Source organism: Nannobrachium achirus, assembly GCF_963921795.1.
Source record: "Nannobrachium achirus genome assembly, chromosome: 2".
Classification (NCBI taxonomy): Eukaryota; Metazoa; Chordata; class Actinopteri; order Myctophiformes; family Myctophidae; genus Nannobrachium; species Nannobrachium achirus.
Window position 1 is genome coordinate 66,171,215 of NC_137811.1, and position 72,089 is coordinate 66,243,303.

The 72,089-nt window shown below is 42.4% G+C and overlaps 3 protein-coding genes across 3 annotated transcripts; all 3 read left to right on the forward strand.

Annotated features, from left to right (window-relative positions):
• The first annotated feature begins 15,157 nt into the window (after positions 1 to 15,157).
• On the forward strand, positions 15,158 to 21,803 carry ube2s (ubiquitin-conjugating enzyme E2S). The gene is made up of 4 exons (XM_080748996.1): positions 15,158 to 15,314; positions 17,012 to 17,159; positions 18,041 to 18,231; positions 20,027 to 21,803. Exons 1-4 carry the CDS (start codon positions 15,312 to 15,314, stop codon positions 20,378 to 20,380), a joined length of 696 nt encoding a protein of 231 aa, XP_080605122.1. The 5' UTR covers positions 15,158 to 15,311; the 3' UTR covers positions 20,381 to 21,803.
• Positions 21,804 to 32,096: 10,293 nt separating this feature from the next.
• shisa7a (shisa family member 7a) lies at positions 32,097 to 46,316 on the forward strand (the record flags this gene model as incomplete). Its single annotated transcript, XM_080743588.1, has 5 exons — positions 32,097 to 32,944; positions 38,554 to 38,708; positions 40,456 to 40,518; positions 43,276 to 43,461; positions 45,355 to 46,316. The coding sequence occupies 5 exons, from the start codon at positions 32,097 to 32,099 to the stop codon at positions 46,314 to 46,316; spliced, it is 2,214 nt and encodes a 737-aa protein (XP_080599714.1).
• Positions 46,317 to 54,605: 8,289 nt separating this feature from the next.
• On the forward strand, positions 54,606 to 67,496 carry LOC308306804 (uncharacterized protein). The gene is made up of 5 exons (XM_080751846.1): positions 54,606 to 54,743; positions 55,335 to 55,482; positions 59,927 to 59,968; positions 60,105 to 62,685; positions 62,863 to 67,496. Exons 4-5 carry the CDS (start codon positions 60,330 to 60,332, stop codon positions 65,244 to 65,246), a joined length of 4,740 nt encoding a protein of 1,579 aa, XP_080607972.1. The 5' UTR covers positions 54,606 to 54,743; positions 55,335 to 55,482; positions 59,927 to 59,968; positions 60,105 to 60,329; the 3' UTR covers positions 65,247 to 67,496.
• The last annotated feature ends 4,593 nt before the right edge of the window (positions 67,497 to 72,089 follow it).

The window sequence follows — 72,089 nt, forward strand, 5'->3', positions numbered from 1 at the left end:
AGCAGACCTAGCCTAGTAAACTGACTCCTCCCATCTTCTGTTCGAATCTGCATGAAGGCAGGAAGAGAGACTGGTTTACGAGGCTAGAGCAGAGCGCGTGCCTCCCATTTCTGCTCCGCTACGCCTAGCCCCCCCCCGCACCCGCCTCCCCGCTCCCCCGCTCTGTCCCAGACCACGCCCACTGACTCGCTTCCCTGCGTAGATTGCGTAGCAAGGTCTCCGCCTCTCACAAGCAAGGTCTCCGCCTCCCACGCGGCACACATGCACACATAAACACAGCGCACACGCACTCCACACAGTAGTAGTAGTGCACGCTCGCACACATACACGCATACTGAACAGACGCGCACTGAATTAACACTGCTGCAAAAGATACCTGCGATGCAAAATACCTACATATGCTGTTGGCACACTGTGACATTGCTGCTAAAAAGCTACACTGTTCCATATTGTACTGCTGCTGAAGATATACTGTATATAGTGTACTGTATTTTTACCTTTTAGCTATTATCTGTACCTACATAATGCTGTTTGCACACTGACATTGCTGCTAAAAAGCTACACTGTTCCATTTTCTTCCGAGTGTGCGACTGCGTCTGTCTGTGTGTAGAGAAGCTTGCTTACGCAAGCTACGCAGCGAGGCGTCATCTACGCAATCTACGCAGGGAAGCAAGTCAGTGGGCGTGGTCTGGGACAGAGCGGGGGAGCGGGGAGGCGGGTGCGGGGGGGGGGCTAGGCGTAGCGGAGCAGAAATAGGAGGCACGCAGAGCAGACCCCCCTACCACCTCCGGGTGGGGTGGGCCGGCTACAACATAATATTGTATATTGATGTATATGATAGGGTGAAATTACATTTTAATATATATTATATTTAAAACACCAACTTCAGTGTTACAGTGTCAAGGTTACTGTTTTGTAACATATGACTTATACATGTGCCGAGAATCTGCCCCACTACAGGGACAGAGAAGATGACCAGAGAAATGTCGAAGTGTTAATCAGGCGATTAATCACAAATAAGTCATCAGCTTTTATCAGTTTACAATGTAATTTAGAGGGATATCTTTCAAGTCTTTCGTGGCCCTATTAACTTGGGAGTGGAAAAATATGCTGGCTTTATACGAAAGTATGTTAATCTTTTATTCAAAATCAATTAATAACCCAAATAAATCATAATGGTATTGCATTAAACAGATTACAGCTGATGGGTATAAGGATCTGCTTAATTTACTTAATCTGATTACTGTTTGTGTCCACCTTTATGCTTTAATTATATTTTATATCAACAGGGATGGACCTTGTAGCCAAAATAATCAATATTGTAGCCAATGTTTGACCATTTTAGTTAATTACAATTAGAGATATTAATAAAAGAATCAAATTGTCACTTAATAAATTTGCAGATACCCTGTATATGTATGTTGGTTTGTTTACAGTTGAGTGAGAAAACAATATTGCACATTATTAATCCAAATTGCTATAATATATAAATATGCTATTAATTGCGATTAAAATAATTAATCGTGATTAACAAAATGATGGGTTAATCGCGATTAATTTAGTTAACTCGCACAGCACTAGTATAAAGTAAACATTCGAAAGGAGCTAGTCGCTACCGTGACGTTACTTAGTGAAGCTATAGCGTCGCTACTTGTTGCTCGTTACTGCCCATCACTGACAACCATACGCATATTAGGCAGGCTACAGACACATTAACTGCACTGGAAAATAACTGCTTTCCCGAAAGACATTCAAACAGGAACCCAAACCTTCACATTCTCTGTGCTGTGCTCGTGTCTCTCTCTCTGTGTGTGTGTGTGTGTGTGTGTGTGTGTGTGTGTGTGTGTGTGTGTGTGTGTGTGTGTGTGTGTGTGTGTGTTTCATCTCTGTACAGAAAATCCAGAAATATTTGCACATCTCTCTGCTAATACACCTGATGTTGTTGTTGTCAACGAAGGTGACAAATCAGTTTCCATTTTTGAAATGGCCTGTAGGACCTTTGATTAGCTTAGAGGAAGCCTTTATGACCACAGTCATATCCGCTCACGAACCATCACAGAGCTAGGCTATAGGTGCAATCTATTGGCATCTTTGGCAGCCTTGGACATGTACTACATCAGGGGCGATGAAGTTTCAATATTGAGCATGGGTGCTCGTTTTGACCCCGCCCCTTTATTCCCCCCCCCCCCCCCCCATTGTATAAGTAGCTCTGGATAAAGAATTTAATTCAACTTTGTCACAATACATAACTCGTTTTATCCTGCTCTTATTTCAATATTAATTATTATGCCCTACAATGTTGTAGGCCTATTATGCCTTCTGTAATCTCGGCATTATGAATGAGCTAGGGCTCTGCTACGCTCAATGTATTTTCGAGAAAATAAATTAAGTTTAAATGTGAATAAAGGAAGGGAAATTCAAGCTACTGTATAGTGAAAGTTAGAAATTAACTGCTTTACATCGCACTGACTACAGTGAGTGAGAGAGAGAGGGAGCGAGCTGACGAGCCTGGCCGTCAGTGAAGAAAAAAGAAAAGTACTCACATGTTTTACTTAAGTAACTAAAAGTAGAAATACTCTGTTAGAAGTCCTATGTCCAAAATGTACTTGCATACCCAGATAGCAAAATACATTGATTCAATGTTGGATTTTGGTCAGATTGGTTATTTTTGGTTGAGGTTGAAAAAGCTATGTTGATTCAATGTTTAATTACACATACCATTTCAACAATTGAAAACATTTTGTTGAATCAATTTATTATAAATGGTGACTTTTCAATGTTGAAATGCCCTACATTGAATTGACATGGTTTCAATGTGTGTGGTGCCCCCCCTCCTCCTGATCACCCCACTCCCCTCCCCTCCCTCTTGTGAGATCTCGCGAGACCCACAAGATCTCATGTGACTTGGTTTTTCAAATTTCAAACAGTTGCTGTAGCACCAGTGTGGCTTGTCCTGGCTTGTGTGTGAGAAGAACTGGTAAGTTCTTGACAATATAAATTATTTTGCTGTTCAGATAGCATCACCTGGCTGACATTGTTTGACTAAATGTTTCATTTGTGAATTATTGTGTTGCATCTTAGTCCGGAGTTTGTAGCTTGCCTTATTGGCAAAATAGCATTATATGCTTGCCATTTTGTTAGCCTGTTTTGGGATGAAAAGGTATTTTTATTTGTTTGTCTGTGTATATAAAATGATAGAAATGTACGTAAAGTACCAAAAGTAAAAGTACTCATTGTGCAGAATGTTCATTTCTGTTTTCAAATTTACTGTATACTAATCCTTTGAAAATAGCAGATCTACAAGCTCACAATGCGCAACATTGTGACACATTGTGAGCTTGTAGATCTGCTGTTTTCAGATTGCTGAAATGTATATAGAATTGACGTGTTTAATATATGTTTTGTAATAATAATCAAGTAACTAAAGTTTTCAAATGGCATTAACAAAATCTAATTGCTTGAGAGCTTTAATATATAAACATTTAGTTAATACAAATGCAAACATATCAGTCTTGTGATATGAGTTCAAAAGTTATAGCATCCAATATTCATGTTGTTCCCCTCTAGCCTCTGGAGGAAGCTGCTCTGAGGATGTTTAGTCATTAACCAGCCTAATAATGGTAAGTGAAGCCCTCCCCATTACTGCCTCAGGGTGGACATACTGTATTGTAAATGTTAGAGCATAGTTCATGTTTTTGTTCTCTCATTGTAGGCTTTTTTTGGAAGCTACTTGGCAGAGTTGGAGTCTAATGATAGTAAGTAGACTAATATGCTTCTATATGTGTCTCTTATTGTGTCTCCTGTCTGTTTCAATAGGTGGTGGTTGGATTAGGAGACCTTTACTCTGATGGAACTGTTAAATGGGTTTAAATGTCAAGTTGAGTGTATAGGCTACAGTAGCTTCTTCAGTGTCACTATTTTGCATGGAGCTGTTAATGTTGGCATGATGTAATTTGACAACAATATATTTTAAGTAAAGAATTGTATGTTGTCCCTGTGTCAACAAGAGCCTTTTTATACTCAACAGTTGCTGTGGCTATTGCACAAACTCTAACTTATTTAAGACTTATTATTATATTTTATTTATCTTTCCACCAGGCATGCGCTAGGTATATGGAACAACTTTAATGGTCTTATTTTGTAAATTCTGTCCGTATTTCTCTAGAAATGCCAATAACTCCAGGAATGCCAATAACTCCATACTGTGCAATCAGAACAAGCACAATATGGTATGTATTTCTCTTATTTATCTCAATTATTAGTATTATTTTTGCAAAATTCAGCAATTCATGTTTAATATAAACAATGATGTATGTCCTTGCTTTTACGCACATGGCTCCAGATCAGCTGACTTCAGATCACCTGGCCCAGGTAAAGATGCCTATATTTCCATTCCCCCCTTCCCACATACACTGTGACCAAATGTGCAATGCTGATGCTATGTTGTTGGTTTCTTAAAGGTTCAGCTGTAACACCACAGGGAACATTCCATGGAGGGGAGCCCAGTCAAATGTTGCAAGGCAAGTTATCATTTTCTGATACATTTCTTAACCTTTTTGCATTTAAAAACTTTAGAGTCTTTGTCATGTTTTTGTATGTAATTTTGTCACAGTGTTGTTTAGGCTTAACATTTAAGTACTTAATGATTTCTAAAAGTTAGGGGTGCAAAAGATATGTGAGTTGTATAGTGTTATTCTAAATTGAAAATGTAATGTAAACCCAATTATTTTTCTTCAAGACATTGCTGCCAACAAAAACACCAGGATTAGTCTGCATCTACAAATACTAGGTTTACTACTTTACAACAGATTTGACAATTTGACAGAAATTGCAAGTGTGGTTGCCGTGATGCAAGGCACACTTTCAAATGAATTCCGTCTTGCCTTTTGAATTTTCCCCATTCAATTCAATGGGGAAAATTCACTAATACATTTATGGACATAATGGAGATCTCTGATCTCTCATTTTTTTACGAGCATTATTGTGAGATGGGGTTGAAAATGTCTTACGTGCTCCTTTAAGGCTGCATGAAAATCTAATACACTAAATAGGACACACTGGACATTTTATGTCACTTTGGAATGGAACATGCCCACTGCTGCTTTATAACCTGTGTGTGTTTGTTTTTTTCTTCTTTTTCCCCAGCGTCTGTTTGTAAATTTGAATGCAAGTTGACTGAACTGCAATACCAGGATGCACTGCAGAAGTAGCTGTGTTACACACCAGAGAGGAATGGCGGGGTACAAGGCAAGAAAGGCCAAAGGGCTAAAAGGACAAAGGTTTGGAGTTTGAGGCCAGCGGTTTCATGGGAGTTGGATCATTTGAAAACTGTGAGTTTCGGTCATGTAATATGTTGAAGGCAGGAAACCTTTAAAAGTATATTGTTGTCTGCTAAAATGTGAAATCTTGAATAAACGACCTTAATGAATAATTTGTCTGTTTGTTTTGTTCATAGAGCATGCAGTAAAGCAGTTGTTCTCAACCTTGGTTTCTTAAAAAGATTATGTTGCAAATAGCCGATCTGCAAGCTCCTATCATATTTGAATATTCCCCTTTAATCGCATGATTATAATCAAGTTTGGGGTCCCCAAAAGTGTTCCTATAAAGTGGGGTCTTTGTAAAAAAAGGTTGAGAGCCACTGCAGTAAGCATTCTTAATGAACCATTTCAGCATTTTCCAACCTTCCTCTGTTTTTAATATGCCTAATTTAAGCCACAAATAATCACTTGACTCTTTTTGGTGTTAAAGTTCTGCAGAGGTAAACTTGGTCATCCATCAGTGACATCACTACCATTCAGACATATGGCATGATGTCACATTAAAGTGATTGTTTTGGCATTATTTGAGGCATATTAAAGGAGTAGTTTACCCCCAAAATGACTTTTCTTTTTCATTGATCACTCATGTCATGGAGACTTGAGTTCAATAATATTTTTTGGGGTTTTTGTCACAGTCCTAGGACAAAAAGAATATAGTAAATTTACCCCCATTGATTCTGGATGGGGACCCAAATGCATTTGGGTCCCCATCCAGAATCAAAGGGGGTATATTTATTGTAATCAAATTATTGTCTGAGGAATGCGACAAAAACCCAAAGATATTATTGAACTCAAGTCTCCATGGCATGAGTAATCAATAGAAAGAAAGTCATTTTGGGGGTGAACTACTCCTTTAAGAGGAAGGTTGAAAAAAGTGCTGAAATGGGCCTTTAATAACATTGTTTCAATGTATAATGCAACATTGAATAAATGTTGATGCAATTCAACAGTATTTCAATGTTGATCATATCATAGTTGAATCAATGTTGATTTGTTGTCTAGATTAATTGAAATGTCAACATTATTTCCATGTTGATCATAGCGAGCAACATGATGTCTGTTCTATGTCTGACATCAATGTTGGTTCAATCTTGAGCCTGACCAAAAACACAACGTTGATTCAATTAGGTTTTGCTATCTGGGTAATGACGTTTTGGTATCAAAATGTACTGTAGGCTATAAATAAAACGTAGTCATTTGCATTATGTCCCATTTCACAGGTTTTCACAAAATAATATGTAGCCTACCATAGATACAAATATTTTAGCAGATCTATAAGCTCACAAATTATAGCTAAGCGTTGCATTGTGATCTTGTATTTTCATTTCTAATGGCCTAAATATATAGACTGAACTGGTTAATGTATGCCTTTATAATAATCGAAATCTGCAAAGTAACTTGGCTGTTTTCAAATATTTGTAGTGGAGTAAAAGTAGCCTACAATACTTGCCTCTGAGAAAGCCTCAAAATTGTACTTGGCCTACAGTAGGCTACTTGAGTGAGTAGCCTATATTTTGTTACTTTACACCACTGCAGCCTGGCCCATCAGAACCGGTTGAACATGTAATAGGAGACAGACTTGCAATTAGCATGAGTGACTGGGGGTTGCAACAAGCTCCAGCAGCGATTTAGCAAGACAATGGGACATTGGGACCTTAGCGCCGTTTGGGGGGGAAAAACGGACCAAAAGACAGAAGAAGTCCGGTCCAAACAGACCCGGCTCCAGCGCCTATGCTAGGAATTTTCGGCGAGAAATCAATGCTGTACGCTTGAGCTCCCAGGTGTACCCTATGTTACCGCCCCTGTACTACATAGGTTGGTTGTAAGAGGCTTCCAACAACTTGGGATGCCAAAAAAAGCAGCTAAACGGCTTGCAAAGTTCTGTGCAAGTCTTACCTGTGTGTTTGTGCTGTGCTTCAGTCTAGAAGACGTCTCTCTGAAGTGTCTCTCAGTGCAGGCAATGCGACCAGTGTGGACTCGTCTTGGTTTAAAACAGCGGCCTGTGTGTCCGCCACTCCGCGTGTCCACTCAGGTTTTAAGAGGTAATAGAGGGAGAATCTGTAAGGCCCTTGGGGGCGAGGAACGCCCATGAACATGTGAAATCGACCCGATACCGCTGGCAGACAGACAGACAGACAGACAGACGGACGGACGGACAGACGGACAGACGGACGGGTAGGCTACCAGTAGGCTAGTCTGACAGTATTGCAACTTGCACTTTTCGTTGTTGTTTTTTGTCTCATTAGTCATTGCTAAGCCGGTTTATTTGATGCAGCAGTGGTATCCCATGGAGACCAACACAGAAACATCATGTCATCAACAACACTAGAGATATTAATAGCATCATCATCATCAACAACAACAAATGGCAATCACTTAATGCGGCCCACAGCCAGGTTAATATCGGAATACGAATAATATTAATTCCAAACATGCAAAACAGGACCTCCTTTAATTACTTTAGTCCATATGGCTAGTAAAATTGTAAGCTAACAATTTGTAAAATGTCATAAAGTTTACATAGGCCTATTGTAAGTGCAGTATAACTAAATAAAGAACACAACGCATTGCGACACGTTTAGCGCTTGTAGACTGGCTATTTTTAGCTACTTATTCGTGACAGTAGAATGATGGAGTGGGTCATCGATTACGAAATAAGTTACGTTCAAATATGGAGATAAGAGGTTTCTGTCGACAGCAACAAAATGCAATGTGGCCCCCTGGAGTGAGTGTGGAAATACAGTGCCCCCCTCTATCATCAAAGTTGCTCAATCCTGTAGTCCAATAGAACCCTCCCCCTTTTTAATGACACGTTTGCATTCAATTAGGATATGCATTTGATTGATTGATTGATTGATTGATTGATTGAAGTATTTATTGGAAGTTTGCATAAGGAAAGGTACAGTTTCATGACAGAACAGTTCATTGATACAAGGTCAACTTAAAGGAAACTCAGGTAAGACGATGCTTATTTCTATTGAGATCCTTCTCTTTAACGCATATAACATTGAATTACAAACAGAACATACTGTGCAGTATAACATCAGAAAAACAGTTGCAAAAAAATCACACCAGTGTGAACTGAGCAGTGGTGTCCATTCATTTCAAAGCTGTGTGTGTGTGTGTGTGTGTGTGTGTGTGTGTGTGTGTGTGTGTGTGTGTGTGTGTGTGTGTGTGTGTGTGTGTGTGTGTGTGTGCACGTGCATGCATGTACATTTCAAGGCGGGTACGGTTAGGTACTGGTCAGTGTGATGGGCCTTATAGGTTTTACCCCTTGTTGTTTTTGTAAGATACAAAGAGTCTCCTCAAATTATTTGCTCTGTAATTTGACAAAAACACAAACAATATCCATGAATTCAAGTCTCCATTGATACTGTAATGTTACAATACTGTCACACTTGTACAACTTCTGTTCAACAATAACAGAAATAGCAACATGATCATCAACAGAAACAACAATGTCATCAAGAACACTAGAGATATTAACATCACCACCATGAACAGAAATATCATCATCATCATCATCAACAACAACAACAACAACAACAACAACAACAACAACAACAACAACAACAACAACAACAACAACAACAACAACAACAACAACAACAACAGAAATGGCCATAACAGCAAGTATAGATGCAATGCCCCTGTTTTTGTTATAAATATAGTGTCTACTGCTGAGCCTGGGTAGTATTGTTGCAAGAGAGCATCACAGATAACAAATGTTAAAGCTAAAAGTTAACAAGTTATTTTTATAGGGCACAGCACTCTGCATTTAGCGGCCATTTCATGGTACCACAGATGGAAAACCCATTCATCAATAACCTGACTGCGCCAGATGGTGGCAGTAGTGCGTACTGCCCTAAACAGCCCATACAATGATGGTTTAGTGATGAGTCATCACTTTTCACAGTGGGTCCATTTCTAGCCCAAGGAATGTTTTTGGTGCAAAACAAATGCTTGCAATGGATTCAGAATAATTAAAAACACGTAGTTAGACCCCTCACATCCCACTTAAAGCATATTTTTGGGGAGTGATTTTTTCCCCTATAGTACTAGTAAGACACCTGAGGGTGGAATGCGACCTCAGGGTGACATGCGACCTCGCCCTAAAGGCAAATCAGGCACGATAATGAGGGGGTTGAAGAGAAATATGAAGAGGTCAGATGGTGTGTCTGAACACGCAAGGTACAGTATGTATGTTTTTGTAATGATACTCGACAAAGTAGAGTTTAACAAGTAGAGTTTTCAAAATAATTGCAATGGAGTAAAACAAAACCTCTGAGGTTTTGTGGAGTAGATACATACTAGTAAGACACCTGAGGGTGGAATGCGACCTCAGGGTGATATGCGCGCCAATTCTTGACTATCTGGCCAACCACAGCGTTTCTCTGACGATTCTAGTTGTTATCATTCTGGGGGGAGTTTGTTCATGTTTTTGTGAGGGTATCAACCCTAGGAGACACGGGGAGAACATGCAAACTCCACACAGAAAGGCCCTATCGCCAACCCCACCTAGGGTGTGAGCGATAGGGCCTAAACATGGAGATGTGGAGAACACTATATATGGACATAGTCCAGTCCATCATGTCATATGGGACTACTGTCATAGACAGTAGCCATTGTTAGGCCGGAGTCAATGGCTGTCTGTCTGACTGTCTGTACAGGAAGTGATGTCACATGACATACTTTTTATGCCCATATATGAGTCATTCTGTACCACATCTCCATGTTTAGGCCAAACAGGTTCACTCCATTTCTCCATGTATAGGTCCAAATGAACAACGTTGAGCTTGACAAGGAGGATACCGCACATTGTACCTCATCCACCATTTCTTCTCTCTCCTTTTGGTATCTTTATCCTCCTCCTCCTTTTTTTCTTTTTTATTCTTCTCTTTTTTTCACAGCCGCCCCCATATTTACTTTAGAAAATATATATTAAATTCTAAGAACGTTTCGAGTACCAGTTTGATACAAGAGCGAATAAGCGCTACACTTCTGGAATCCTGTGCGTCGACTTAAAGTCGGATCCAGGCCTAATAACTTTATCTAGCCGCCCCCGTTGCCACTTCCTTTTCTTTTCTGAGACACATTGTACCTCATCCACCCTTTCTTCTCTCTCCTTTTGGTATCTTTATCCTCCTCCTCCTTTTTTTGTCTTTCTTAGTCTTGTGTATCCTTCTCTTTTGGCTACTGTCTATGACGGTAGTCCCATATGACATGATGGACTGGACTATCTCCATATATAGTGTTATCCACATTTCGTGTAGCCGCCCCGTACAGGAAGTGATGTCACAACTCGCTGACATCACACTGACATCACAGGGGTACGGAAGGACACTCAAGCGACACGGTTCTTCAGAGTATATGCGACCTTCGGTCGCAATAATAGTGTATAGTGAGTGAATGAGACCCAGAATTATCCTAGCTGTCAAAGATTTTCCTAGGGAAACTGAATTTCAGTCTTTGTGAGATGTGTTACTAGACACCTTTACAAACACATTGGTGTAGGTGGGGTTGGCAAAAGGGCCTTTCTGTGTGGAGTTTGCATGTTCTCCCCGTGTCTCCTAGGGTAGATACCCTCACAAAAACATGCAGTAATCCTGGTCTCTATAAAGCCTCCCCCTGGCCAGCCGGGGCGCCTGATGGAGGGGAATAGAACTGGTTGGAATAACGTGTTCCTTCCACGCGCTACGTCCAGCCGGGGAAGCTCCCCCTGTCAGGTGATAAGAAGCGGCCTGCTCACTCCTCATGCATTGAAGGAAGCATGAGCTCAGTTCGGGGCCCTCCCCAGGTTGGCAGAGGGAGAGTAGAGCCCAGGATCACAGCTTAGGCAATTGGCACCGGGTGAAAAAATGGGTTACAAAAATCGTGGGATAAAAATTTAGTAAAAAAAAAAAAAAAACACATTGGTGAAGATTTTTTTTTGGGTAAGGAATTTATTCCAGGATTTGACACTATTTCTAAAGATATCCCATGACTATAGGTTGATACAAAACCAAATGGCTTATACAATTGGATTGGAACCTTGCATTTGGTCTCCTCTTCCTTTGAGACATTAAGATCATGTGTCTAGGTTGGATGGATACAACCTTTGCTTTGAAACCATCCTGTTTTTGGTTGGACACAAACTCCCCAGAGCGAGCATGCAGGCCAGGCTCTAGCTTAATGGTAAAATGTCATCACTCAATCACTTGCGACCAGGTTAAAATCCAAGGTACAGTGCAGCTTTAGGTAAAACTTTCAAAAGATTTTATATTGTCAGGGATCTCAATCTTCTATAGGCCATGTTAAGATTCTTGCTTGTACAGCAGAGAATGGGGGTAGTACAGCAGAGAAGGCCTTTTCATGTCACGGACCCCCCAAGTGATGTTTAGTCACACCCCCATCTGAAAATATCCAGTCAGTTTTAATTTATCTCATAACAACAGAGAATGTATACAATAAACTATATGCTAGTTGTGTGCAGTGTTGGGCAATATTACTCAGGAGAGTAACATGTTTATAAGTTTTATATACTTATTACTTGGAATCAACCAAGAGTAATACAGTATTACATATTGCTTTAGATGTATAACAATGTAGAATAACAAATCTGTTTAGCCATCTCCCGAACTGAATCCAATATTTTGGAATAGCCTAATAATCATGTGATCACCTGCAAGATTATAATAATAATCAGGTGATCAGAGTCACCAATCAGTCAAAATGGCTATAAAATATAGCACTAATCTCTCTTGACCTTTAAACTAAATGTTTTCAAGAGGCATCCAACAAAACCAGAGTAATATATAATGTATAAAAATGTTTACATAGTAATTGTAGGAATATGGTATAATGTTACTGTTTTGGCAGAGTAATCCCTTACATTACTCGTTACTGGGTAAAGTAATGATATTACAGTAATATATTACTATACTGCCCAACACTGGTAGAGCGACCCCCGAAATAATCTGACTTTAACTGGGGACCCCCCCACCCTGACGAGCACAAAGAGTTGAGGCATTACATTTTGTATAACATGGTTCTACTGTGAAAATAGCAGATCTACATGCTCACTGTGAGCATGTAGATCGGCTATTTTCACAATTTCAGCCTCTGCAAATACCCTAGTCTATACACTTAAATGTTATGTTGGTTTGTTTACTGTTGAGTGAGAAACAATGTTTCATATTAAGTTAATCATCTGGGGACCCCCCAAAATAATTTGTGGACCCCCCTCTGGGTCCCGACCCACAGGTTGAGAACCACTGGCCTATAGTGCTGTGCCCAGTGGGCCTTGGGAACATTCAACATGCAGCGCTAGTGCCACCTCATGGACTGTAACTGCAAAGTTCATATGAAGGAAATTTGTGGGGAAATATAATACCTGGCTTTTTTCTATTCTGTCTCAGACAAAGCAGTCAGATTTCACATTGTGAGCAGTATTTCAGTCAGTCAGTCAGACAGACAGACAGACAGACAGACAGACAGACAGACAGACAGACAGACAGACAGACAGACAGACAGACAGACAGACAGACAGACAGACAGACAGACCACCAAAATGTGAATGCCCTTCCAACAAACATCAACAAGTGTAACTCCTTACCTCCTTCAAAACAGCCATAAAAGAGCACCTGTGACCTGTCTGCAATTTGTAAATGGCCATAGAAAAGCCTTCTAAGCTCTACAGTAACACCAGAAAGTATTCCCCAATATTTACTGTGCATAGGACATATACAGTACAGTATGTTCATTGCTACGACTGTTGATTATGTCTCTGTATTTTTTGAAGCGGTGAAAGCCGCTTCCAATGAGTGGCTTTGTGTGTCCCGCGCCCATATATGGTCATTTCAGTCCAGAATGAACAGGTTTTTTCAAAAACAAAATGTCTGTCACCTCATGTCCATATATGGTCATTTCAGTCCAGAATAAACAGGTTTTATCTGTCCTGTACGTCCAGAATATCAGTCCAGAATGAATAGGCTTTTTCAAAAAGCAAAATGTGTGTCCCATGTCCATATATGGCCATTTCAGTTCAGAATGAACAGGTTTTATCTGTCCCGTACGTCCAGAATATGTGTGTAGTGTCGGTCCCGGTCTGATGATTGGATACTTTGAGGATTGGTCAAGCTTCACATGACAATTTGGCCCTCCAGATAAAATCATTCATTCATTCATTCATTCATTCAGAATATAAAGAATGTACAGATCGCAGAGTGCATAACTCTAGAACACATAGAATAACAGTTCACCGCTTCACTTCGAACCGAGGTTTGATTTTTAATTGAATACACATACAGGACCACAATGGAAACAAGCCCCTAGGCCTAGGGCTTTTTGTGTTGTCCTTTTAACATTCATTGTAAACCATACCTGTACAAATTGCAAACTGTTAATAAAGTATTCTGTCAGTTTGACTGATTGATTGAATACTACTGTATTAGTAGTATGCATAGGAAAAGCACTTAACAGAACTGTTCAGATGGTCTACTAGGATTTTTAAACCCAAGAAAGCACAATGGCTTGTTTACATTGGGATCCTTTTTTACTCAGTTTGTAGAGAAAGTCAATAATATAGTGCCAGACTCTTATATATATTTTTTTGTCTTGATATGACTTTTACTCTACTCTAAACAAATGAACAAAGCTAATTATGTAACACAGGAAATGCCCTTTCTGTCTAAGGGCCCTGGCAGCTCTCTCCTGGTGTTGTCATCTAGTTAATCTAGGCTATCTAATAAGGCCCATGAGTTATCTACACCACTGGAGAGAGATGTTATAGTAGGGTTGCATTGCATAAGCCTGTCATTACAAAGACGCATACATTTGAGAGTTCAGTGGTGTAACCAAACACTGGGTCGGGAGTCTCGGGACCTACATTTGTGCATACACATTTCTATGGGTCCCTTAATTTTTTGTCCCTTAATTATTACTATTATTTCAAAACATGTTCAAAAAACATTCCCTAAAAAGCACAGTCAAGAATTAAAAACAAAATGTAATGTTTTTTTTTTTCCTTTTCAATAATTTCATGAAGAAATCAGATCTAGCCGATCTACAAGCTCACAACGCTGCACGAAGCGACACGTTGTGAGCTTGTAGATCTGCTATTTTCACTAGTTTGGGTCCCGCGGCCGCGGACAAAGTCTTCTATTTTGGGCCTTGAGCTAAAAGGTTTGGGAACCACTGATATCTACACAATTTCTCTTAATCATAAAGGAATTTCCAAACTACATTCGTTTCACAAGGCCAATTCATTCACAAATTAAGACACAACATGAACATGATCACCCCTTCTCCAGTGCTTGGCCCTTGGCACAATCCCAATCGACAGGATTGACAGAAGAACTGAAGAGGAGTGACAGGTTCCCATCCAGCTGTCATATGTGGGGCCGGGGCCCTTTAAAAATCACTGCTGCTCTGTAAAGAGTGTATTCATTCACATATATATATTTACACATCGTTTGGATTGGCTGATGTTGCCAAATAATGCTTGTACTTTCTTCTTTTTTTATAGTAATTGATTATAAAAGGATAAATTAATGTTCAACAAAATAAAACCTGTATTTGGTTTTGTTTTGTTTTGAATTATATTATATTATATATATAATTTGTATAATAGGTGGACGTGAGTTATTCAAACGCACCAATGGCTGGGCAGCATCGCTCACATCTCCCACCGTGATTGGCCGGCGAATCTGTCATCTACGCGAAGACGGAGAATCCTCCCCTCCAATTGGTTCACTCGTCGTGACGTTTCGTATTGCCGAGACTCCGATTGGTCCTCGGCCTCTGGGTTAAATCGAGGATCTTATTTTTGTTCCTGTGTCAAGTCAACGGAGAGAAGAAAGGGATAGCAGCTGCTAGCTTCAGCTTCGCTACATTCACAACGGAAAATAGTTTATTAAGTGTATTAAAAACCTCAATAAACATAACATTCACTTCGATATCAAGAAAGACCAAACAGACAACACACAGACACACACGTTCATACCGGCAGAAGACATGGTAAGTGTACGTTAGGTGTTCTCAGGTGACGGATAACGTTGCTAGCCTGGCTGCTATCCTGTTCTGACGATGTGGGGCTAATTATTGTTGAATTAATGCGGTGAATCGACACAAATAACGCATGTGTAACAGGAACAGGTGTTGACGTGGCTCGCGTCGACACCTTTCCCCGTGGACTTTGTTTAATTCATTGTCTAGAAGTCTTTGAGCGACGATGTATAATTAGCCTAGCCGTTGGTACCGTTAGCTGTGGTTAATCGGGGGGTCTGTCTATTATCTGGGATGTTGAATGAATCTTTGATGTTGTGATGGTTGATAACAAAGTGTGTGAAAGGAGATGGAGATATTTAATAGCCAGCGTCTCACCACGACTATCTGTTATATTGTTATATGCAATCAATTACGGTGTCGTAACGTTAGTCTTGGAATCGGCTAGCTGACGTTAATTGACGCTAGCCACAGAGCTAGTGTTGTTGGCCCTAAACTGGCCTGGAAAAGGCTTATACACTACAACAATCTTCTTTACTATGTGACAAAATAGACCTTTACGGTTAGATTTAGTAGTTACGTATGTAACGCTCAGAATTGCAAATGGACATATTTCTGATTCTTACTGTCTGTCTAGCAATAGCTCGCTGTAATTGCGACTGGTCACTGGCAGGAATTATAATATGGAGTTGAATTTAGGGTTTAGGTTTCCATTCCACAGTATCGGGTTAAAAAACGACTACCAAAAAAATGTTTTCTCATGCACAAGGCTGATGCCAAGTTTAAATCTGCCTGGTCACACAGACCAGAGTTTGTCTAACCAGTATTAGTTGGGTCTTAAAACATCCGTTCAAATTCTGTTAGTGCAACAACTTAAAGGGGAGCACCACTCATTTTCAACATTGAACTGTCATTAAAATACATTGGAGTCGTGTGGAAATAAGAAAAAAGTCACCCCCTTCTGTGTTGCCTAGAACTGGAGGATTGATTGTGGGGTTTGTCTTGCAAAGTCTATGCTTTCTTTTCTTATGCTAGACTTGCTTCTCCCTCAATAAGGAAAGGAAACACAGTTACATTTATTTTTGGACAGTTATTAAAATTGTGAATTTAAAGCTTTCCTTTAGTTTGATTCCAAATAACTAAGGCTCCCCATGTTGTCAAAATGTATTATTATTAGCTTTTTTCTTTTTTTAACTTGTTAATACATTGAAAGTTTATGTTCCATAGTTGAGAGTATCAACATAACTTACTTCAAAAGTAAAGGCCCATTCCCACTGGGCCAGATAACAGATACAAAAAATCTCTTTCTCCAGATATTTTTCCATTCAAGTGGATGGTAGATACAGATAAAAAAATATATATCTGTCACAGATAAAAAATATCTGTGACATATTTCTTTTCATCTGTATCTACCATCCACTTGAATGGAAAAATATCTGGAGAAAGAGATTTCTGTTATCTGGCCCAGTGGGAATAGGCCTTTATGCTACCCTCAGGCTTGTATTTCTATTTCCTAAAGGTGTAGTAGAGGAACCAAAGAAGTCTATATCGAACTAAAATATCAGTAGATTTGGTTTGTGTTGTTGGTATAAATTAACAACAAGTTAACTGTATTAAATTAACCTGTAAAAAATCTGAAGACTTCAGGTGGGGCCATAATGTGACAATACGACTGACTAAATCCATTCTTTCTCTTTATTTTCCTCCAGAACTCCAATGTGGAGAACTTGCCCCCTCAGGTCCTGCGCTTGGTGTACAAAGAGGTGTCAGCCCTAGCAGCAGACCCGCCTGAGGGCATCAAGATATACCCCAGTGAAGAAGACATCACTGAGCTACACACAGCCATTGAGGGACCGGGTAAGCATTGTAGATGTTATTTTGCTTGTCACCTATTGCCTATAAGACAACACCAATGTGCTTAATTAAAAGTGTGTGCGGGCAGAAGTGAAAGTATCATACTACTAGTGTTGTGTAGTGTGGAAAGTGTGTATGTCTGCAGACATCAACTTGTAATATACAGAGCTACATAAGTGTTATCTGTCCGCTGACTTGCTTACTAGAAAATAATTATTATTGGTCCCCCGTATTTCCCAAGACCCTTAGTTTCCCAGTTAGTGAGCAATATTTATTTTTAGATATACCGTACCTATTTTGATGCATTATGAATTTCTTCACAAAAAATAAATAAATAAATCATTAGTGGTCAAAAGCCTTAATGTAACAAGCTATTAAAATGGGGTCAACCGTGCATGAGACATGATGCTGTGCAAAAAAAGGTGGTATAAAACATGGCCAGCATGTGCATTGACACAGACACATGAACAGTTTCTTCTGGTTTAACAGTGAGGCACCTTGTGGCAGAGAATACAGCCAAATGTACTTTCAAAATCAAGCTGTTAAAGATGCATTGAAAGACTGTCTGACCTGAATTTCCCATCTGATGCCCCTGGCATAGCTGTGGGATGAACTCAGTACGACATACTCCTTAAACACTCATGCCCTGTTTATAATTACAGTATACTCGTACAATAGTTGTAAGACAGTGTTACGCAAAAATGGCAGATCTCAAATTAGATCTACTACTTTTGAAAATGCATAATACCTACATAATATACTGTTAAGCTCAAAATAGTGACGATGGGTTGGAGTCACCGTGTAAGCCTCCTTGTTCGCGACAGAACACTGTTGGCTAAAGCGGAACATACTGTTGATGCCATGAATTGTTTATGCTTTGACAGAGGGAACTCCTTTCGCTGGTGGCATTTTCCGAATGCGTCTGGTCCTGGGGAAGGACTTTCCTGCTGTACCACCCAAGGGGTATTTCTTGACCAAGATTTTTCACCCCAACGTGGGACACAAGGGAGAGATCTGCGTCAACGTGCTGAAGAGGGACTGGAAGGCAGAGCTCGGAATCCGACATGTCTTACTGGTAATATCGTTTCCACAGAGACCCAGGCCTCAACTGTGTGTGTGTGTGTGTGTGTGTGTGTGTGTGTGTGTGTGTGTGTGTGTGTGTGTGTGTGTGTGTGTGTGTGTGTGTGTGTGTGTGCGTGTGCGTGTGTGCGTGTGTGTGCAGAACAGGGGACAAATTGAAGGGAGAAAAAAAACCCCAGAATAAATCCATGGAGAAACGTAACAAATGAAGATTCTGCCATAATGGTTTCCTGTTTGATCCAATTAACATCTCATCATGCTCTGTGGGATGTATTAAAAAAATGATTTGGATTTTGGATCACAGTTTGTTTGGGCACTCAAATGGATATTGTACTTAACTCATCTGGTGCCGATCCCGAACTAGTTCGGCTTTATTTCAATCCAATACAATCTTTTTTTTATTAATTCACTTACCCCGAGCTGCTTGTAGAGTCGTGGGTGGTCCTGGCTCGCTAGCCAGCTAGCCGTTCTACTCTGTCCGACGATATATTCCATTAAAAATGGTTTAAAATACATTTTTGAGCTCCCCAATGTTCACCCGATGTTCGGCGCCGCTTCCGATGAGTACACGAGTGTGCCGATCCCGAAGTAGTTCGGCTTTATTTAATTAAATGAATAAAATGATAAGAGGCCTTCTGAAGCCTGGCCTGATTTTTCTAGCTACTAGCCGAAAGCTAGCAACCTCCCGGCCGGCCGTAATTTGCGAACGCAATCGCCAATCTCCGCCTAATCCAATGAAAGACTGCATCTTTAAAGGCTTATATCTCTTTTTTGTGTTTTAGGAAAGCGGCGCGAGGTTTATTTACGGCGAAATCGCCCAAAAATGATCTTTTAGATGACAAAATGGGAATAGCCATTCTGTTAGCATCTTCATCCGGGACATTTCCATGCCGTGCATGAACGTGAGCACGTCAGGTCCTGGAAGGTGAAGTCCTGGAAGCTAAAGCGCTCGCCTATGAGAGATGCGCTGGCATTCTTTGGCCCCTAGAGGGCGCTGGCACTCAAAGAGTTAATGATGAAAGTGACATCTGCATTTTGACCTATAGAAAGACATCAGTAAACGTAGGAATAGATTGTCAGTGCAAAAACGTGACGTCTGTCACTGTCAGCGAGAACAGTCTGTTGACAACTACAGTACGTGCAGAGAGATGTTATAGTTGGGTTGCATAAACCCGTCATTATAAAGACGCATACATTTGAGAGTTCAGTGGTGTAACCAACCAAAGACATTGGTCTATGGAGATGTAGGGAAAAAAATTGTCACATGAGTCATCCTTCATTATATTTTCCACAAGTGGGTGAGAGAAAGGTACAGGTCTGAAAGCCTGACCCCTTAAGTGAGGTTCTGGCTCGGCTCTGTTGTGCTGGGTGGTGGGGTGGGCATTATTCTGCCATCGTTGGAGTCCACTTTAGAGGGCAGGGTCACTGCAAACCATCCTACGTAATAGTACGTATGATGAAACATTTCTACCCCACCTGTGGGTGATTCTGGACCGGCATCTTACAGAGCTCCTCGCCACTACCATCAAAATGTCAAATGAGTAAACATTTTCTATTGGAATGGTGTTCAGAGATTTGACCCATACCAGAGATTTGACCAATCTATGCCAAGGCACACAGAAGACCCTGTTAGTTTTTCTTTCATTTGTCACTCATCAGTACATATATTAATCATGGCTGAAAAAGCACATTTATTTATCATTTACTTATTACATATTACTAAGTTTTATACTTAACCAAATACTGACTGAGCTTTTAAACTTAACCTTTTTGTCTCTTCCCCCCTGCAGACAATCAAGTGTCTCCTCATTCACCCCAACCCCGAGTCCGCTTTGAACGAGGAGGCAGGACGATTGCTACTAGAGGACTATGCTGAATACGCCTCCCGCGCTCGTCTCTTGACTGAGATCCATGCCATGGGAGGGCACGGCGGAACGTCTGGGGCCCCCCAGGACCCTAATGACGGCCCACAGCCCAAGAAGCATGCGGGCGATCCTACCAAGAGGGCAGCGGGACCTGGTGGGGCCCCTGTGGCAGCTCTGGGTAACGGAGCGAACGCAGCCAGCACCACCAGCAATAGTAGTAATAGTAATGTAGTGGGGAAAAAGAAAACAGATAAAAAGCGGGCATTGAGGCGACTCTAATACCTCAACTCAATTCTCAGTGCGTGCGCGAGTGTGTATGAGCGTGTGTAAATATAAATATTGAAGTGTGTTCACAATGTTTTTGGTCCCTTTTTCTGACTCTTTCTATCCCCTCCAGGCTCCATTTTTGTACTCATTGCATCGTTGCCCCCCCCCTTTTCATCACCAGTTTAAGCTATCCCATTTGGCACTCAATTGTTGCCACACCTCAAGTCACGATCAAAGATATGTTCCTTTTTTTTTAATGAGTTTGTTTTCCCCCAACATACAAATGACACTACCACCAGTGCATATTTGATGTCCTTCCCTGTTATTATGAGTTATAGCTGGTTTTTGGCATCTCTACCCTAAACAAAAGTGTCCATTGTCTCCTTCCATTAATCAGAGACATAACTGCATTACTGTCTCCACTAAGCTGTTGGCTTAAGCCTGAGTTATACTACGTTGCGTGCCGTGTCTCGCATCTGAAAATGGCAGCTCTACAAGCTCACAAAGCGTCGCGAGGCATTGAGAGCGTCTACTGTATATCTGCCATTTTCAATGTACAACACTGGCGCACAACAAGATATAAGTCACCCTTTAATGTCAAAACTTTTATCGACAACACAGCCTCGTGTTTCTGGGATGGTACTGTGTACTGCTCAGCTTTGACCACGGTGGGAAATCCACACTTAGCCATAATATATATCTTGTTTTGGGTTCAAGTTGCCTCGACTGAAAATCAGGTTTTGCAAGTTTAGCAGCAAGGGAATAATGCTAGGAGCTAAAGTTTTTATCGTAGGATTATGCAACTGAACTGTTTCATTGGAGTGCGAGAGATGAGAATCATCTCAAGGCACACAAGGGATCTTTTTAAATAGGTTTTCATATGACTGTCGACTGACTGAAGGATAGGGTATGGAAAGCCACGGCAGTGGAGTGTAAAACGTCTCTTGTCCACCTTTCGGGTGCGACATAACCTACCTGGATTATTTTCTTTCTTCCCTTTATTATTTTTTTCTTTTTCATTTTTATAAAATTGTCTGTCATTGTCCAGTATTTTCAAAAGTGGTTTTAAATTGACACGTCTATATTCAGCTGTTTTCGGTGTGTGTGTAATTGAAGATTCTAGATTGAGTGGCTGTAGGGGAACAGGGTAGGCTGCGAGATTGTGCATCCTTTATAAGGAGTAAACCATGTCTCAAATTATCTGTCAAAGCTACGTTGAGTAGTTTACACGTTTCTCTGCTTCCCTCCAAAGTGGTATGTCCCCGGTCCAAAAAATGCCCAGTTCTCCTACCAGCTTTGTGGCTGCCACAGAACAGAGAATATCTCCATAGGAAGACCTCTGCATATTTGATAGAAGTTTATCTCCCCACACCTAATGGCACTTGTTCTGGCATGGTTTCTGAGGTGGGTTTTCCGTTTTCGTTGTAAATGCATATTGGGGCCTACATTTCCCAAGGAAACACACTCAAGCGCTGTCTTTCACCTGGATGGAAAAGGCGCCTCTGAAACTCATGTCATGGTGCAGATGGGCGGATGGGTATTTTTGTGTCCATTCTAAGTTATTTAAATTAATAAAGGAAATATTGGAAGATAAATGCCAAATGATTTGCCTTGATTTTTTTTCTCCCCCGGCTAGCATTATACATAAATTGTGTCCTATATATATTTATTGGCTTGACAAAATGACTAATTGTCCCCAGCTAAATGACTGATAGAAACCAAGTGGACTTTTGAGGGTCTATAACCCAAAGAATGTACAAATGGACCCACATTTTAGAGGCTTCAATTTGTTTTTTGTCACATTCCTAAGACAATAATTTGATGACCAGCAGTGGTGGTGGCCCACAAAGAGCCTGCTTTGTTCCCTATGGAGACACGAAGAGTCCTCAAATTATTGTCTTTGCAATGCGACAAAAACACCTCCATGAAGTCATTTGGGGGTTAACTATCCCTTAACATTGAAGATTTTACTGTGTCTATTGGGGTGCCAGAGATAAGAGTTGGTTTAAAAGATTTGATTGAAGGCACAGTACTGGTATGTAAATGTGATTCTTGCGTATCTGACCTCTGATGTTTGATTCTCAGTTCATAGTGTACTCCCATGCTGCAGTTCTCCCACAGCTAACAAACCCAGTAGAATGTCACTTGCCTTGCTTTAATGAAAGGACCGTCTGGTCTACTGCAGTCATACATGCCAGCCACCCACCCACCTGTGTAGAAATAGCAACCTGTCACACAGGTAATTATCAGGCCCCTCTAGAGCAGTGTTTCTCAAATGGGTAACACCCCTAGGGGTACGTGGGGGTACTGCAGGGGAAATGGGAATAATTATGTACTATTTTACTGTTATGGGTAATGAACCTGTTCATCTGTAAATTGTAAAACCAAATTACATCAATAACTTGACTAGTAGAACTGTTATTGAATAGAAAACAATGTTTATTTGCCAAAATTGCCATTATGCCGTTTTATTTTTGAACATATTGGCATTGGAACTGCATGGGCTTTTGATGAGCTTTTGATAAGCAAAATGCTGCAGTCAGGGGAAGGAGGTACTTGGCTTCAGAAATCAGTATATTGTTTGAGAACTACACTGCTCTAGAGAACACTTGAATAGTAATCTATTCTGCTTAAATACAGAAACCTTGCTGTCCGTTCAACTTTGTCATGTGAACATAATAGAGTCAGGTGTAATTGGAATGCAGGTTTTTATTTATATCCAAACATTTGCAATATATGTATATACATTTTATTTGTTTGCTTGCATGCGTGATTTCCACTGCGTGTGAAAGTGAACATTGTGAAGTTCTTCTGAGACCGGTGTATAAATGCAGTCCATTTACATTTCAAATCATCCATCACCAAATCACCAACTCATTTTTACAGTTGAAGACTAAATTACAAATACAATTGAAGGGACAACTCGAGGGGAACACAAGAATTACATTGTTAATCAGGTGGGTGGCCTGTAATGTATAAGCATCCTATTAATGTAGCATGACCAGGCAGGAGCTACATTTCTGAGAACCAGGCTATTATAGGCTACTCATACCTCTAGCTCCATCTGTCTATTCTTTCAGGCCCAAGAAACCCCTGGTCATTAGGTATAAGAAATGTCACCTCCCTCCCTTCACCAGTTGGGTTACAATTTAACCAGAGCATCCATTTATTACATAACAAAACCTACATGAATATATAGGAAAGATAGACACAGTCAAAAGTGCATCGTTCATCTCTTGTGCGTGCACAACTTTCTTCATTGTTGCACTTTTTTGATTGATTGATTGATTGATTGATTGATTGATTGATTGATTGATTGAAGACTTTATTAGAAGTTTGCATAGGAAAAGGTACAGTTTCATGACGGTACAGTTCACTGGTACAAGGTCTACTAAAAGGAGATCCATGAAAAGACTAAGCTTATTTCCACTGGAAACCATTTAAGTATCTCATATAACATTGAATGACAGACAGATAGAACACAGTACTATGCAGTAGATATGTAAAGAAAAACAAAACAAAGACAGTAATTCTTAAACAAACAGTATATACAAAGAAGGGGCAGGTGAGGGTAGGGTTGGGGCTAGGTTCATTATTACCAGTTGCGAACGGCTGCTGCCTGTAAGTGGCTTTTCAGGGCAATTTTAAAGGATGCAAGTGATCCACACTCCTTTATGGCCTTCGGTAAGGCTTTCCACATTTTGGTGGTATAGCAGAAAAAAGAGTTTGACCCTTTGTTGGTTTTGACTCTGGGTTGAAAGTGATCTGTGGCGCTGCCTCTGGTGTTGTAATTATGGACATCCTTAATGTTTATAAAGTATTTTGACAGGTACTTGGGTATCATAGTGGTGTAGTGTATCTTGTACACCAGGCCCATTGCAAGCTGCTGTACTCTGTCATCTACTCTGAGCCACCCCACTCTTAATTGGTGAGTAGCGGTGAGGTGAGTCTGATAGGGAAGGCTAAGCAGGACCCTAATTAGTTTATTTTGGGCTGTTTGGAGTTTAGTTTTCAGGGCTTGTGGGGCGTCACGATACCATACGTGGACTCCGTAGTCAAAGAGGGGCTGGATTATTGCACCAGCTATGGTCTTCAGTGTGTTAAAATTGACCATCGGGGCTATCCTCTGTAGGAAACGAGTTCGTTGGTTGATTTTATTTATTACTTTAGAAGTCATCTTTTCACTGGAAAGATTAGCTTGCACTGGTTATTAAGTAGGCCAGCCAATTCCTCAAATAGCTGTTTGTCGAATATGCCTAGAGGCTATACTTCAACAAATCAAGTTAATAGCAAATGTGGATCTATTTCACAGTTTGGTTCATGCTCCAGTATTCCTGGCTGTTGCACCAAACCTCCCCCCCACCCGTTCCCATCGCTTTCATAATTGCCACCAACATAATGACACAGTTGCTGTGGCAACCATCTCTGTCTCTCTCTTCCTCAGCATCTCTCTCCCTCCCCACACTCGTACAATTCTACAAGTCTATTTACCAAGAGGCAGGGAAATAACTTGGATTAAATGTTTATATCGAAAAGTTAGTGTTCAGAAATATACATAGACTATATATCTTGGGTTGCACAAGTCCTGGGTGTACTTTGGACGATTGGACGATTAAAAGGTGGTTTGGTGACAGTTTAGGTCTTTATTTTTGGTTCAGCATGAGGTTCACCACGGTCACATATAGCCTATATAGCCTAGGCTACCTTTGAACAGAAGACATTTTGACGAACGCCTATACAGTAAATGGGCGAGGGGACAAAAAAAACACACGCGTAATTAACGTTATTATTACCTTCAGCTGCGTTTTACCCGTCAAAATGTCTGCAGTGAAAAAGTCTCACAGCACCAGGGCTCGCTGACCAATGAGAGCAGCGCTCTCTGTGCGAGCGGACCTTGGAGAGGCCAGTCGCAGTTCAGTGCGGCGGTGTAGGAAAGCCCATCATCTCCTCCTGGACGTGATGATGATGAAGGAGGCTCAGCTTCAGCAACAACTGCTCGCACAACATGGATAAAAGTTAAATTGGGAGGAAAAAATGACACGCGGTAGCCTAGACGTCGCGAGGTCGCGTGTTAGTATCTTGTTCTTGAATTATTCCTGATTTTTTTTTCCAGGCCACACTACACTGAGACAGGCTAAAAAAAAGAGAGTTGAATATGCAACACATGGATGCTGGAATGGAAACCTAGCGACGTGTTTGAATGGCCATGTAAAAAAGAAAAAAAAGTAGGAAACCCGCAGAATGTGTCGTTGGTGATTGACTAGGCTATAATCTATAACTGCTATAATCTATAACTGCTCGGCTGTGGTGAATGGGGATAATACGCATGGAGCGCCAATTCATACCTGAGAAAACATGTTCAATTTGTGTCTGCGGCATTCTTGTAAAAAAACGGGCGTTTAACAGCCTATAGGTCCGTTGAAATATGAGCTACACCTTTTATCGTCTCTTCTCTGAGCGACAATAGCGGGGCTGTCATCTGAAAAGCATTGAGATACAGTGCGCATCACTCCAGCATCAAGCCCCCAGAACGACGCACTAACAGGTAAGGCATGACATTATTTCCTATAGCCTACACGTAGGCTATTTTATTCCTTAAACTAATCACACGCATATAGTTTTATTATACTTTATTGTCATGTGTGAACGAGTTTCGCATCAGTTTGAAATGCACATCAGCTGTAGATATTATAGCCACGCTATACCGGCGACCAAACGAAACATTTTGTATGAAAGCTGCGCCATAGAAAAATCACATAATTATGCAAGAATAGACATGTTCATCATTCATGAAATGAAATCTCACATTGGAATCCTAGTCCTAGTAGCCTACACTTGTTGTAATTAAACTGCTAGAAAAAGCAAAGGACCGCTATCCGAACTAAACACACACACACACACACACACACACACACACACACACACACACACACACACACACACACACACACACTCTCTCTCTCTCTCTCTCTCTCTCTCTCTCTCTCTCTCTCTCTCCCTCCCTCTCTTTCTGAGGCTCTGAACACCCACGCACTCTTAGTTTAGGCTTCTGATATGCAAGTCATGTCCATATAACCCGCATGCTTATGGTTGTTCTTTGTCAAATACTATTGGAAGGGCTAAACATCTCCATCAATTTAGATTATCATTGCAGTATAAGCTATTGACAATTGACAATAGGGAGAATAAACGCCATATAGGGGTAGCACACTATAGCAACCTGTGGCCTGTATAGCTGATGCTGATGCTGAAATCCATTTTCTGCAGCCTATAGCTTGAATGTAATGTGCACTCACTGTATGTTCACGAAGATGATAATGTGGACACATTTCTTATTTTGAACAAAACACCTGTTGAAATGGTTCTATCCCAAGGGTCTTCAACCGGGGGTCCGGGACCCTTAGGGGGTCCTCAGAGTTACTGCAGGGGGGCCACCAAATCCTTGTGTGATGGGGATAATTATTTTAAATGAACAATTGAACCCTCACATCCCTATACTCTGAGGAGAGCTTGTAGATCTGCTATTTTTTTGGCAAATAGGTTTGTTGTAGAGGTAAAAAAAAGAACAGACCAAGTACAGAGTGAATGGTCAAGTTTACTAAGTATCGACGATTTATGTTTCTAAGTGGTTAAGTGTCAAATAAGTCTATGAATCTATCTATGAAATCGATGAGAATCTCCATCACACATACAATATGTAGGGGGTCCCTGCTTCATCTCTCTCTCTGCTAAGGGGTCCTTGGCCTGAAAATGTTGAAGACCCCTGTTCTATCTCAAAACCATTCTGCACAGCTACCCATCCATCCACAGAAGCAATGATGGAGCTGTTATATTGGAATAATACAGGAATGGAATTTGTGTTTAGAAATCACATGTTGATCCTTCAGTGGCAATGCAACAACATCATGAGTGGCTTGCCCTTCACCTTTGCTTCTATTTCATTCTGTCTCTCTCTCTGCTCTCTCACTCTCGCATGCGCGCGCGCGCACACACACACACACACACACACACACACACACACACACACACACACACACACACACACACACACACACACACACACACACACACACACACACACACATCTTTGCATAGTACTACATTGCATGGAAATAGGCACTGCCCCCACTTAACTGCATTGATTCAGCAGAACAGCACAATGTTGATAACATTCCTCCACTTTCTTTATGAATGCATTATTATGCAGACCTATACAATGAACAAAGATATTCAGTCAGGATTCCTTGGGGCCATGATTGTATAATTCTTTGACTGAACCTTCATGTTATTATTTTATTATTATATTATGTATTTTATTATACAAGTCTGTAACTGTGGTTATGTAAAGTGGCACCAGGCAGACTTGTGTGGACTCTTGGGACTGCAAATGCTGGTCCCAATATAACCCTGATGGATGTGTGGTGTATGTATGAGAACCCATGGGGGGTGGTGGTACTAAAAGCACAGAAGTGTTCAAAATAAGGGACATCCCTTATTTCCAAAGATAAGGAACCAATTGTGTCTCAAAATAAGCTACCGATGGTGTCTTTTGACACTTGCTTTGGCAATGTAAATGTATGTTTTCTCGTGCCAATAAAGCACCATTGAATTGAAATTGAATTGTGTCTTAATAACTGACACGTCTTTTAGCTGCCAAATAATGGACTATTCCGTATTTCAAGTGACCCTATTAGTCCATGGGCCATACGAGATGTCGATCTCCGAAAGGTGGCAAAGGTTACTATGCATTTTTTGAAAAGCTCTATATCTGTAGATTATATTTTGGTATGATAACGCTTTCTGAGACACAGTTAAATTGGTGTTATCAGCCGCTAGAGTTAGTGTCCTATCAACTTTACTACACAGAAAAAAAAAATCTGCTTTAAGTAGCATATGAGGGGTCAAACTAGGGTTTTTTCATGATTCTGAATCCATTGCAAGCATCTGTTTTGCATTTTTATTCCTTTATAGTAAAATTAATAGGACACCAACTCTTGTGGCTGATAACACCAATTTAGCTGTGCCTCAGAAAGGGTTATCATGCCAAAATATAATCTACAGATACAGAGCTTTTCAAAGATGCATAGTAACCTTTGCCACCTTTCGGAGAGTGACATCCCCTATGGCCCATGGACTACTGTATATACTCACCGGTGACATCCTCTCCGACCTAATGGGTGCAGATTGGATGCCGACTCCCTGTCTTTTCATTCCACACACAGCTTCAGAGCTGCAGTGCTGCTATTTCCAAGAGAGTTAGCGGCCTCAACCCACACACGCAATCTGAGAAAGAGACAGAGAAAGGCAGAGTGATGCCTGATTCATGCTCTGCCGTACGGCGGTGTCTCATACGGAAAATAGCAGATCTACACGCTAACAACGTGTCGCAGATGCGACGTGTCTTGTGGCCTTATAGATCGTCTATTCTCAGGAGGAGGTATATAAAATCATGCTTGAGGGAGAGAGAGAGAGAGGAGTGTATAAGGGAGTGAGGCAGAGACTACAGAGAGAGGGGTTTGAAACGGCTAATGCAGACACATACATACACCTACACTGCCTTTTAGAACAGTACATTTTTACCCCTTTCTTCAACTATTTCACCTGTAAATGTGTTCAGTACAATCTCAGGTCAATGCTGTTCCTTTTCTCTCGCTGACTGTCAGTGTATTCTGAGATGTGTTGTTCAAGCGTGTGTTTGTGGGTCTGTGTGTGCTTTGGCACTGCCGCCGTTGTGTTGTGAGTGTGTGTGTGTGATGTGTGATCAGGGGCGTCACAAGGGGTAGGAAAGTGGGACTGAGTACTAGGGCCCAAGGTGGAGGGGCCCTAATAACTTTATCTATTGAAAAATAGCAGATATACAAGCTCACAGCGCGGCTGCAAGCTTGTAGATCTGCTATTTTTGAAAAGTTGTGAAAATGTGTGAAAATCTTTGAATATATGTATTTTTTAAGCGAACATTTCTAACTCAAATTTTGCTTCTGGGGGTCCCTGGAACTAAATATTTTGAGATCGGGGTCCGTGGCCAAATACATATCATCTTGGGGGTCCTTGACATAGGTTTCTTGCACACATTTTCACGATTTTTCAAAAATAGCAGATATACAAGCTCGGAGCTTCTGTTTTTCAATAGTTAACATTCATGGGTGGCCCGCAGTGAATCCTTGTACCCAGGGCCCATAATTTGTTGTGACGCCCCTGTGTGTGATGTGCTGTGTTGCATTGTGGGTAAGTGCTGGGAGAAATGTACTTGATTCTCTGCCACCCACACATTGCCCTCCCACTCACGGTCGTCTCCGCATCTATACCTCTGGCTCTTCTCGCTCACCACAATCTCTTGGCTCATTTAAATCCCTACCCTGCATTTATCCCCCTCCCCTTCTCTGGTCAGCTTTTCAGGAGCTTCTGTTCTTGTAAAAAGGTGTAAGAGCACACCAACAATCAATTCCCACATGCACACACGCACAGACACACACGCACACACACACACACACACACACACACACACACACACACACACACACACACACACACACACACACACACACACACACACACACACACACACACACACATACAGAGATTCACACGAACACAACTGCTTTGTACAAGGTGTGCAAACTGTGCATGCACTTAGATGTGGGTAGAAATTCTAATGGAGTTTCAAAGACTGTGGATGTAGTAAAACGTCGTTGTCGGGTGGAAACCTTGTATCTCCAAGTTTCAAATTTGTACGTTCTTTCTTAAAGCAAAGCCCTGCTTCATCATACAAGGCCGTCGCACAAACGTAGTGAAAACAACAGATCTACAAGCACACAACGCCTCGTGGTGCGAGGCGTTGTGTGCTTGTAGATCGGCTGTTTTCACTAGTACAAATCATTTTTAAAATGATAAATACAAAACGAATTGTTTTGAACATACAAGGTTTTCCCCCAACAACGACGAAAAGGAATGAGAGAGTGTTTCTTGAAGACCTCTTTCTTCTCTAATTAATTAAATCTGTCATTTGTGTTTCAGTAGGTTTGCTGCCTGCCACTCAAAGCCAACAGAATCCACTTCTGAACCGCACCACCGTAGGAAAATGTGAAGACGACAAACCGGGGAATTGAGCGAGAGCGTTCGACAGGCAGCAGCAGATTGGAGTGTTATAGTCAGGAGCCAGCAGAGCTGCTGCTTTTGAACGTTCTATTGTTCCGCTCCTCTGAACCGTTCCTCTCAGAAGGTTAGAGAGATGCATGACTGAAACAAGCAGCGCTATCAGCACTCTCAGCTCCTCCGTCTTACCCCCCACCCCCCCAACCCCCCCATCGCCCTCCATCCCCAGCCGTGCCTACACTCCCTGCAACAGATAGGGACATTTGGCTAATTACATGTAATTATAATTCGTGTGGGAGACGGACCTGCCTCTGTCTATTATTGCAGATAACCTCGAACACAATACCTTTTTTTGCGCATTTGCATATTCCTCAGCAAGACAGATATCCTTTGAACCTCTGCCGCCGCGCATCAGGCATGGTGTACTTTCACCTGTGCAGAAGAAATGCGTCACGTGCGGAGGAAAAGTGCCCTTCAAGTCCTTGTTCTAATAAGATATGCGATACAATTTCCTTGTTGCAGCGATACAGGCTGTGCTTTTTTTACAGTCTCTCCTAAAGGCCGGGATTCATGTCATAGTCGTCCCTAATTCAGAGTATATGTCATAAAGACCCCTTATTATTTCTCAATCCTATCACAATGAAAACTTGAGTTGCCTGGGAAGTACCTTTTGTATCTGCGTAAATACTGTATGTGGATGCGTCCAACATAGATTACGTTAAACTGAGAACAAACTCTCCTTCGGAATAACTTTAACGTTTACAAGGCACCTTTTGATCCCACTCCATTCCTCTACAGGTGCCATTTTGACACAGTGCCATTATAATCTCACTTTTTACAATGCATCAAAACACAGAAATATAGACAATATATATTTTTGATGTTTTTATTCCAGGAGAAAAATGTCTACAGCTTAAACTAAGCATTTACCCCTAATTTCCAATATCCTGTGTGAAATATGTAAATATTTGACCAGGCTAAGAAGAAACAAAATAGTTTACTTTATTCAGAGATCTCGGGGACAGAGTAATGTTGTTCAAGTGCCAAAGCCTATAAAGAGCTGTGTAGGACTGTCCTATTCCACTGATGATACTTACCTCTAGTACCACACAGAAGCACAGCAGGAGTTGCTTTGTTCTAACCACAAAAAAACTATGGATAAGAGATTAAGTCAACAGCTAAAAAGCAGGAACATCTCAATGTCCAGTTTAGCATCATAGGAAATGCTTTTGGAGGGCAAACTATGAGTTCAAACAGGAAATAAGAACAATACAAAATACCTCTTTGACCAATGACTGACAGACAATTTCTATTGTTGATTAACTTTTTACTTGGGCACAACAGAAACACAGCATTTATTTATTGGGAATTTAGTGTTCTAAATAAATTACTTCTACATTAGTGAATAAGGACATTTTTAAATGACTTCGATTAGACAAGTTGTATGATATATGATATTTAAAGAAAATCTAATTCAACGAAAGCAGTTGCACACGGATACGCCTAAATTGAAAATGGTACATGCTAGCTGAATACTCCACATGCTATTTTAGTGGTTTTAAGCTGCAAAAGCAGATACAGCGCTCCAGCTGCGTTGACTCAACAACAGAAAAATAGAGCTTTTAGTCATGTAAAGATGACGCCCACCACCAATCTCCAAATCCTTGCTGCTCTCTCCATGCTCGCCCTGCTCAATGCCCAGCTTACCGCCGCCACAGAGACATCTCCGCACACCCTGCCCCCTCCCCAGGACTCGCACCTCCCAGGGAGGACGATCATCGGCCAGTCTGCCCCCCCTAGCCCACCTCTGCTTCTCCGGGCCCTGCAGGCTGGCATGAGGCCGGCCGCACTTAGACGTGTCTCCCCCGAGAACCCCGACTCACCCGGAGGGGAGACACCGCCGCCCGGCATGGGAATGGCCGCGCTGAGGGGCAGGTCCAAATCCCCCAAGAAACGTCCGGAAAATGTCTCTGAGGAGGCAACGGCAAGGACCCCGGAGACGCCACCCAGGCCCTTGCCCCAGGTCCGATTCCGGAAGAACGCGACGACCACTGCAGATGACGCTCTGGGCCAGGCGCTGGCGGCCCAAGTGGCCCCGCCGCCCGCGGTGGACGTATGTCAGGGTTACTACGACGTCATGGGCCAATACGACAGCTCCTTCAACTGCTCCAAGGAAACCTTCATCTACTGCTGCGGCACCTGTCACTACCGCTTCTGCTGCCCCGATAGCAGCCGACGCCTGGAGCAGGGCAGCTGCAAGAACTACGATTCCCCCGAGTGGGCCAAGCCGCCGCCGCCCGACATGTTGACGCCGGAGGAGCTGGGGCCCGATCCGGACGTGGACCCCTTCAAGCAGCAGAGTCACCACACTGGCTTCGTCATCGGCGGTGTGATAGTGTTCATGGTGGCGGTGGCCGTAGCCATCAAGGTGGTTTTCAACAAGGTCCAGCAAGAAGCTCACCACAGAGACCTCAACATGCCCAGGTGGGTGACAATCTTACAGTTCATATGTTAGTCAACCTTTTAGTAGAGCTAGTAGATTGGCTGTTTTCTTTCTTTTTTCCCTTCTTTTTCTTTTTCCAAGGCCCTTTCGCAACAAGGGGCTACAGACAGAGGCTATGGCTTATTTAGGTCTCACTGTATGTAGCTGTGTGTATGTAGTATTATACCTTCATATACCGCATGTCTTATTTAGACTTTGAAAAGTGTAATAATTCTCATTGAGAATAAGTTGTGGCTGCTACACATTGATATGAGTATTGACTTTGACCTGCCAGGTGTTTTCTTGAATGCTTATTCATAGCCCATCCTGTTTAGCTCTAATGGTCATGACTCATATCTTCCGGCCACCTCCGCAGACGTATACAGTATATTCTCTGTGACTGTATCTACTTAATAAGCTTCAGAACATGCTGTTTGACAGCGACACTATCATGCTCAACTGAACGACCATCCACCAACCTCCCTAGAGCAGTGGTTCTCAACCTTTTCAGGCCGCGACCCCCAAAATAATCATATTTTAACTGGGGACCCGCCACCCTGACAGGTGACAGCACTTGGAATGCTAGTAGTTGGCATTACATTTAGTTTGACTCGATCTATTCCATTGTGAAAATAGCTGATCTACATGCATGTAGATCGGCTATTTTCACAATTTCTGCCTCTAATATTTGACAATTTGAACTATGTTTGACCAGAGGTGCTAAAAAGGTCTTTAAAGTCCTTAAATTGTCACTTTAGAAATGTGCAGATACCATGTATACACTTATACTGTGTGTTGGTCTGTTTACTGTTGAGTGAGAAAACAATGTTAACATTTAGCTAAATATTCCAGGACCCCTCAAAATAATTTGGGGATCCCTCTGGGGGTCCCGACCCACAGGTTGAGAACCACTGCCCTAGAGGATAGCTCTTCAGATCACAACAGAGGTCAACTTAATTCAAACCACATACTTACAAAAAAGATTACAGACCTCAAATTAAAATCCCTAGGAGCTTCAATAAAATGTTGTTTTAGGTCGGCACCTGGGTGGCAAAGAGGTAAAAGCACTCACCCACCACTGCAGACCCCTGGCTTTGATGCTGTGACGAACACGATTGGCCGCATTTGAGGGTGGAAAGCAGGCAGGGAAGACTCTTACTGGTTGGCTGACCAGCTCAGCGGCCTGGTTAGAGTGTCCGCCCTGAGACTGAGAGGTCTGAGGTTCACCTGGTACTTGTACATCTGGCTAACAGGAGATAATACTCCTGACGTATGGGCCACATGGTTCGGGAACTGTTTGGTCCCCAAGGCTACTTACTAGGGCTGTCACGATTATGCCTAATCCACGATTCGATTCAACTTTCGATTCTAAGCTCATGATTTCGATCCGATCCGATTTTCGATACAATGTAGGTTATACAATTTTTTAAAACCTCCTTTTTCAGCACTGAGAGCTATATGACTATTAATTTAGGCTATTGTCTTGATTTATAAAGAAAAACACTAAGTTTCTCAATAAGTTACTTTTATTTGAATAACAAATGAGAATTAGAATAACAACGTTTATAAACAATATAAACGTTGGGTTTTATGCCTAACAACTGACATTTTCATGCACGGAAGTGAATCGCGATACGGGTTGTGATTTCGATTCACTGAATCGAACGTAAATTTCGGTTCGATTTGCGATTCCAATCGGAATCGTGACAGCCCTACTTACCTCTTGGTGGGGGTGCCTGTTCAGCTGGTGACAGTATTGGAGTGGTTGACGGAGACTATGGGCTATAATGATAATGACATGATCATCCACATCAAGGCATGATAAAGACAAGTTATGTAAACATGGCAACACATCACCCATGTTGATACATGTGTGATCTGTTGAACATTATGCCCTATGAATTCAGATGGATTTTGACTTGCTTTCTGACTGGCTTTCTGACTCATTGTCAGTGTATCTTTCATCAAATCGGTCTGGAAGTGGTTCCAACAACATTGCTCACCGCTATCGTTGTTGTTATAGTTGTGGGGTGGTGGACTCAGCCATCCATTTAATGTTTTTTATAATGACATATATTTGTAGGTATTTCTATAGTGTATATACGGTATATGGCCCTTAAAGGAGCGTTTCCACAGCCAAGCCATCAGGCTGCTGAATAGGCACTGAGCCCAGTTTGGCCAGTCTTGCGTGTTCATCACATGGCTCACTTTATGTATGTCTTGCTGTAGGTACATTTCCAATTCACATACATTTTATACATAGTTGATAATTATCTGATGCTATTATTCAATATTTGTTTATGTAAAATCATGTAACTGCAATTCGTGGAGAGCAAAAGAACAAAACAAAAACAAACAATTTCACCAACTGAACTTGTGGTATGACAAATTGGCAGTGAAGAGGCGCTAAATTGGGAGAATGTATTCAGTGTATTTTTTTTCTACTCCATCTCTCCCTCATATAGCTGTTAATTGCTCCTATTTATGAACACTCAAAATGAGGTTTGAAGGACTCAGGTATTTGGGCCAGTTTGTTCAGTCTGAGCTTAAAATAATACTATTATTAGTCATCAAGTGGTACATCATGTATTTTAATTGTTCGTTGATGTTATCGCTCATATGGCCGTTTATGTGACAATAAAAGTGTAAATTGGTTTAGGGCTTTGATTTGGAGGGATTTGGAGGGACATTTTGGGCCCTATACTGTTGCCAGACTACAGGGTCCAATGCCAATTTTAGTGCAAAATGTTTCAAATCAATCAGGAAAAAAGGTTTTGGGGAACATTTAACTTATAAGCAAACAAATTAAGATTTATTTGGATAGTTTTGACAGATACTTCAATAACCTTTTGATAGATAGAAATAAATATATTGTATATTGTCGTTGTCGGGTAGAAACCTTGTATGTCCAAAACCTTACATTTTTATTATTTTAAAAACGATTTAAAATAGTGAAAATAGCCGATCTCTAAGCACACACAACGCCTCTGTAGATCTGCTACTTTCACTAGTTTTGTGCGACAGTCTTGTATGATGAAGCAGGGCTTTACTTTACGAAAGAACGTGAGGATATATTTCTCTAGCCTCTATCTCTCTCTCTCTTCCTCTCTGACTCGGTCAAGGCAGATGGCTGCCCACCTAGAGCCTGGTGGCTCCCCTAGAGGGGAGTTTTTCCTTGCCGCTGTGGCCAAATGCTTGCTCAGCGGGAGGGCGTTGGATCTCTGCTCTACATGTTGGATTATTGATTAATTGATATGAATCACATACTGCAGGATTTCACAGTATTATCATTAATGGCTGTTTGTTTTTAAACAGTCATACGTAGAACAAAGCAAGGCAACGCTGACAATCGTTAGCTGTAAACCAATACAAGTTCAAACGCTTAAATTCAATGGCATTTCATTTATCATAAAACACTTTAAAACAAGGCCGTTTTTCTGATTGAGCAACATTGTCATTGTTCAAGTATTATGTGTTACCAACGTATTCGTCACAACTTGGGTTTGCATCGCTGTTAAATAAATCAATGAAGGCAGTACAAAAATACACTAATTTAAAGCAACAGATCACTGCAAAAACATCATATTCAATTTGTTTTTTTTATTACCTTGATCCACACCGCTTCATAAGAAATATCCATTGTGGGGTCCGAGGCCCCCCAGGGGTATCTGACAATGTAAGTCATCATACCGACTTTGATGAGGCAGTATTGTTTTTTCTTTCCTGAAAAGTTAATATGTTGGACATACAGTAGTGGTAGTATTGAGTATTATTGCTTGTGTTTGAGATACTTGTGTAGGTCTGTCTGACTAGCATTGACTGTTATGAACACTTATGTTTGGCCCTGCATTGATAAGTTGTGCTTTAAGTATTGCTTAAAGCACAACTGTGTTGTGACACTTATGAGCGTTGACTGTTTTTGACACTTTATGTATATATTATTTTTTATTGTGCCTTGCTCTTTTTACTGTACATAACAGTACTTTTTTTCTTTTCATATTTGTAAACCTTAAACTGCTGTGCGGCCTAAGGGCAACTGATGTCCCCCCTTTGCGATAATAAAGGTATCTGTCTATCTATCTGGTTTCTGCCCGACAGCAGAGATATCAAACTGGGCGCCCTTGAAATTAAAAACGTTGAGAATCACCCAACTAAAACATCTAAGAAAGAATTTGCTATGGTCCCCCAGGGGAAATTACTTCTCTCTCTGCATTGTCTAGCCCTCCTGCAAATGAGTGTAGACCTATTCTCATTTAAAAAGAAATCTGTTCTTTTTCCCCCTTTTTTTTAATTGATCTGCGTTATTACTTCATTACTAAAATCACAATTCCTTGATATCTTTTTCTCCAGAAACCCTAGCTTGTGGATATTTGTTCTCCCCGGGCCTCGAACAGTCTCTGCCTCCCTTTATTAGATAGCGTCATCTTGAAGGAAAGAGTTGGCATTAAACATGGAAAGCTATGCTAAAACTGTATTAATCACCTTACATTTATAGCATTATTTGTTCATTATTTGAACAATAACTTAAAAATCACACCAGTGTGAAGTGAGCGGAGCTGATGATGACCCACATGACATCACAGGATAGGAGTCAAAGATCTTGAGGGGGTCTTGGGGTTCATAGGGGGTCCAATATCAGTATTTGATACCATGGAAAACCCCTTGGATAAAAACATGGTCCTACACACAGAGCCACGTATTGGAGCGGTTAGCACCGCCCAAAGAAGTGGCAATGCCCTGTGTTGCCATCATTGAATCATATGATTAATAATGACAGCTAAATCCATTCATTTCCATTCTGGGTAACAGAGGACATGTCTGGGTATTAACTGGTAATCTTTGCTTTTCCTTTTTATGAATTTTTTAAGATATGTTTTTGGGGCTTTTGCCTTTATTGATAGGAAAGTAGACTGACAGGAAATGTGGAGAGAGATACGCAGCAAAGTTGCTCAGGATTGGGACTCAAACCAGCGACGCGCTGTCGGGCAACACTGAGCCTATGTGGTATGTGCCTGGACCGGTAGGCCAGCAGGCGCCCCTTTCCTTTTTTATAATCAGACAAAAAAAAGTGTCACTTTTTACATTAAACCCTCTAAGACAAGACCTGAGGCATAGTGTATAAATAACCGCCTTCTAAATCAGTAGTTCTCACACCTGCAAGAATTTTATAAAATGTTCAAAAATAGCAGATGTACAATATATATGTACTGTATATCTGCTATTTTTGCAAAGCAAAATCTAAAATTACACAGATGTTTTCCCGGTTTTAACGGGTTAAATAGGTGTTAGTTTTAACATCATAAATCAACTTCAGATTCCACTTTATTGTCACATTGTCAATAAAGCGTCACATTGTCACTTGTGAAGTTCTTACAGGTGTAAAAGATTAGGTGACATTTAATTTGTACAAGCTTCCAACATTTTGCAGTTTCAAGAAAAGAGTCACTATAGGGGTAGAGAATAGAAAAATAAAATATGCGTAAACTGCATGTTCAAAGGGAAATAAATGGAACATGACCCTTTGTGCAAATATGAATAGCAGCTGCTGTAAGAATGTTTAATCCACTGTTGTCTTGTCATGTTGTGTGGTTTGTGTGTTGTATGTGCTCAGAGCGCTGGTGGACATGTTGCGCCATCAGTCCAGTCCCGTCCAGCAAGATGAGAGGAACAACAGTGTGGCGCTGAACGTCGGAGACGGACAGGGGACGCTCGGCAGACCTCCCAAAAACCTGTACGCCCCGGGCCTGCCTAGCAAGGACAACAGATGTAAGAGTCTTTAGAGCTTACAGAGAGACTACTTCTTAAACATTTGTGCTCTGGATTTATGGAATTTCTTAACATTTTCTTTGATTTCTTCATGAAATTACTGGAAAAAAAACAAAAAAAAAATGTAATTGTTTTTCAAAATGTAAAAACAATTGCTTTTTTGGGAATGTTTTTTGAAAATATTTTGAATAATAACAATTAAATAACAAAATGTAGGAAACAAAAACAAAACAAAGGGACCCATAAAAATGTGTCTGCGACCCACAAATGGGTCACAACCCACTGTTTGGGAAACAGTTCTTTAGGCCACCTTTGGAATGAATGTAATGCACAATCTATGTAAAGCGCTATATAAATGCACCATTTACCATTTTATTTAATTGTGACATCAGTGTTCTGTGATTAATGGTCTACTGCCTGGTCTAAGTGTCCCTTTAACCTGCTGTCCACTGGGGGGACACTAATTAGTGTGGTTGTCCAACAGGGCAACACACTGCAAGCTCACAGCGCGGCGCGGAGACGCGGATGCGAGCTGCTGTGAGCTTGTAGATTGGCCACTTTTGGCACGCAACACTGTGTGATAAGGAAGGGTTAGCCACGGATGGCTTGACTCCGGGAGGTGAAAACGGGAGGAATTTACACACGGTCCGTGTCACTCCGTGTGCAATCTGGGAACCAGTGTTGATTTCGTCGACTAAAACTATGACGAAAAATGTTTGTCGACTGCGTTTTTTTCACTGACGAAAACTAAATAAAAACGAAATAAAAACTACGCTGTGATGACTAAAACTAAGACTAAATATATTAACAATTTCGTCAACAAAATAAAAACTAGACTAAAACGTTAGGGAGGGACTAGTGGAGAAGACAGTAATTTTATATTTGGTTGCTCTCAGGTTTTGCATGCTGAAAATAGCAGATCTACAAGCTCACAACGCGTCGCGTTGTGAGCTTGTAGATCGGCTATTTTCAGCACACAACCAAGTGTAAAATCAGTCATTACGATGCCATCAAGGCCTGCCAAAATACATTCCAGTTGACTTTATCAACTGTAGATTTAGTCGACTAAAATTGTATGATATTTAGTCGACTAAAATTAGACTAAAACTAAAACTTTTCAGGTGACTAAATTATGACTAAAACTAAAAGACATTTTATTCAAAAGACTATGACTGAAACTAAATCAAAATTTGCTGTCAAAAACAACAATGCTGGGAACCCATCATCAAAGAAAGGACGACGCCCACTCGGTCTGTCTCTCTTCTTTCAATGGCGTAGCCATCATTGACTCTGTCTCGAGAGAATGCTCCGTGTGTAACAAACAACCGGTTTGCTTTGTGGGCTATAAACGCTAATACAATGGACGTTAAGGGGCAGGAAAGTTTTAATTTGGAGGACGATATGGACCCAGAACGTCATTATTAATGTATTCACATTTATTGTCTGACCCGTTTCCATTCACAAATGCGCTTTTAGTTTATTCAATAAAGCCTCAAAATCCACCTCCTCCAAGCGGATACATTTTTTTGCGGATAATGAAAGTTTATTCGCATTTTGAAGTGTTTCCATAAAAAGATTTTGCGAATAAGCCGCAAATGCGCATTAAGAGGCTTTATGGAAACGCCACTACTGTACTTGCGTGCTCTACTGGCGCAAGTAATGATAATCATGTTAAGTATACTCGATACTGGCTAACATCTGAGCATGAACCACTGATCCACTTAACATATGTTCTTCTGACTTGCAGTGGGGAATATACAGCACAACTTCATCCACTCCGGCTCCAGTCCCAAGCACACGGCCACTATCGGTAAGTCAGCTGCTGGCATTCACAGTGTTAATCGCTGTGCTTCGTTCACCTCATTTAGTTTGGTTTCATGCTCATTCAGCTTAACAATGGCTCTGATTATGGCCAGACTGACTGGTACTCTGGAAAAACAAGTAAAAGTCGGTGTACTGCATCTCATCACATCTGAATACAGCTCATCTACATAACAAGTGTCTACACAAAGGAGGCAATCTCACTGAATATAATTTATCTTCCCGCTCCCATTTGGCGAAATTATCATACTCCTGGTTGCTTGTACGTGATGGAAGACTTGAAGCTTATTTGAGTCACACCTGAATAAGAACATCATCAGCAATGTGTCTAAAATCTGCATGTAAATATCGTGGAATGATTTTGCGCAGGGGTGAGCAATCACCTCTTTTTGATCTACCAGGTGATCAAAAACAAGCATTAATAATCCTTATTGTCTTAACGTTTCTACCCAGATGGTCAGAATAACCTTCATTATTCATATTAAATGATTGACCCATTCTTTGTTAAGTTGTATTATAAAATTATGATTATTCTATACTTGTATTATTCTAATGAACACCCTATAATAAGGCATAAAAGCAGTGGTGGTGATCACACCAGCCTTGGAAAATGTTTAAGTGATCATATGCCTGAAAAGGATGGTGTCCAATGTAATGTAGTGGTGTGTGTAGAACGTACCCCTCGGATGAACAATGTGATGTTGTGGTGTGTGTAGAACGTACCCCTCGGATGAACAATGTGATGTTGTGGTGTGTGTAGAACGTACCCCTCGGATGAACAATGTGATGTTGTGGTGTGTGTAGAACGTACCCCTCGGATGAACAATGTAATGTTGTGGTGTGTGTAGAACGTACCCCTCGGATGAACAATGTGATGTGTTGTGGTGTGTGTAGAACGTACCCCTCGGATGAACAATGTGATGTTGTGGTGTGTGTAGAACGTACCCCTCGGATGAACAATGTGATGTTGTGGTGTGTGTAGAACGTACCCCTCGGATGAACAATGTAATGTTGTGGTGTGTGTAGAACGTACCCCTCGGATGAACAGTGTAATGTTGTGGCGTGTGTAGAACGTACCCCTCGGATGAACAATGTAATGTTGTGGTGTGTGTAGAACGTACCCCTCGGATTAGGGATGGCCAACGGTTAACCGTTACCGTTAAACCGATAAGAAATTGGTTAAGCACTAACGGTCAATTTTGACCGATAAAAAAAGAAAAGAAAAAGGAAATCAACCCATGTGTCACACCAAAAGCCCCGTACACCAATATCTACGCAACATCAAGTCATCAACCATGCAACTATACGCGCTGTGGTCACACATTTCTGGACACCAATGTCTGTGTAACATCCATGCATTCACGCAACTGCGAGTCTGCGACGCTGCTTGATTTTGGAGTCGTACACGCTGACTTGTTCAACAAATGCTCCGTCGTCGATTGGATTTTACAAAACAGACCCCCGTCACATTGAATCCCGTTTAACCCTCTAAGGCCCACGGTTGTAATATTACAACGTTTGTGTTTTATCCAAAAAAAGGTTTAAATCATTTTATTTTAGCTCCCCCTACCACCTAAACACCACCATTGGATTCTATTGTTTAGTATTACAATGCCATTGGCCACAATATTTGCATATAAATACCCCCCACAGGGGCTGACATTCACACCCGCCACACCCGCTGAAATTCCAGAGTTTTGACGAACAATATCTCACTTTTTCATGGAAGCTATACCTCACAAAAACATAAGTAAAATGCCTGTACTATATTTTTTGGTGATCATTAGAATGTCTAGAACATGTACATATGTTATTATTGTGAAAAATATCCCCCATATGTAAATTAGAGCATGATTTATGATTTTTGATTTATGGCTATAAAATCTTACAAAAACATTTTTTTGAAAAAAACATTACATTTTCCTCTTAATAGGACTCCTACAACACCATCTGATTTTTTTCAATTTTTTATTTCAAGTATTTCTTAATGCGGGCCTTAGAGGGTTAAGAAGAGTTTAAAACACAACTTTCTAATGTTACATGTTGATGACGTGAGGAACGCTAAAGTCGTCTTTTACAGAGTAGGATATGCGAAAATAACAAAGCTCAGAGTCGCAAATTCAATGATCGCTGCATCAGCACACACAAAACATGGGCGAGAAAGAAGAAAATGAATGAAATGGACATCACGTTTAGCCGATTAAACCATTCCAAAAGTCATACGATTGAAAGTTATTGCTCTACATGCGAGCATCTCGCTGCGGCTGTTTTGTTAGGCGAGAGCCAGGGAGTGCACAGAATGTTAGAGAGGCATGGGCTGAAGGGCCTTTTGGTGGACAATTCTGTTGATAAAAGTTAAGGGCTCCAGCCCCCTTTGCTGTATGTGCGCACGTGCCTGGTGACAGCGCATCACATTACAGACTGATCATTTAAATCCCACCGTTTCTTTGCAAAAACACATTTCTTTTAGAAAACATTTGTATTCTTGTTTCTCCTAGTTTTATTGTTTTTAATGTGTAAATATGGCACTTAATTATGGGAAAAAACGGGTGTATTTCCCTTTTTTAAATCGCTAAAATAGCGCATTTTTGAACACATTTCCTTAACGGTTAATTAACTGATAAGGCCTTACGGTTATCGGTTAAGAAGAAATCTCCATTTGGCCATCCCTACCTCGGATGAATAATGTAATGTGGTGTGTGTAGAACGTACCCCTCGGATGAATAATGTAATGTGGTGTGTGTAGAACGTACCCCTCGGATGAACAATGCCCAGCTGGTGGGTGGAGGAACCTTGCTCTCCAGCAAGCACAACAACACCAAATCCCAGCCTTCGTTTCACCACTCTCTGCACAACCTGGCCCAGCTTCCTCCATCCTATGACAGCGTCATCAAGCCTGAGCTCAACAGATACTCCTCCCTCAAGCGACTGGGTGAGAAACTGCACAACTCAAGTCATTACTGCACAACACAATTACTACACAACACAAGTTTCATCAAACATATAATTTTCCAAATGTCTGTCTGTCTGTCTGTCTGTCTGTCTGTCTGTCTGTCTGTCTGTCTGAGTGAGTGTCTGTCTGTCTGTCACAGCGTTTCTCCTCGGTGGCTGGAGCAATTGATCTGAAATCGCATCACCATTAGCATATGAACACACCTGACATAACTGTGAAGCCCGTTTGTCACTTTCACAAATTATATGCTGTATATTAGAATTTTTATGGTGTATCTACTATCTATTCTGCATCTAGCATGAGGCATATCTATTCTGCATCTAGCATGAGGCAACATGTTTAACCAGCTCTCTCTCTCTCTCTGTGTGTGTGTGTGTGTGTGTGTGTGTGTGTGTGTGTGTGTGTGTGTGTGTGTGTGTGTGTGTGTGTGTGTGTGTGTGTGTGAGTGAAGGGGGGGGGGGGGGGGGGGGGTCTGTCCCTGTTACAGATGTTGTCCAAAAATCATGCAGATCGGTACACAGTATCTCTAGAGCCATTAAACGAAACGGGTATTTGTTACATTGATGCTCCTACATATTATCATGCAAGCACCAGTTAAAGTTACTTTCCATCCCTCATATACTGTGTGCACAGTGCACACCCCATAACCCCATTTCGGAGTTCATATCTTTGAACGGGTAAGGGCTAGTACTAATGAAAGCGCTTTACAACGGTTCATTCATTCATACATTGGGAGGTGAAGCGGCGAACAGTCGACGCCAGCGTCCTCGCTTCCCACATTCACACACCAGTGGTGGCAAAGCTGACACCGACCGACTCATTGGAGGCAATGTGGGGTTCATTGTATTGCCCAAGGACACTTCCACTTCGACAATTCGATGTGGACACGAGGAGCCGGGATTTGAACTTCCGACCAGTTGAAAAATTGGCCAACTTGCTGTACCCCCTGAGCTACAGCCGCCCCATTACCAGTGTTGATTTCGTCGACTAAAACTATGACGAAAAATGTTTGTCGACTGCGTTTTTTTCACTGACGAAAACTAAATAAAAACAAAATAAAAACTAAGCTGTGATGACTAAAAATAAGACTAAATATATTAACAATTTCGTCAACAAAATAAAAACTAGACTAAAACGTTAGGGAGGGACTAGTGGAGAAGACAGTAATTTTATATTTGGTTGCTTTGGTTGCTTTGGTTGCTCACAACGCGTCGCAGCGCGACGCGTTGTGAGCTTGTAGATCGGCTATTTTCAGCACACAACCAAGTGTAAAATCAGTCATTACGATGCCATCAAGGCCTGCCAAAATACATTCCAGTTGACTTTATCAACTGTAGATTTAGTCGACTAAAATTGTATGATATTTAGTCGACTAAAATTAGACTAAAACTAAAACTTTTCAGGTGACTAAATTATGACTAAAACTAAAAGACATTTTATTCAAAAGACTATGACTGAAACTAAATCAAAATTTGCTGTCAAAAACAACACTGCCCATTACTGCATAACAGAAGTCTTATTACTGCACAATGCACGTCCTCTTTGCTGCAAAACTCAGCATCACCTCAAGTCCTCAACAACGTATTAGTATAGTGCACAATGTGTTACATCATGTGCTAGCAAAATGGAACTCAAAAGAAAACAACATGAAGTAGTACAGTATAGTGCACAATGTGTTACATCATGTGCTAGCAAAATGGAACTCAAAAGAAAACACACTACAAGTAGGTGTATAGCTAAGCTGTCTATTTTATCATTATTCCTTGAGCTGTCTATGCCAGGTCTCAACTGAAAAGACTTTCAATCTCAGTCAAACCACCTGAGACAAATCAAGGTTGAGTAATTAAAAGCAATGTTTTCTTTGCCTTGCAGAGAAGGGACTCGATGAGTACTCGTCTGGCTACTGCACCACAAAGCGCCGGCCCCACACGGCCCAGCCTGCCCTGCAGTCCTCCCAGCACCACCTCCACTGGGGCGGGGACTACACCCTGGGCGGGAGAGGCACCCTGCCCAGGCACGCCGTCCGCCCCTGGGTACCCCCTGCCTCCTCCATACCCATCTCGCCCACCCCGAATCCTTACCCGCTGGAGCCCCCGGAGACGCAGTACAACCCCAACTACGACACCCTGTCCAAGCCCGCTAGGAAGGTGAAATCCCAAGATCAGCTGCTGAACATGGGCGACGTTCCGGGAAACACCGGCACCCTGTCCCGCCTCTCCAAGAACCAGCAGCACCAGTACTACAAAGCAATGGCCGCCTCCAATAAGAACTCCAACACGCAGACGCTCACACGCAAGACCCAGGACAGGCTCCTCATGTCCCCGGACCACCTGGAGGAGAGGATGGGGGGCATCAGCCACCCCATGGTCGATCCTTACGCCCTTCCTCCCGGAGGTGGGGGTGGCATGGTGCCCACCCTGCCCCGCCAGAAGGCCCAGTCACAGCAGAACGTCTGCGCCACGCCCTCTCTCGACCGCCACCACATGATCAAGATGAACTCTCACCCCACCTCGGGCAGGGAGCAAGACCGGAGCACTGCCATGACGGGCCACATGGGCGGCGGCATGGGCGGCGGCATGGGCGGCGGTATGGGCGGCGGTGGCATGGGCTGGGCGGGGGAGATGCCGGGAGGCCAGGGAGGCGGCGGGGGGGTGGTCATGGGAACGGGGACGATAGGGGGCCACAGCGCTAGGAGGATGGCGTTCGCCTCCAAGAGGCAGAACACTATTGAGCAGTTGCATTTTATACCAGGAGGGGGCGGTGGAGGGTCCACAGGAAGCGGGAGTGGCAGTCAGGGCATCAGGACAGGAAGTAAGAATGAGGTGACGGTGTGAGGGTGTTGTGTTGTGCCTCTTGTAGAATTTGCCCCGTGTTAACCATCTTAGGAACATCCAGGCCACCCTTCTACATTTACTATTACATAATATTACAATCACGCCCTTTAGTGAGCTAGTTTTAAGTAGGGCAACTTCAATTTTGGTGTGTCAGTGGGCTTAAGGTATGTAGTTTTGCTAGAGAAGACCTATACCAAGTCACAACTAGTATTCTCGGGTAATTAAACCAGATTATTCATAAGCTTAAAGATCAAGGCAGGGACTATTATGTTCCATTTTTGTAATATAGTATGTGATTGCCTACATTAGCCATATTTCGTAACAGAATTTGCGATATCGCCATACACATTGGTGCCATAGCATTATATACATTGTAGAAACGGTAGAAGGGGTGAAATAAGACCATCAAAAGTGTTGCTTGTGACTATGGTCTTTTTTTATGTCTTGAAAAAAGAAAAAAAAAGAACTCAGGAGCCATATTAGACAGGGAACCAGAGGATATCAGGAAAGCGAGGACAGTGAACAGTCTGTGAATAGGACCTTATCAAAGCATTTCATTACAGCCTGATAAAGTACTGCATTTATGACTCGCTTGAACCTCACTGTCGACCATTTCCAAACAACTGGGGAATAGTAGAGCCCTGGAGACTGGTTGTAGCGGAGGAGTCAGGCAGATCCGATCGGACTCTACTCTGTGGACTGAGAGCCCGCCTCACCCTGGCACGGGAAGATAGAACTGCTGACTGTTGCTTCCTGTGCCAACCAAGTTGTGGAGGCGCAGGGCACCGCTCAGATCTCCAGAGACGCTCCAACTTAATGGGACATGGCAGTCGTCTGAGAAGCCCCCAGTGTCTGTCCATGAACCCAAACAACCAATCAGCTGCCTGGGTTGCCTATACAGCGTTCCATGTGTCCTTAGAAATCTACTCGCCCCCAGGATCAAGCAAACGCTCAGAGTTACTGTTCACTGTTACATTTGAAAAGTGCACGTTGATAATTTGGTTACACCAGACCAGGGGCAACTGTTTTATAATGTTCTCAACTCAAGATCAGGACTGTATTGCAAAAAATTATGTGGTAACCAAATAATACAGAGCCATGAGTTGTATTATTTGCCAGGAAACCCACTTGATGTGGAAATATACACGTTAATCAAGAAATAGAATAGCACAGATGCTTTCGTTTGCCACTAACTTGTTTTCGTGTAGGCTAGGTGGCACAGGGAAGCAGAGGGATTAACTGACAGAGCACAAATAGACCGTGATGTACCGTACAGTGTTGCACTTACACAACTGTCCTTAAAAGCCATTTTACGGAGATACCGGATGACAAATACCACAGAGGAAGGTGGTCTGACAATCACCGTTTTATTCATCTCGCCCAGGTGACGCACATTACTAGTCAGTGACATTGTGTACAGTTGAATGCACTGAGTCAGTAGAGTTGGACAGGGGAGTGGGTCAAGGATAACGCCTTCTCCAAGATGGGTTCAATGTGCCATAAGAGACTGGGGTGGTCAGGATGCCCTTTCTGTCCCAAAACCGATGTCCTTGCTGTATCATAACGCACTTCAGCCATTATGAGTACAAAAAGAATATATATATATAAATATATTTACCACCTTCAATAATAATGCTTCTCAATACTAAGGGCTATCCTATCCTATATAGTATGTGCTATCTGTGGTCCATATGAAAAATGGTATCTCTTTCTCTTGATTTTGTGTTGATATTGTCATGATGTATTGCGTATTAGTGTGTAACGAGACAAAAAGCAACACAAGCGCAGTTTTAAGCACAGTTTAAAGAGACTCTTGAGACAAAATTTTGCACAAAACCACTAACCGCATATCCCCCTGATGTTTGCACCAGATACAAAGCTATATTTGTACCGTGTCCTCAAGGTTTACATTCTGTGGCAGCGAGGTCTGCAAGTGTGACTGACCAGTGAGATGCATTGTATTGAGAGATGATATTTTTTTGTAAACAGAGAGAAATCAGAGATAGTGGCTCAGAAAACGTTGACGGTGCATGGTTTTTATTCAGTCGGCTGTGAGGGTTCAGAGATGACATGACAATAAATAACAGAATCCATTTGGACAATCTTCCTAAACACAGTGCTAAATGTAGTTGTTATGAATATGATGGAGGTGTTCTTATTAATGATTATTATATTAACATTATTGTATATATTATTGTTATTATTGACAATTATCTTATGATGTGATGTTCTTTTACTTGCAGTGCGGTTTAAGTGTTTATTGTTTTTTGGATAACTAGCATTCCTCATGACTAGTTTTTTGTTTTTGTTTGTTTGTTTTATTTTATTTTATTATTTTTTACATCTGGTCATAGAATACGACTTTCAAACTAAATGTTGGTAAATGTTGTTGCATGCCAGCTCCATTTTCACTGAGAGGCATTGACAATATGCCTGGATTTATGGTCATCGATTGTAAATGAACAATATCCAGCTGTACGTTATAGTGCCTAGACATTGGCCTTATAACTTTTTGAATCTTAAAACGATTGCTAAAGTCTCCACTAGTACAGAAAGAAGAAGAAAAGTAATTCTAGAAGTATAACATGAAAATGTAGTTGCAACCCTTTCCAATGTATGAGTGTACAATAGACCGCAAAAAAAAAAAGTGCCACACACGATCAATGCCACTATAGATCAGAGACATGTGTTGTCTCAGTTATCACAGTAACCTCTGGGTGCAAACCCATGATGCCATATCAAATGTGTGATGATGGGATGAATGTTTATTACCCAGGTTGGTAGAATTAGGGTCAGGGTGTTTCACCACCCTCTATACTGTTCTTTGTAAACTAATACTTAGCCTATTTGTCCAGGGGTGAGCTCTGTACTTGGCCCGCTCTTTTCCCCTCCTCTACACCAAATGTCTTTTACCGAAAATAGCCATGTGTGATTGTGAGCTCACAGCTATTTTCTGTGAATGTTCCCCCATGAATATAGGGATGTTAGGGTTCAAGTGGCTAAAGGTGCCCTGAATGTTTTGACTACAGTCTAATTCATACTAGTCGTGTCGCCTGATGAAAACGCATCCCGTTTTTCGGTTGAAAACCAGTTATCTTCCTCGAGCGACATGATCATGCTATAAAGCAGTGTTTCTCAACCACTTTGCCCGGGGACCTTTGGTGTGCCCCTGAGAAGGGTCAAGTGTGCTCTTGAAACTGCTTGAAAGCCAGTATTGTATTTATCATTTTAAAAATGATTTTAACTAGTGAAAACAGCCGATCTACAAGCACACAACACCTCGCGGTGCTTGTAGATCTGCTGTTTTCACTACTGTTGTGCGACAGCCTTGTATGATGAAGCAGGACTTTACTTTGCGAAGAAACGTACAAATTTGAAACTTGGAGATACAAGGTTTCTTCCCGACAGTGACGATATTTACAACCCCGTATTTGGTGTGCCCATGGATTCTTGGGACATGAAAAGTGTGCTCATGCAGAACAAAGGTTGAGAAACACTGCTATAAAGTATAGATTTGCCACAACCGTGTCTTTTTCAGGGAAATAGAGAGGACATACTGTAGTAGTAGATTTTTTAAGATAAAGCCACTAAAGGTCTGTAGCAAAGTCTGTAATATCTCACAAGCCATATCCATCGAAGAAGAAAAAAAAGTCGACACGATTTTATAAATGTTAACCTAATTTGTGCGAGTATTGTTTTTTGTATAGCTAGTACAATCAGAATATTTTAATGAGTGCTCTCTATGACATTAATTTGAAAGTTCAAACAAATTCTGTGTTCGTGTTTAATGAGTTGTATAGTGCGAAGCTCATAACATTTTGTTGTCTTTCTATTGTCATAACCTATTTTGTGGCAAAAGCCGGGATCTTTCTTTGGATCGAGAGCTGAAACAAGTAAGGGAGCTCGACATTTTGATATTTTTCAGCAGGAAATGTCTGAATATGGTGTGTGTTCTTTCATTTCTGTTATGAAATGTGGAGGGTGGATGGTGGACAATGGAAAGTGTAACTTGTTGAGTGTATTTTGTATGGATAGGGTGAGGACCGTGTCCAGCGATGAAACCCATGGATCTATTTTCATGACTATAATTTTGAAAGTAATCCTTTTGTTATTGTTAAATGCATTTGATCCCCTTGGATACAATGGCGAGTTACACAGGATTTGCATAATAAAGTTGGTGGGGGGAAAAAAAGCTAATACTTGTCATTTGTTATTATAAATTAGTAAATTGCTTGAAGGAGTGTTACATGTGGGTTTTAGTATGCAGTACTGCAATCTACCACCACATTTATTTTTGTGCATTATAGAAAATAATGCATCTGCTAGTGCTTACATAGCAATACGAATAGTGCTAATAGTTAATATACAGGATTTTGCTGTTTATTGTATACTAAGCTCACAGTGTGTCAGAGTGATGTGTTTTTCCCCCTTTTTTTTTAAAGCCATTTGGCAATAGGTGGATAGCAGCCAATTTGGCTATTTGAGGGTCCTTGGCATCGAAACATTTGGGAATGAGTGAGCAAGTAGGGGAGACATCTTGATACATGACAGTGGGCCTTTCTGGTCAGACCTCAAACTTCTGACCCTTTGATTATGTGACAAACTCACTAACGACTAAAATGCCATAATGACTCACTGCCCCTGCAGTTCTTCTCTTCGGGTAGCAGGAGAATTGAAGTGTGCACCAAATTCATGAATATGGAATTGGGTACATTCTCATTCAATGTACTGTAATGCAGTTTGGAAGATCTTGGAAGAGGACAGGATTGTTTAAAAAGTATATCACACACTTTATTATTTTATGTAGATAAAGGGCTGACATTTGGTCAGTTTAGGTGTTGGCACCCTTTTCTGCCCAGAATTATTGTACTGTAGTTTGGCCCTTTCTCCACCAGGGGGGAAAAGAGCCCCTCTGCCCACCTGCCAAACACTGCACCTTTTGTAAAAGGATTATACTTTTATATTATTTCAATTTATTTGGCCTATATGGGACAAAAATATAAACAAAATAATAAACAAAAGAAGGTAAAGTTTGCCATATTATAACACATTATAGATGTACCATATACAATTGTTGACATTATTGGCATTGAATTATAAGTAATCAAAGTGATTAATAATAATAAAATAAAATAAAACATATCAGCGGTCTTCAACATTTTTCAGATCAAGGACCCCTTAGCTGAAAGAGAGGTGAAGCAGGGACCCCCACTACATATTGTAGATTTCATAATAGCTTGCTTCTTCCATCAGTCTTGGATTCATGGTGTATTTTAAGACATAACTTGATCTTTGGCACTGTACTTGGTCTACACTTTTTTGCCATTTACTCCAACGAAAAAAGCAAATCTACAAGTTAAAAACACTTGTAGATTTGTTATTTTCGTCAAATGGTAGCCCCAGAATAGGGATGCTATGGGTTCAAGTGTTTAATGCGTTTTTGTTTTTAAAGTTCCTATCACACAAAGATGTGCCAGGAGCTCCCCTGTAGTAACTCTGAGGACCCCCCTCCCTATTGAACACCCAGATTTTTACAGCTTATGTCTGAATCTTTTGTCTGAATCATCTGTCTTGACTTAATAAAGCCTGGCAGTAAATATGTAATATGCATCTGAAAATATACAATTTCTTAGAGATGATAATTTGTTAGTTTGAACATGATAGGTACTGCACTTAAAGTACTGTTTCTTTATTGTCCCCGCGACCCTGCCAGGCCGAAAGGCATGGCCGAGACGTTTTTTTGCCCCTGTCTGTCCGTCCGCGCGCGGTGTTCTTCCGTCTGTTTGTGGACAGCTAATCTCCGGCACCGTTGGCACGATGGCAGCGAAACCCTGGGTGCCAGAGCAGAACCTCTGCCCCCATTGTTTTGCATGGGCCTGGAGGCGGATTTGTGCAAAACACATTTTTGGACAGTACTCCTACAAATCGGTACACAGTAGCCTATCTCTATAGTCATTAAATGAAATGGGTCTTTCAGATTTTTCATATTCCATCCTGATTGGCTAAGATTGGCGTCCAAGGTTTGCAGGAGTGCTCTGTTTTGAACAAAATGCCTCAAATCATGAACACAAAGTGAGATTTTGCACGCATATTCCCACTAGACAGAGGAAGAAATGCCACCATTTTTTGCCTATTTTAACCCCACCTGCTTCTAGTTTTCAAAGTTTCTACTCCACTACATCCCAAAGGGAAGTATTGTACTTTTTTTTAAACTCCAGCTTTATTTGACAGCATACTAGTTAGGCTACTTAGCAGAAGATTAATACAAACATACATTAGCCTAACTGATAAGTATAATGTAAAGCTAAGCTACTCAGCAGCAAAGTAATTCATATCAACCCCACCATGCATGCTGCCACATTAAAGTGATGAATGCATTACTAATTAGCCCTACAATACACTAATAATCATTGTAAAATGGACCATTCTGCATCCTTTCTTACATTTGGAAGGAATATACTTTTGTATGTTTACTGAAGTAAAGTTTTGAATGCAGACCAAAACCAGGATTCCACATTGTTTTATCGCTAGGCCTACTTTTACTTAAATAAATTACTTAATTTTGTGTAAAAATATCTGAATAGTCTACTTCTTATGCCACCGTAAAAGCAACATTGGTAATGATGATGATAATGCATTTTATTTATATAGCACCTTTCAAAACAAAGTCACAAAGTGCTGCACCAGGCAAGATTAAAACATCATGTAATAAAGCAAAAACACAACGCAAAAAAAAACAAATTTGGTGAGTTTTAATATAGGCCTACAGTATATTCTATTCATTGCTCATTGGAGTAGAGAGCCAGGCTTACAGACATGCAACAAGTGTAGTAGGCCTACATTAAAATCCTGTCCATTTGTCTGGGCATGTACAGTATAGGCTACACTGCAAAATGCATATGTGTACACAATGCATATGTGTACACTCAATTGTTGTCCTAAAAGTCTGTTTATTGCTGTTTAAAGAGTCAAGTTCAAGCTGACTAACTTTTTCATCGCTCAGCAATTTTATTTTGTAGCACTAATTTTTAAACATTCTAATAAAAAGTTAAAGTATAGGAATACAAATCTTTATTACTGTAGGCTACTTGTAGGCTGTTAGCCTATATTTCAGCACCGAAGGATTCTCAGGTTGTACAAAATATGTAAGCAAATGGTTACATTATAACATCATAGGCCTATGCCAGTAACATCACAGTAGCCTACATTTACCTAGCCTACTTACTTTCCACCACTGACACTGAGGGGGCAGCGTGAAGAAACGTATAGGCTTACTCACTTGATTTCATTTGTATAGGCCATGCAGGGGTTCTCAAACATTTTTAGGCCGTGACCCCCAAAATGTAGGCTATGAACTGGGGACCCCCACCCTCACTAGCACTTGGAATTGTAGCCAGGTATAACATTTAATGTGACTCGGTTCCACAGATAAATATTGTGTAAATAGCAGATCTTACATATAGATCTGCTATTTTCACAATATTCGCCTTTTGCTTACTTAATATTTGACAGTTTGGCCAGTTTGGTATTAAAACGGTCTTGAAAATCCTTAAATTGACACTTTATAAATGTGCAGATACGCTGTATACACCTAATAGGCCTATTGGTTTGTTTGCCCTTGAGCGAAAGCTAATCATCTGGGGAACCCACTCAATAATTTGGGTCCCGACCCCAAGTTTGAGAACCACTGGGCTAAATGTGTAGGCGATCCCTCCTTTGAGTTTGATGACAAAACAATGCTAACGACCGATTCCTCCTCCAATAAGTGGATGTGGATCTCAAAGTATAATTTCAATGTGGATCTTCAACCACCACACCAACCACCCGTTGCTGCAGCCTGCCTGCCTGCCCGCTGTGGCTACCCGGAAATATTAAACCCCGGGCCCGGAAAAGGACCAGCAACGTTTTTTAAGTCAGCAACACGTCACTCACTTTCTAACCCCCCAAAATATTATTAGCAGAATAGCAGGGAACCATTCCTAAAAGAAGAAAAAAAGAGGAGGGGGGACCATATTAGCGAGCGGGTCAGTGGTCGCACGGATATGTTAATAACAACAATAACGTAGTTGGATGGCGAGGAGGGGGAATAGACGTCAGAAGAACGCGGAGGACGGTTGGTTCCGATAGGAGGGAGAAAGCGCCGTCCCGTCCATCCGTCCGTTACCCCCACCACTAACGGCGAAAATGGCTGCGATCAGCAACGGCCAGGCAGCAGAAATGGAAGCGGACTAAAGAACCAGCAGCAACGCTGCAGCTGCTGGATGGTGGCTGTAGAGAGAGAGAGAGAGAGAGAGCGAGAGAGAGAGAGAGCGAGCGAGAGAGCGAGAAATAGAAGGCGTGCCGTGCTGTGCCAGGCCTACAATACATCCCCTACAGCCTGCAGCAGGGTCTGACTGACTGGCTGACTGACTGGAAGATGCGTAGTAGGTAAACATTTAAAAACACAAACCTCCTCCCCCTTGAACGTTGCGTTATCATCACGCACACATACATTACACACAGAGAGAGAGCGTTGTTATTACTGTGCAATACGTAGGCTACGACATGCATGCGTTCTTTGGATGGATGATTGCGATTGTTGAATGCTGAGCTAACGTTTTAGCTCCTCTCGATCCCCCCGGGTTGGTTGGTTTTTATATGATGTAGGTCTATGTGTTGTGCTTTTTCCCCCTTCTTTTTGACTGCGTGCGTGTGACTTCATCTTGGCATGCGATGAAATAGCAAAAATATAATAATAATTTAATGAGATCCTGACCGAGTCTGAGAAGAACCGTAAAGTTGATGTGCATGCAATTCAAGAAGCACGTCCTGGATATTATAGTCTGTTTTTTATTTATTTATTTATTTAGCAAAAAAAAAATGTTTCCCTTTTTAGCCAATACTGTTACAGTGAGCTGCAGACGTAACGTTATTGCTTGTGGTGGTTGACTGCTAATGTTTACAGTGAGAGAACGAGCATGGACCAAATTAATGTTGATCCACACACAATGTGTCTCTCCCCCCCCTCCTTCTTAACAGGGCTGCTAATTTGCATTAAAATGAGAGGCAGTGAAATATGCCAGGCATTATCATCTCCCTCATCATCACAGCCAGAGGAACACATTCTCATGTAGTTCCATTTTCTTGGATCATTAAGGGAAAACTATTTTAAAGGAAAAAGAAAAAGGTGAGGAATGCATTGTAGAGGTAGGCTAATGTCATGATCAGGGCCAGAGGTCAATTCGCTTTTTATTTTTTTAATTGCTAAATTCTGGAGGCCTACTTTAAAGTTAAACCAATTCTTACGATAACTTATTAATGAGTATCATATAAATTAATGTATTTTAATTGGTTAAAACTTAAAATGTGTAATTTCACTTCCTACATTGAATAATTTCAATACACTTTGAAAATGAATCGACCCCTGACCCGATATTATAGGTGTTTCTGTTAAAGCTGTTGTCATTTCTTAACCACTTCATTTAATATGTTGTTATGTTGGGTTTAATAGGCCTTTTAATGTTAGCTGTTCAGCTGATCTACTAATCAATGCCATTTCCACTTCTTCACTGCAGTCTAAACAAGCATATTGCTTTGAAAATAATTATAATAATTCTTTATCAGGGGTCATCGCCATGTTGGCTTGTGGTGGACATTTTTGCCACAAGACAGAAAATACGCGGACAATAATATTGCCAGAAACACATAAAGAGATAGCCCTGAATGACCACAACAGGCCTGTAACTCTGAGAGTGTACCAATGGAACCAAATGGACCCCTAAGGCAGGGGTTCCCAAACCTTTTTGTCTCAGGGCACCCCATGAATATCTTTTTACTCCGAGGCACCCCTACAATATAAATTTCACTCCCAGCACCTTATATTTATAGCATAATCGTCGTTGTCAGGTGGAAACCTTCTATGTCCAAAACCGTTCATTTTGTATTTATCATCTATCAAATGTACTGAACTAGTGAAAACAGCAGATCTACAAGCACACTGCACACAACGCCTCGCACCGTTGTGTGCTTGTAGATCGTCTGTTTTCACTAGTTTTGTGCGACAGTCTTGTATGATGAAGCAGGGCTTTGCTTTACTGAAAGACTTACACATTTGAAACTTGGAGATACGAGGTTTATGCCCGACAGTGGCAATATTTTAGTGATTATGTTGCGAGGAAAACGTTGAGATAATAGCCACTTTGGTTAGAACTGACTGAAAATAACTTTGTACTTCAATTTTAAAATGATACTAAATATTTTTTCAAGTGTCCAAATAAATTCCAAATAGGCTATTATCAAATGATCTCGCGGCACCCCTGGACTGCCGTCACGGCACCCCAGGGTGCCCCGTCACCCACTTTGAAAACCCCTGCCCTAGGGTCCATTTGGTTCCATTTGTACACTCTCGGAGTTATGGGAGTCCTTGCAAATAAAGGAAACACTGGTATCAGCAGTGCCTAATTGCCTATTGGGTCTTAATGATCAAAATAAGAACATTATAATGGTGCGTAAAACAGAAAATCTAAAATTTGTCACGGACAAGGCCAAGTCATGGCACAAACACATTTGTCTGGTGTACGGACATGTTGATGACCCCTGTTCTTTATGCAGAGAAATCAGATGTGGTTGAATAACACCATTTAGTGTAGTCTTGTTATCAATACAAACATTACAATTCCACTCTGAGGCCCAGGGACATTTTAAAGATGTGTCAGCTGACTACAAAGAAAGAAATCTGAGCACCATCCCTCTAAAATAGGAACACTTGACCAGCCTGTGACTGGTAAGCCTTAACCCATTAAAGGGATATTCCACTTTCCAAAAAACGTTTGGTCATTTTAGCGTCTAATCAGGCTTTTGTGAACACCCTGAACAGTTTTTAATTTGCTCGATTCGATATTTAGATATTTGATATTCATTTTATCAGACACTCCCCAACCAGGGCCCATTCCTATACAAACACATTGTAACTTCAAACTCCATTTTAACCATGATAGATTCATCAAAAACGCCCGTATTATTTTCTGGTGACTCATACTCATTCGATAACTTTTTTCATTTATTTTTAATATTTTTTTATTGTATTAATTGTTTTCCATTTTCCCCAAAAGATATTAAAAAATAAACGAGAAAAGTTATCGAAAAACACGGTTAGCTCACATATTAGGAGGGTATATGAGTCACCAAAAAAAAGACGGTGCTTTTGATGAATCTATCATGGATAAAATGGAGTTTGAAGGTACAATGGGTTTGTATAGGAATGGGCCCTGGATGGGGAGTGTCTGATAAAATGAATATCAAATATATAAATATTGAATCAAGCAAACTAAAAACGGTCCAGGGTGTTCACAAAAAGCCTCTACACATCCTCCTAAATGAAAACCTCATATTTCTATGGCAGTAGTGCTCAAACCTTATCATGTCAAGGACTAAAGAAACATTCTTTAGCAATGATTATTGTGGGAATATAGAGCTATTCAACATACAAGGAATGCAAATTTTTATCTTTTGAAAAGCACCATTCGCACCAAATCAAACATAATTTACTTGCGTATTGCACTTTAGTACAATTACTTGAGTATTTAAATGTTTTTTGTACATCTCAAGCTACATCTATTTTGCTACATCTCAAGAGGAAAATTACAATTACTGAACAGTGAACAGCTGTTACTTTGCAGCTTGATGTATTATTTATTATAGGTTAGACCACACATGGGCAACATGCGACCCTAACCCTTCGACCATCTCAGTACGGCCCTCGAAGTCCTAAGTCATAAAATATATATGTTAAAAGGCAGCATTATGTTTTTTTTAGGGAAATCAATTTAACGTAACTCCAATTCATTGTTAGTACTAATTAATTCGTAGGCCTACCATTTAAGCAGTGTATATACTGCATTCCATAATCCATATTCCATCCATATGTACTCAAATGTTAAATGTTTATAATGTAACAGTGAAACATTCCCCCACAGATCCATATTCATAAAATAATTCATAAGCCGTAAAGGGCAAGTTCACCTCTGGGACAACCAGATCTTATTTTATTGTTGTTTGGGACAAGATCAACACGATCCTGAGTTATTTTTTGTGTTCAATCTGTGTTTTGAGATATGTTAGTATTTCAGCATGAATGATGATGCATTTTGCATCATATGATGCAGCATGATGACTCATATGATGCAAAATGCATCATCATTCATGCTGAAATACTAACATATCTCAAAACACAGATTGAACACAAAAGATAACTCAGGATCGTGTTGATCTTGTCCCAAACAACAATAACATAAGACGAACTTGCCCTTTAAAGACACCACGCAAAATAGGCAATAAGTGTGTCTGTCGTGTCTTACCAAATTCATGCCGTTTAAATTAATTCAGCACTATGTGTTTCAAGTTTCCATTGTCCAATGTGTGGCCCTTCACTCACTTTATCAAAGTCAATCTGGCCCCCTGGAAAGAGATGTTGCCCACCCCTGGATTAGACGATACACAGCAGCACATACAATAATCCAAATCACCCCCACCTTTACCGGCTGCAACATTTAAGTGAGATGAACGTTTTTCTATCCCTCGAAATGTATAATTCACAAGGCTCAGGAATCAGGAAAGTTTCATCTGCATTTGTTAACATTCTCTCGTGGTTTCCCATGGCTCGGAATAGGTTTCCCTTGTGTTGTTATCTTTGAAGTGCCACTGCTGAACAGGCTCACTAGTGAAGGAAGTGGAACACGTGAACAAAGAGACTGACAGTGACCCCAGATGGTTTCCTGGCTATACGACGGACTCATCAGAAAGGAGTGTAATCCTATGAGAGAAAAGCACTTCATGGATTGGACTCTTGAAAGTAAAACCGTCAGACAGACTTGAAATGAATCCACAAAGTCACTCTCAGTTTCATCACTAGTGTAGCAACTTCAAAGATTGGTATGAGATCATGCATTTGAATGTCGCTTCTTTGATTTCTACATTGGGGGACTGTTTTATTCACGTTTTATCAATACCAAAACTAGGCTCATAAGAAAAAATTTAATAAAAATAAAAAATAACATCAGATTTTTAAACCCTGGTAATAATAATAATAATAATAATAATAATAATAATAATTATAAATAATTATTGCAGGGGTCTTCAACAGGGGGTCCGGGAACCCATTGTTACTACAGGGGGTCCTCCAAATCTTTGAGTGATAGAAACTTTTTTCTCTCCTTTTTTATATTAACCACTTGAACCCTAGCATCCATATTCTGAGAACTTTAGCCAAAAATAGCCGATCTACTGCAAGGCGTTTTGAGCTTGTAGGTCGGCTATTTTTGGCAAAGAGCTTTGGTGTAGAGGGGAAAAGAGCAGACTAAGTACAGAGTGAAAGGTCAAGTTTATTAAGTATTGACGGTTCAATTGGTTAAATATCTGAAAACACAAATTGACATGAATCCAAAATACACTGATGATTGTGCTGTCAAACGATGAAACTGTATGGAATCCACAAAGGTTGTGGGGGTCCCTGCTTCATCTCTCTCTCAACTAAGGGGTCCTTGGCCTGAAAACGTTGAAGACCCCTGCTATATTGGGTATGTCATTATAGGTGACAAATAAATCATAATTCTAAAGATTTTTTTTTCCATCAGAAATATCGTTCTACAAGCTGACAACACATTGGATCACAACTTGTGAGTTTGTAGATGGGCAATTTTGGCGTAACCATAAAAGCATAAAACCGTATACAACATTATTTCATTGTTTCGTTTGCTGACGTTTCCTCCCTGAATTGTCTTCTTTCTTTTTTTCTTTCTCTTTCAACTGCAGAAAACTCCGGGCTGAGCAAGGGATGAGCAGAAGGACGAAGGAAAACGATGGACCCCCAACACAGTAACGGGCATGGGCAACAATCGGACGTCCTTTGAACTCCTGGACAACTTTCCTGTTAATTCCTTGTTTTAAATATCCTGGGAGTCCATCTGTAACTCAGAGACCCCCTAAAACGTTTCATCACAAACATTCTCCTCCCACACTTGTCCCCTCTCCTCTTGGATGGAGAGTGGGGGCAGTGGGAGATCGGCGGGAAGTGGTAGCAGCAGCAGTCGAAGCGCGCGCTCAGGTGAGAGCAGCAGCAGCAGCAGCAGTGTTAGGATTCTAGAATCCAGCCGGGGTGAGTTAAGCAGCTCCAGGGCAAGTAGTAGTTTAACCTCATCCTCCTTCGGGCGAAGCGCTTCCTCTGTCAGCGGCGGAGGGATCATAGTCGCTGCTCCCAGTGCTGGCGGCGTGCCCCCCTTACCCCCATGTGGCAGTGAGTGGGAAATGTTCCAATTTGGAAAATACAACTTGGACATTATAGAAATGTTAAGTGGCCACCAGGCCCACCAGTTCAAAGGCCTCGGTTTAGATCGTCAACTGCAGCATCAGCAGCAAGTGCAGCAACTTCACCAGCATCAGCTCCAGCAGCAGCAACAGCAGCAGGCAGCAGAGTCGTCCGGAGCTCTTCTGTCTGGACTGGGCTTGGGTCCCCTCCAAGGGTCTAGAAGCAACGCGTTTTCCGAACCCGCCTCCTTATTTGCCAAGATGAGTGCCCCTCCCCCGCCGCCTTTACAGCAGCAGGCCTCCTCGTCCTCTCAGAGCTCGCGTTCGAAGTCGAGCAAAATGAGCGGCAGCAGTGGTAGCTCCAGCCACGCGTCGGGCTACCCGCAGTTCCTGCGCTCCTTCCACCCGTCCGAGGCCGCCCTGGCCCAGGAGCAGTTGCATGCCAGCCGCTTTGACCACTTTGCTGGGGGGAGCAGTGGTGGCGCAGGCGGCTTAGCCCCTCCACCGCCCCCTCCCCTTCACCCTGGCCTTTCTGTCCCCCAGGCGTCGCCCGGCCCCTCCTCTTCCTCTCCCTCTCCCTCCAGCTCAGTGGCCAACGCTAACAACCCGCCCAGCAGCAGTGCGGTCAGCTCGCTGGGGCACCAGCTCGTTGGCGCCCAGTCCGACGCGCGTAGCCTTCACCAACAGTTTAGCTGCATGCTAGCCGCTAACCAGTACTTCCTGTCTGGAGTGCCCGCGAACGCTAGCCTAGAGCAGTTCCTGGTGCAGCAGGGAACCCACAACCACCTGGGGATCGGTTTGAGTCAGGCGGGCGGGGAGTCCGGCTCTGGCCTGGCTCCGCCTCCGGCTTTGCATTCGTCTCACTCGCACGGCCACTCCACCGCGCAGCCCCAGCAGCCCTCGCAGCAGCCCTCCCACCAGCAGCAGCTGCCCCCCCACGCCCTAGCTCATCCTCACTCCCATTCTCATCCCCATCACCCGCTCCACCCAGGCTCCCAACACTCGTCCCTGGGTGGCTTTGACTTCCAGGGGATCCCCGTCCTCTCGTCCAATCAGATAGCCTCTCTAATGCAGCAGGAGGCGGGCTTGCCCCTCCCCCTGCCACTTCATTTATCCTTGTCCAAGGATGACGGTAAAGGGGAAAGCAGCGGAGGCGGGGGCACGAGCAGCAGTAGGAGGAAGAAAGCGATGGCGGGGTATTTGCCACAGAGGAAATCTGAAAGTAACAGTAACAGCGGTGGCAGCCACGGCCACGGCAGCCACAGTGGCAACCCCAATGCTAGCGGTAGCCATGGCCAGCCGCCAGCGCTGATCGCTGGTGGCATGTCAAACCTCCTTGCCTCATCTTCCTCCTCGTCATCAGTGGTTTCCTCCTCCTCCTCCTCTGCTCCCTCCTCCACTGTCGCCTCGGTGCTCGTTACTAACAATTCTCACCTTCCCAAACCTGACAACCAGGGTTCCATGCAGCCCGACCCCACACAGCCCGACACAGAGTCCGAGTACAGCTGCGGAGAGTGTGGCAAAAACTTCACTCACCTGTCGAGCCTGCGGAGGCACATGCGCATGCACGAGCCAACAGCACCAGGTACTAGTAATTCCGCCACAACGGGGCCAAACCCGATTCACATTAAATTGCAGCCTGACCCAAGCCTTCCCCATTCCACCCAAGAAACCCCTCAGCCCCCGTCCAATTCCTGCCCCAGCCCTGACAAAATCTTCCATTGCTCTGATTGCGGCAAAGGCTTTAAGAAGAAGGGCCACCTGCTGCAACACGGCGTGATACACTCCGCCTCCCGCCCGTACGGCTGCTCCACCTGCTCTCGGGCGTTCAATCGCAGAGAGTCGCTGACGCGCCACGAGAAGATTCACGAGGAAAAACCTTTCCGGTGCCCGGCCTGCGGACGCTCGTTCCGCGAGAGCACGTCTCTGCTCAACCACGCCGCGTCGGGGACCTGCGGAAAGCCAGGTAGGGGACCCAAACCACGGGGCGCCAAGACAGAGAGTGACAGGGAAGGCAGGATTGGGGTAGTGGGGGGAGGAGCGAGTGGGGGAGCAGGAGGAGGAGGAGGAGGAGGGGGCAGTTATCAAAGTGGGAGAGGGGTAATTTACGGGAAGACTGAGGAGGATGATGGTGTGATCATAGTGGGTGAATCAAAATCAGGTTTAGGGTGTGAGGGTCTGTTTCAGTCGGGAAGGGGAGGAGGAAGTTCTAGTGAAAGGTCAGACAGTAAATACCCCACTGACTACTCTCGGAATCGTTACACAGGCTACCACCACGACGACCACCGTTCTCAAGGTAACCCGTCGCCGTGCTACTCCGGCGCCTCCCCCTGTGGCAGCGGGATGGCGGGCCCGGCTCTGAGGAAGGCGCCGCTAGCCCCGACCCTGCATCCTCATCCCCAGAGCCAAGGCCAACACCACCACCAGCAGCCTCACCTGCCCCTGTCCTCTCTGCTGGACGACTCTGAAGACGACGTCACCAGCTCTGTCAATAACGCCATCTCTGCCATAACGGCAGCGGGCAGCGGTGGGAACCGAAGTGATGATAGGGGAGATATCATCGGGGGGTTATTGGGGGGTCTTGGCCTTGGTCCTCTGGGGTCACCCTCATCGACATCTACTATTGATAAGAACTCTTTTAGAGGCGGGGGGAACCCGGAGGGTATTAGTTGCAACCCGCAGGACCCTTCTGCTAAACCAAAACGACCCCGCAAGCCCAGGGCCAAGAAAGATCCAAACGCTCCTGGGCAGCCCCCCAAGCCACGCAGACAGTACACCCCTAGATCTGTACCGGGCGGTCTTCCCCGTCCATATCTCTGTAGCGTCTGCGGGAAGGGGTTCGCACGTCGCGAGACCTTACGCAGGCACGACAGGGTCCACAGCGGGGAGAAGTCTCACCACTGCGCCACGTGTGGGAAATATTTCCGAGAGGCTTTTCACCTTAGCAAGCATCAGACGGTTCACACCGGGGCAAAGAATTACAAATGCAGGGACTGTGGCAAAGAGTTTGGCTACTCGCAGAGCCTCCGAAGGCACAGTAAGCTCCATCGGAAAGGAGAGCTGGTGGAGGTGCCCGCGACCCCGACCACGGAGAGCCTGAACAGCTTTAACCCCAACCCTCAATGCAGCGTGGCCCAAGACCGGAGCCAGAACCAAGGTGACACCGCCACCTCATCGTCCTCCTATTACTCCTACCCTCAAGACGTCAAACCCCAGGAAGCGAACACCCAGCCCCCGCCCAGGCTTTACACGTGTGCCATCTGCTGGAAGTCATTCCGCCACCACTTCCACCTGACCGCCCATCACCAGACGGTCCATGACGGCGGCAGTGAGAAGCTGTTCAGCTGTGAGGTGTGCGGGAAGGCCTTCGCTTACTCCAACAGCCTGACTAGACACAGGCAGTCGCAGCACGGCCTGAGCCGCTCCGAGCAGTCTAACCTGCAGGACGCTGGCAGCAGCGGGTCAGCAGGGGACAACAGAGTGGTGGTGGACGACGTCGTCGGTGGACAGTCTGCGTCCGAGAGCGAGGCGGCCACCAATGCCCTGTTGCAAATGGCGCCGTCCAGCGAGAGTCACAGCGTGGTGACTGTGGCCCCGCCGCAGCCCCCAACCGGCTACTCCCCCCTCTTCTACGACGCCGCCTCTGCCCAGTCCTCCGCCTCCGGTGCCCCGCCTTTCTCTCAGCCCCTGCCGCCCAACTCCACCATAATGCCGCCCCAGCACCAGCACTCTCCCCCGGGGGTGAAAGGCGAGCACATTTACCCGGCGGGCTCCCGCAGTCACACGCTTCACACCACGGCGCCGTTCCAACCGCTGACGGAGCTGCCTTCCACTGAGCATCTTCATATCCGTCACCACCATCCGCATCACTCACATCATCATCATCATCCTCCTCATCTTCACCAACCACATCCCCAAACGAACACCCAGTCTCACCAACACAGCCACCAAAGCAGCCAGTCGCCGCCACCGCCACCACCGCCACCACCGCCGCCGCCGGACGAGATAAAAAGGCACAAGAAGAAAAAGTCAAAAGAGAGGAGAGAAGGGAGGCGGGGCAAACGGGAGTCCTCAGGTTTAGCCAGAGCTGACGGGAGCCGAAGGAGAACCTCCTCGTTAAGAAGGCACCTGAAAACAAAAAAACAAGGCTCTCTCCTGTTGAAGATCAGGAGAGGCGGGGGGCCGGGAGGGGGAGGGTATGAGCTGGTCACGACCGGCGGGTCAAAGATCCACATCCACGCCTCGCTCCAAGTCCCCGTCAAACATTTTGCGTGCCCCAAGTGTCCCAACGCCACCTTCTCCCGCCAGGCGGGGCTGCTGGTCCACATGTCGGTGAAGCACCCGCAGCGGGCCCTGACGCCGCAGGAGCGGCTGAGGTGCAGCGTGTGCGGCAAGCAGTCCCACCGGCCCTCGGCGGCGTTCGCCCACCGGGCCTCGCACCGGGCCCGGGGCTCCTTCTCCTGCCGCCGCTGCGCCGCCCGCTTCTGGAACGGGGCGCTCCTCCGCAGGCACAAGGTGTCCTGCCGCCGCCGGGCCAAAGGACTGCACAGAGGAGCTGCCGCCATCAGCCTGAAGTCGTCCAAGAGCACGGGAGAGGGGGAGAACCATGGCGAGGAAATGTCTTCCCCGCAGGGAGAGTACACCTACTGAACTTTCTGCTAGGCTGACGCGACTGGCCCGTTGGAAGAAGGAATATTTTTTTGTGTCTAAATCGAGAACGTGGGAAAAGATTTGACTTTTTAGATAACGGAAAAGCATCAGATGCCTTTTTTTAAGAGACATGCTGAATTTGCCTGGTATCTGTGTTGATATTGAACCACCTGTTAGACTGAGTGTATTAACAAACTACTGTAGAGCATCCTATTAAGAGAATATCACCCGAAATTCTTCCAAATTGTATTGGGAGGATGTTTTCTGAGACGTGACTGTTTCCATAGGTTCATTAACCCCTTAAGTGCATTGACACTATGCTTGGCTGACACTGTGCGGTTGATAGACAAGTTTATAGGTGACCTGCTAATGTAAACCCCTCCTCCCCCCCAAAAAAAAGTCCTCACTAGCATCCCTGCGACACCTCACTATGATAACTGTCTCTGCTGTGTAACTTGGTCTTGTTGTTGTTCACGTAGAGGCTTTCTGAGGATTTAACTTGTAAAGTGCATTTATTAGGAGTATGGGGATGTGGGGGGGGGGCAATGACATTTGTTGAAAAGTCAAGTTTGTCAATGCATGTTTGTTCTCTGGTCAGTTTTATTGCCACGGTTGAGAATTCACTCCTGCGGTATGTGATGGTCTATTCAGTATACCCCCCAAGGGTTAGTGGTGTGAACTTTTAATTTGAAAAGTCGGTAAATATTCCCTAACTGATAGGATCACATATCGTCACTGTCGAGTGGAAACCTTGTATGTCCAAAATTGTTACTTTTCAGGAAAGGAAAGAAAATACCTGTATTACAATGGATCCAATGTAGTATTTTGTTAATACTTTTCATTGGTTACAAAACTCCCAGACTTAAAGGACAACTTTAGTTTTTTACAACAAGGGTTCATATTTTAGATTGTAATGAAAGAATATAAAAGATGAGTGTTAAAATTATTTCATTTACTTCTTTCTATTGTTTTAGAGATTCTTATTTCAGTGGTTAGGGGCATGCGTACAAGTGGCAAAACATGTCATTTTACACAGAATAAGCCCATTCCCAAGATACAATGCAACCTTTCATGGTTGGATGTTACTTATGGGGGCTAGAAGTGTTACTGTAAATAGCAATAAAGAAACTGCTGGCTTATTATGTCTGAAAATACATATTCAGCCACTTGTACGCATTCCCCCATGCGTACGCATGCCCCACATTTTAGCACGGTAAACGCGATAAAACAATAGAACAAAGTAAATGAAAACATTTTAACACTCACTTTTTCTTTTCTCTAATTACAATCTAAAATATGAACCCTTTGTCCTTTAACCACTTGATAATGATTAAAAGATTGCAGATCTACAAACTCGCAACGCGTCGAGGCGATGTGACCTTGTAGATCATCATTTATTACTACTTTTGTGTGCCATGTGTGGCTTGTGTAGTATTCATTTGGCCATTCATTTATGAGAAAGACTTAAAAAGCTGTATCACGTTACACAATCTTATCACGATTCCCTTTCATGTGGGTTTTTATGGTTATTTTTTAAGTTACATAACAGTACAACCACAAAAGCTAAAATAAAAAGGAGTAACAATATGGAGAGACAAGGTTTCCGCCGCCGACAGCAACGATATGGAACAATATTTGACACAATCCCCCTGAAAGACAGTGTGCAACGATTCCTTCTTCCTCAACCCCCCCCCCCCCCCCCAAAAAAAAACACAAAAACAAACGAAAAGCCTTTGCTTATATCATGTTCACTTTAATGTCTTTTTGTTTTTGAAATATTCATAGCTTTTATACCAAGAGATTGAAGACAGGTTAAACAAGTGTACTGTAAAACACATGTTTGTGTCATGTTATTTGTATGCTCTTTTTAGCATTGATTGTTTCTACTTCGCTGTTGTTGTAGGACAAGGACCTATCTCCATAGATGTATTATTATTACATGTATTTATGTGTGTAACCCAATCATGCCAATCTCATATTTAACCCCCTTTTACTTATTCTTCTTTTTTTGTGGCCATTTTGCAATCTGCCATTTGCCTTGTTTTCTTTTTCTTCTAAAGAAAGAAAAATATATAGTTTCTACATTTCGTCACTTTATTTACTGAAGAAATGCCCATATCCCAGTCAAGCCTTGTTTTTTTTTTCTTCTAAAGAAAAAAATATAGCTATAAGTAGATTTCTATCACTTTATTTACTGAGAGGTCAGTAGTTGATTATATTTCAGCGTTGAATAAACCATAAGTGTTCTCATTTGTTTTCTATTCGTTTATTATTGGACGTTACATGATGTAGTAGTAGGCTACCATAGCGAAGGTACATACTGGTTATTGAGTATTAAGTAAGTTGTCACTGTTACCAAAGTCAGTATTGCAGTTTCACAATTATATTTAGCTTCATGTCCTTATGTGAAGTTCATATCACTCTGTGCATTACGTGGATTTCGGGATGTAGTGAATATACCAATAAATTTCATTTTTAAGTACAGGCCTATGGCCACGTTATTGGGCAACTCATTCCAAGTTAAAAAGGGGGAACTGGGTGTGTGTTGGTGGCCATCTACAGGGAATTATGAATGGCAGTTTAAAGCTTAACTTGATGCGCCATCGCATCGCAGTGACACCTTCGTACTATGGGATATAAATTCAGATATGTCGCAGTTCTCCTCCAGCACCACACGATGGCAGTAAGCAACTCGTTTTGACTAGTACTGGCCCATGTGGTGGAGGGTAGAAGCATAGGGTAGAAGTCACATGGATTTCACACTGTGCATGCATGTGTGTGTGTGTGTGTGTGTGTGTGTGTGTGTGTGTGTGTGTGTGTGTGTGTGTGTGTGTGTGTGTGTGTGTGTGTGTGTGTGTGTGTGTGCGCGTGTGTGCGTGCGTGCGTGCGCGGTGTATGCAAATTGTTTATCAGGCGATGAATGCATTGAAAATCCAACAAGACAGAACATTATATTATTGTTGGTATAATTAGCTCTAGGATACTGACCTCAAAATATAGCAACACTAATTTCATTGGCCTGTCATGACTGTAGTATAGCCTATATTTACCAATCCTTCTCTCTGTGATAGCACTTTGTCCTACACTAAAATGCAGAGGCGTCAATTGGGTATGGCAAGCTATGGCAGCTGCCATACCTTGGCCACAGAGGGAAATAATAAAATGAACTTTTCATCGTGCCTGTTGCTAAGGTATGGCAACATGACTGGTTTCAAGACACCAGTCATGTTGCCATACCTTAGCTTTTTCTGAACTGACGCCACTGCTAAAATGTGATTGACAAATTGGTTAAACAAACACGTTCCTTCAGTGCCCCCAAATAGAATGTGGATGTTTGTAATTTCTCACTAATCCCCCATGTCATTGATGTTACTTAGTTAAAGTTAGTTTGCCCTGCTGTCAGACCCACCGACCACCACCTAACTTAGCCTATTGGGCCAGAAGGCAGTTGCTTTTCATTGGTCAGGCATCACATGGAATGCATCTTGTGGTTCGTGTCGGGTGAATAGCAAAGCAGAAAATATAATAAACACCCAATGTAAAAGGACAATTTAACAGCTGGTCTGACTGTAACCTATGATTAAATTTAATTTCATCACGATGTCACAAATAAGATGATGACCCTAGCAATGTGACAAAGGTTATGTGTGAGCCAACAGGTCAGAAGCTCAGAACTGTGGTAGCCTATATTTCGAGAATGAGACATCCACCATTTTACAAACGTGACACCTGGCATATGTGACAAAACATAAATCATCATTCTCAGTTAGGCTATTTTCCACCATGACAACAGGCAGGGTCCTATATCGAAATATCTCAGATGCACAGCTGTGATGTGAACCCTAATGAGTTTATAGACTATAAGAACATTCGACACCACGTTTTCCCCCAATTAAATCAATCGGCAGCATAGCCATCTGGCTTCAAACACTAGCCTACTGCTGTCCTTATTATAACTGTCTCACATTCACTCACTGTTAGGCCTACATCATTAGCCTGCATGCTGCAGCCAAATCATTCAGTGGTCTCTACCAACTAATCCTATATTTATTATTATTATATTATTCAATTCAATTCAATTCAAATGAGCTTTATTGCCATGAGAAAAGATACGTTTACATTGCCAAAGCAAGCAAAGAATAAAATAGAAACAGTTGAAAATGGGGAACATAATACAGTTGGAGGGGGTACATCATTGTGTTAAACAGAGCTATCTGTCATTTTAGACACCTATATATACAGGGTATAAAAGGTGTTGTGTTTTCTTGCTGATAATGTATCTAATTTGCATGTTCAACGACCTCATGTGGCCCTTGCGTTTCGCACGCGTGCGCTGCCTCTGGGAATCTGTGTACAGTGTGCGTACTGTACAGTACAGAGTGGAGTGGTATAGCTCTGTGCATGCGTGCACATACAGTAAGTACAGAGAGAGGAGGAGGATGGTGTCCCGATCAGACTCCAACACAGCAGACGCATCTCTCTCTGCAGGGGCGTCACAAGGAGGGGGGGAGTGGGACTGAGTTACTAGGGCCCACATTATTTTATACTTTAGCTATTGAAAAATAGCAGATATACAAGCTCACAGCCCGCTGCGAGCTTGTAGATCTGCTATTTTTGATAAGTTCAAGTGAAAATGTGTGCAAATCTTATAAACTGTATTTTTTAAGCAAACATTTGTAACTCAAATGTTGCTTCTGGGGGTCCCTGGCCTGGCTGGAACTAAATATTTTGAGATGGGGGTCCGTGGCCAAATACATATCATTTTGGGGGTCCTTGGCTTCACATGAAAAAGTTTGAGCACCACTGACATAGAAACATACTTCCCCCCCCCCCCCCAAAACCTTAGAAAGATTGAAAACAGTAGCTTGTATATCCGCTATTTTTCATTAGTTAAAGCACAAAATAATGTGTAATAATTTAAATAATGTTATAATAACAACGCGTTCCCAGTTCCCCCTGTAAAGAACCTTCATGGGGGGGCCCACGGTGAGTGAATCCTTTTACCCAGGGCCCAGAATTTGGTGCGACGCCCCTGTCTATCCTCTCTTGCGCGCTTTTGTGTTTCGAACGGCTCTCACGCGGCCGTGGCATGGGGTGGATCGGCGGGGGGCGGGGCGGCTGACCTACTTCTGTCCAATCGGCGCCGGCTGTGGGCGGAGTCGCTCCCGCCGCGGCCAATGGGAGCGTGAGCGGGCAAAGCAGACGGCCTTCGTCCCCGCGTGCCTGGAACATGTGCGGCGCTGTGAGGAACAGGGCTATTTTGCCGAGGAGGCCGAGTGCAGCTGAGTGAGTGCTAGTGCTGTGCCCCGGGAAGCAACGTGCTGCTGGTGTATTCCTCTCGCCTGAACAGAGCAGGCACACACCGCTCACGTTTTCTGTGGATTACCAAGCAAAGAAGAAGTGACAAAACTACGTTCCTTTCCTTTTCCTTTTCCTTACAGCTGCCTCTGCATGATGATTTTACACAGCCCACAGGGCCACTGTTGGAAAAACAAATACCCAAATGTGTTCTAATGGGATACTGTAATTTGTGGATATAAAACATTAAAATGCAGGCAGGTAGGAGGAGAACAGTTATATGGGGCGTACTCAAACCGCTGCATGGCAATAGGCCTACTAAGCAAAGGACAGTTGCATTAGTTCCTCGCCTTGCAATAAAAAATATATTATATTATATTATATATATATTATATATATATATATATATATATACCTATATATATATATAGGCATAATAATAAATAAATAAAGGCGTGCGCCTTTGGCACGCGTAATTACGCACGCGTAATTATAATGACCCAATTAAAAACACACGGCCGAGGAGGTGTTTTGGTTGTGAGTGGACTGAAGGCGTGCAGGAGGAGTTAACTTGGAGCACAGCACATACTGTCCACATAAACAAGCGTTCAGGACGTGCCTCCTCGAGTAGTGGCACGAGGAGGTTAATAGGTAGGTGTGTGCATCATCAATATTGAGCAGGGCTTCTCAACCTGCGGTCCGGGGACCCCACAGGGGTCCTCCTCGAGGGCGTTCCAGGGGGTCCCCAGCCTATACTGTTGTCAATTTAGACCCCTCTAAAAGAAACCAATTAAATCATTATGTTTAACAGAAATTAGCCAATCTACAAGCTTACAACACATGTGACTGGGTGTGAGCTTAATTGCCTTGAACGCTTTTTTATTATTTTATTTGTATTTATTTTGTACACATATTGAAAACATTTGTAATAGCCTAATATTGAACATTTTTAACAACACATTTTCTCTTATTTTTTCTACCTACCTGACACAAAAATATCAATTCATTTCAATTCAAAGGAGCTTTATTGGCACGAGAAAACATACGTTTACATTGCCAAAAATAACATAGAAACAGTTGAAAGGGGGGAACATAATATACAGCATTGTGTAAACAGAGCTATATGTAATATCTTCAGATATAGGGGTCAAACGCGGCCAAATAAATAAATAAATAGCCTTATTTGGCCTCCTCCCCTTCTTGACTGACACGAACATATTTGATAAACACTGCCTGTTCATTAAACTCCATCATAATAAATGAACAGGCAGTGTTTATCAAACATTTTCTATACATACCACTTTATGTATATAGTCATATGTAGGCGTGCATGTGTGTGTGTGTGTGTGTGTGTGTGTGTGTGTGTGTGTGTGTGTGTGTGTGTGTGTGTGTGTGTGTGTGTGTGTGTGTGTTTGTATATATGTATATATATATATATATACCGGTATATGTGTCTGCCTCATCAATATTGAGGAGCGCGCGGTGTTCTGTTGGTGGTGCACGCCTCGCCCCCCCCCCCTCCTCCCCCCGCTCTGTTCCCGTGCC

Bases quoted from the DNA above. Each gene is read 5' to 3' on its own strand.
- LOC308306804 (XM_080751846.1), top strand. From the start codon at position 60,330: ATGGAGAGTGGGGGCAGTGGGAGATCGGCGGGAAGTGGTAGCAGCAGC. The intron at 62,686-62,862 runs GTGGGAGAGGGG...ATCGTTACACAG, and splicing joins AGGAGGGGGCAGTTATCAAA to GCTACCACCACGACGACCAC.
- ube2s (XM_080748996.1), top strand. The intron at 17,160-18,040 runs GTAAGCATTGTA...ATGCTTTGACAG, and splicing joins CACAGCCATTGAGGGACCGG to AGGGAACTCCTTTCGCTGGT. The intron at 18,232-20,026 runs GTAATATCGTTT...TCCCCCCTGCAG, and splicing joins GAATCCGACATGTCTTACTG to ACAATCAAGTGTCTCCTCAT.